The following is a 72,089-nucleotide window of genomic DNA, read 5'->3' as shown; positions in this document are numbered from 1 at the left end:
GACCTAAATCTCCAGAGCTTTTTATTTTGAGACAGGGTCTCACTAAATTGCTAGGGGTCTACCATAGTTGCTGAGGCTTGCTTTGGACCTTGGGACACTCCTGCCTCAGTCTCCCAAGTGGCTGGATTACAGGTGTGCTCTACCATGCCAGGCATGTGTCATTGTGTGAGTTATAATGTGCCCCTCTGAGACCAAAGCCTTTGCAGATGTAAACTACATAGTTGCTAAAGTAGAACATCACCCCCTGTTGGCAGATCACAGCCCAATTGGATGAGACCAAGACTCTGTCATTTCCCATGAACAGGGTGTCAAGTCAGCAAACCAGGTGCCTCTCCAAGTAGCTAGGAGAACCATGGACAGTGGAAGATGAAATCCACAGGGTGAGCAGTCCAGGTGAGCGGGAGAGTCAGACGGGAAGACAGGATGAGAAGCACCTCCTAGCCTCTCAACTGCAGACATTCTCTTTGGAGGAATTTATAAAAAATAGACTCTTTATTTCCCCTGGGAGCTGATTGTTCCTTATTAACCTAAGTCTTGAAGTTTCTTCGCATAATTTTCTTCCCACAAGTCCCAACTATTCCCTTCTTCATACACTTGCAGCTCCCGTACTATAAAATTTTACCTTCTAGGCCCTTCTCCAAAGAGAAATCTCTGAATCCTCCCTGCCTTCTGGCTGGTGGGCCTCCAGCCCCATCTGGGTGCTGCTGAGGAGGCCCGTCCCTCTGCATGCCTTGGCCCTGAGCCTCTCCTCATTGGAGGTTCTCCAGATGCTCACTTTTCAAAGTTCTTACCTGTTCTCCCCCTTTAAAGTCTCCTTCACTCAAATAAATTAAGCTCCTTTTGTTCCTGGAGCAGACTCCAAGGTGATACTCCCTACTGTCACCTTGCAGACTTCAGTTCTCTGCTGTTTTGATTGTGCCCAAGTTTTTCAAGAGAGGCCAGCGCTATAGAAGGAATTTTCTGCTGATGAAATGTTCCTAAGAGAGAAGGAAAGCTATGAGGTAAAAAGAGCGTGGGGCGGTCAGAAGTGAGGTGAAGCCAGGTGTGGTGGCACAGGCCTGTAATCCCAGCTACTCAGGAGGTGGAGGAGGGGGATCCCAAGTTGGAGAACAACCTGGGCAACGTAGACTCACTTTCAAAACAAAAAATGAAAAGGCTAAGGATATAGCTCAGTGGTAGAGCACCCCTGGGTTCCATCCACAGGACCAGAGAATGAGAGAAAAAGAGATTAGATGAGTACCTAGTAAAGTGGGCTGGGAGAGCAGGAGAGGTCAGGCTGGACGTTCTCTGGTGCCTGCTGGCTGTGGAACTCTGCGTCCATTTGCACATAGTGTAACATTTATTGCCAGCTGACTTAGCAGACAGAATGGTTCTAATTGATGTGGAGTTGGAGACTGCAGGTTTCCTTTTCTACATTTTCCGGCTTCCCTTCTCTTCTCAGATTAAGAATTCTCTTGTCCTGCGTCAGGTCAAGCTGATGTACAACTGCCCTGACCATGATTCAGAAAGAGGCGGTCCATTCAGGCTTTGAAGCCAGCTGACAGCAGGGCAGTTGTGGGATGATGCTGCATGAGTGGCAGGTTGAGGGCTCGGGGATCTGAGGCAGGAGGCCTCTACCTGTGCAGGAGCAGCGTGAGGAGAGGGCTACAGGTCCGCTTAGTGCAGCCTGCTCCACCGCCCTATGTGATGGTCCCTAAGGCCACTGCTGCCCTCTTTCTGTGGGAATAGATGAAGGTGTCACAGCTAGGTCGGTGGACAGTGTTGCCAGGAGGAAGTGTCTAATGAATGTGAGACAGTTTTTTGAGAAATTCGCTGTGAGTGGTGCTAGGAGGAAGCAGGAGTTTTAGGAACAGGGTCAGCACCCAAGGATAGGCCAAGTGTGCAACAGTCTGACTTGCCCTGGGCTGCTTGTTCCAGGCTCCAGTGTCTCCTGTTCCACTGTCAGGATGAGCAACACGTTTCCTCTAGGGGACTTTCCCTAGTTTCCAGACTCTAAGTGTGGAATGGATGCAGCCTGGCCTTGTGTCATCTTCTTTGAATCCACGTGTTCTCTGATGGTGACCTTCTCCTGTTCTGTCTGTTTAGTAAAGTATTCCAAATCCACCTTCCAGTTGAGGCTTTCTCAAGGTTTATAGATCCTTCAAATTCCCCATGTCTACACCTGGACGTGAAGTGGCCACCTTCAAGGTGACATACTGCCATTCCAACTGCCCCCTTCTGTGCTTCAGTGATATTCTTTCTCTCTCTCTCTCTCTCTCTCTCTCTCTCTCTCTCTCTCTCCTCTCTCTCTCTCTCTCTCTTTTATGGTGCTGGGGATTGAACCCACTGGCCTTGTGCTTGCCAGGCAAACACTCTACCCACTGAGCTATAGCCCCAGCCCTCTGTCTATTTTAAAAGCACTCCCTTCGTCTCTTACCTGGGAATTGATCCAGGGAATTCCACTGTTCAGCCAAACCCCAGAACCTGCTTTATTATTTATTTCAAGACAGAGTCTCCCTAAGTTGCTGAGGCTGGCATTGAACTCTTGATCCTTCTGTCTCAGCCTCCCAAGTCGTTGGGACTACAGGTGTTGCCACCACATCCATTTGTGCCACTTTGTTTTCTGACTCCTCCCTCTGTACCACCTAGATTCTCCAAACCCTGCACAGTTGGTTCCCAACTTTCTTCATTTGGAAAAGTTCCTGGCCTCAGCACCACCTGCAGTCCAGCATCCCAGGAGCCAAGGATCACAGACCAGCCTGGGTGACGCTGGGAGCCCTCGTGTTAATACAGACCACCACAAAATGATGGGAGTCAGTGGCCAAGACATGCAGCTAGCCCACTTGTCCTCACCAAGAAAGAGCAACAGGGCTGCGGTGGGCAGAGCTGCCCAAGACAGGCTCCAGTGCAGGTAGCAAGTAGGGACCTGGGCAGCACAAGCCGTGAGGAGCCTAGGTCGGGGACCAGAGCTGGATGAGCCAAGGACGCTGACCTGCTCCAGCAGCGCTGCTGCTCCAGAGCCCCAACCCTCATGGAGCACGTCTGATTCGCTCACTTCAAACTCCCGCTTCCTGAGACCCTGGAGGAAATGGAAGAAAGGAAAATCTGAGTGGCATTCAGCTCTAGCCAATAGCTTTCGGGCTTTCCCAAAGCCCAATTTGCATAAATGTGGACCAATAGCATTCTTCCGTTTTCCAGGAATAAATTTGAACCAATAGCGTTCAACCTCGTGCTATATAAACCCCTAGCCAGGACGCTCAACTGGCAACAGTTGTGAGGTTTGTTCTTTTTTTGTGCTGGTGGTGGTCGTTCTGTGCACTTGAGCACACACTTTTTACTCTTATACTTCTCAAATAATCCAAGAAGAAACTGGTGGTGATCTGCTGCACCTTTGAGGGCTCCACCCCACCTCTAGGAGCTGTGGCTCAGGCTACTACTTGGAAACACCCTTCTCATGGAGCAGAGGTGGAGAACCGAGTACTTTCTCAAAGCTACAGTTTCAAATTTTCCAGTTTAACATGGAGCATCTTTGGGTGAGTGAAATGATGGAAGAGATCTATTTATGGCTTTTAATTTGAGAATTTCTTTACTCATTAAAACAAAAAACAAAACAAAAAAAAAAAACTGTGTCTAAAAAATACCAGGCATCTGTTAACCTTAAAAAAAAAAACTCTATCAAAATACTAGGCAACTTTTGGCCAGTTGAAAATAACTGGGTTTGGTGATGCATGCCTGTAATCCTAGTGACTTGGCCTCAGCAATTTAGCAAGGCACTAAACAATTAAATGAGATCCTAATCCAACAAAAAAGGGCTGTTGATATGGCTCAGTGCTTAAACCCCTTTTGGTCACTACCTCGGAATCCCTGTCCCCCCTCCAAAAGTAAGCTTGTCCACATGTCTGAAGCCCTGAGTGACAAGCTTACCACAGTGATGCTTGCTCAGTCCCTTTTCTTCCTGTTGGTGGAATGTAGATCAAGCTATGTTTCAACTCAAGTCTTGAGTTTTATCTCAAAACTCTGGTGTCAAAACCACCCCTGACCTGCCCTTGGCTGCACTGCCAATAATGTCTTGGGTTGGGACACCGGCTCCTCTCATAAGGTGGCCTGCCCCTGTGTAAGGAGGGAATGTGAGGAAGGACAGTGGTCACCAGGCGGTTGGTATGAAGAAGTGGGCTTGCTACTGGTGGGAGGTGGTTTTCATTGATGTTACTCATGACCCCTGGTGTGGTGGAGGCTCCAGGGTTGTAGTGCCCAATGGAAGATGCCACCTTTCCTGTAGCTCATCTTGAAAGATGGCTGATTCACAAGTGTGGCCTTAACTCCCCACGAAGTCTCTGGGTCACCATGTGACCAGCAGCAACTTCCAGTTCAGAGGTGCTGTGCCAGGTTTTGTGAAGTCCTCAGCACTTACTGAGCTTGGGGGGAGTATATGAGGCTCAGTGGTTCACCAGAGGGGCCCAGGGAAGCCTTAAGATAAGGGATACCAAATAGAAGCTATCTACATTTTCAAAATTTTCACAGAATTGGAAGACAGTTCAAAAAAGCAAGGCACAGATAAAGATGATTGAAGGACATCTACAGAATTTATACTCAGTAAATTCTGGGAACTCCTTGTCTTCAAAAGATGAGTGAGATTCCCAACTTGGAGCTTCCTACATATGATTTGAGTTGGGCTGGCATCCTGAGTGGAGGAGCTCTTGTTAGATATTGCTGATTTGGAAGGTTTAATAAGCTACCTTGAAGATAGAGTCTCTTGACAATCGGATCATGTGTTGAATACCCTCTACTTGAAGATCAGAATGTTCCTTTGTCAAACCTTCTATTCCTGACTTCTTGGGATGTTCCATCAGTTTCTCAGATGGAAGATGCTTGAATGAATGTCTGGTATTTGATAAGTATACATTGAATGTTGTTTATCATCACCTGAAGAAGCAAGCACAACATAACTTGTCTTATTTTCAGAGGTCTCCTTTATTAAGGGTCCCTTCTCATGGGCCCATTTTGCTTTCCTATCTCAAGACGAGGGCCTGGGCCTATGGGCCACAGTGATGTGTGTCTTGGAGGACAAAGAAGATGGTGTGAAATTGTATCTGGGAGAGTCTCTGTGTCATAGATGGAACGAATGTGTGGTGAGTGATGGATAGACAGCCTATAGGATCAATATTCGGCACCTGGGGGATAAGGGGCCCTTCAATGTCCTTTTTGTATTAGGTAATGTGTTCACAGGTTCTGGGCATTTGGATGTGCATATTTTGGGGGTCATTATTCAGTCTGTCACAGCTTCTATACTCAGTGTAATGTTTTTGATTCATTTGATATATGAGCACTTATTCCTTTATATGAGTGGCATTCTAATATATGAATGAATATTCTATAGTTTATCCCATTCTCCTCCTGATGGACACTTCAAATATTAGTTACACCTTTCACAAAAGTAACTCCAAATTCCCCCACAGACTTAAGTGTAAAGGGAAAACATAAAAATCAAGGAGATGACTTAGGAGACAATCCCAGTGACTTTGAATATGGCAATAACTTTGTAGGTTCAAAAACAAAACATAGTGCAGAAAAGAAAAACAGTTGGTTAAGCATTGTTCAAATTAAATATCTTTGAAATATACCCTTTAGGGAAAGAAAAGCTACAGATTGGGAGAAAATATTTTCAAAATACATATCTGATAAAGGACTTTTATGCAAGGCTTATTACAAACACCTCTGAAAACTCAACAAGAATAAAAATAACACAGATGAGAATTGGCCAATGTTCTAAACAAAAACTTGCCCAAAGGATTCACATAGATGACAAAAAGAGAATAAGGAATGCTCCTCGTATGTCATTAAGGACAAGAGCTGCTCATCCAGAAAGGCCTGTACTCTGGCCCAGAAAGGCATTTACCCAGTGTGGCAGCACTTAAAACTGTTAGCTTCCAGCCACAGCATGGCCCAGAGCATCTGAAAGACCCACACTGTCATCTGGCACCTGTACAGATAGTCTGCTATTGACAGCTTCTCCTCCTCTGCACTTGGTCCTCATTTGGGTGCAATTTGAGCTGCTGATAACATGCTAAGCTGTCCTCTGCAGGTGCAGAGAGCAGCATGTGCAACACAGCCATGCTCATAGTTTAAAAAGAATTCAGCTGTGAGGGTCATTGTCCATCAATACATTGTGCTACATGTCCATCTCTCCACCCCTGTTGTCTTCATATCCATCAAATCTCTGCTATTTGCTCACTTCCATATAGTTGTCCTAGTCTGTAGTGTGCCCCCAGCTTTCCAAGGACCACCCACCACACCTTCATCTGCTCCTGCATATCCCATCTCCTGTGTCTTCCTTCTATTTCCCTCTATCTACTCCTAGACCCAGTATCTCAGCCTGTGTCCTCTGCCCAACACCCCCAGCCCCACAGGGCTCAACTTTCAGGCATTCTCAGTTCCCCCATGAACTGCATGCATGCCCTTGGCCCATTAAATACCATGAAGTCCCTGTTCTTTTCTCGCATGTTCTTTAGCTCACTAATGCCCACAGTTCTCCCCAACCCCCTCCACCTTCCTGTGCATATCTTTTCTGCCTCCCCATGTCTGTCTTCTCCCCAGACTCTGCCTCCTTTTCTTACACTACGTATCTGCCTTGATTCATTATTCTCCAAGGTCTGCCAACTCCATCTCTATCTTCTCCCCCACACCATGCTTTTATCTCATTTTCCACAGAACCTTTATGCCCTATTCTCTTTAACTGTGCATTGCCATGTTCCCTTTCATTCCTGTGACATCCTGAAATCCTATCCTCCTAGAACCCAATATGTTTATACCCTTAGCTTCCTTGCACATGATCTCCCTTTGTACTCTTGAGCCTGGCATTGACTTTATCACCTAAGCAATGTGTTTTTTTCCCTTGAGGATCTTGCTCTTACCATATCACCTTGATACCTTTGAATGATGAAGTTTTCTCCAGAATTTATGCTCATACCTAAGTTGTTCCCTTTCTCTGAATTTCTTCTATGGGCAATGCAACCTTTCCCATAAAATCAGACTTTCTTACATAAGCCAAGACAAAAACTATAAGAGCTCTCAAATATTTTTGATAGAATTCACATTCACAGAAAAAGGTAGTTTCATGCAATATTCTTAGAAGATAAAATATGCATGATAGGAACAGAGTTACCGGGGCATTCAAGGAAATGTATATCCCTGTATAATGAGTTTTACCTCCAAAGAACCTCAAGGAATCTGCGCCCAGTAGAACTCTAATACTACCCACTTGCCCTTGGCAGTGCCCAACCTCTTGATCCTATGCTGATCTTTCCCATATCCCTACTGGTCTAAAGTCTATTGCAACATGGGTTAATTTGGTTTCCCTGTGTCAACCTAGCCTAACTACATAAGACGATGTGACTTAGTAACAAATGCAATTTTTTAAGATAATAGCAATGATCTATCTACTTGTGGTGTATCATAGTGGAGGTTATCTTCCCAAGTTGGGAAAGTGTGAGATTATGCTACAACTCTTGTACAGATTCCAGCACAGAGGTGCGATTCCTAGATGAGAAACCAGGTGCTTTTTTACTTGTGGCTCCACAGCAGCATTTTTTTCCCACCAGCTTCCCCTTCTTCTGCCACCTGCAGTCTGGATGTGTGGAATGGCCCCCGTAAATGGCTGCACAGGAAAATATTTTACATCACACATGATGATTCCTGCATGCAGGGAAAAAAAATTGTTAAGGAGAACTGCTAAAAAAAAAAAAAAAAACCTGCCTCACCCTTTTCCCTAGGCAGGGGATGTTACCTTTATTTCAATTTATAGAAAATAATTCTATTACAGAAATTGACACTGTACAGCTCAACCTTCCAAGTCTTTTGCTATGAGAAACATCAAACTAATGAAAAAATTTTCCATAAGATGAAAATGTGATAAATACATGAAGGATTGCCCTCTAACAATATTCATCACTCATTTTTCCACTGTATGTTCTTCTGGCAATGTTTGCAGGAGTTCACCCCTTGTCCATCCAACTACTGAGATTTAACTAACTTGGAAGGACTTGAAATTAATTCATTCAGTGTGCCTCAGCAACATTAATTATGGTTACTGTAAACAGGATGCTACACATCAGCTCTATTTCCCTCCATGATGCCCATGTAGATCCCGCATTCAGCCAGATGAGGACCCAGTGTCCATTAGGTTTACAATAGAAAGAAAAATGGCTGTTCCATGTTTCTCTGTTTTGAGGATGATAAATGACTAAAAATTACACATTGTGCAAAGCTAAGTGAAATAAGCCAAACCCAAAAACCAAAGGCTAAATGTTTTCTCTGATACGCGGAAGCTAATTAACAATAACAACATGGGTATAGGGAAGAAAAGAGTTACTTTATATTAGGTAGGGGGAGTGAAGATAGGGGAAGGGGTATGGAGGAAATAATGTTACTAGAATGAAACAGACATTATTACCTCATGAATGTGTATGACTGTATGACTGATGTGATCCTGAAATATGTATAATCAGAAAAATGAGAGATTAAACTCTATTTATGTAAGATCTATCAAAATGTATAAACACATTCTACTTTTATATAAACTAAGTGGACTAAATAAAACACAAATCTTTTAAAAAGTTATAATGTATGTATTTAAGACAAGGGGAAATTTCTTCCATATCCAGTTAAAGCAGAGCCTGGATACTGTGGAGTCTGTGTAGCATGAGAAGAAAGGGATTTATGGTGGGCAAATGCATGGAAATTATGTTGTTGGTCCTCCACATCCACCAACTAAGAGTAGAAGAAGGACAGTGTAAGCATTTAATAGGGACGGGAGGGTGTGGAAACTCACTAAGGTGCACTCAAGGATAAGGATTCTTTGAGTGGCTCTGAACTTGGGAGGATTTGGGGGAAACTTTAATGCTGTGAATGTGCTGAACCTGCTGCTTGTGCCTATAAAGAATGAAAATCATGAACCACCGGACCAGATTTTGAGCACAGAAAAGACAACTTCAGGAAATAATGATGCATATAATGATTCTGTGATTTTTGTCACAACCTTCAGTAGAACAATACCTATAGTTTTTTTTTTTGTTGCATTTTCACTATTTCATTTGCCAAGAATATGGAGATTAAAAATGGAATTTACCATCATTTAAAGGATCCAGCAGAAGGAAATGGAAAAGCCAATGTATTTTGGAGCATTTACTTTAAGATCCTTCCAATAGAAGTTCATGGGACTGCTCATGGGATGTTCTTGTGGACACTCAAAAGTAAGTGCTGCCAGTGGAAAGCCTCCTGCTCACTTTCAGAATATATGAAATGCTTTTGAATCCCAGGCATTCAGGAAATATTTCATCCAAAAAGCCATCATTGTCTGGGAAACTCTATTATAAAGAATGACAGGTAACTGGCTTGAGGTTCAAATCATTGGACTGTAATGGACTGTCGTTGCAGGAATGAACTAGAGAGCAGTAAAGAAGAAAGAAATTCCCAAGAGTGATAAGAACATCAGTCTTATTGCCACATCTCTAGAGTTCACTCTGTCATTTATCACACTTATGTTTGGTTCATGGCACCAGCCATTCCTATGCACAGAATGATTCATTAAAAAGTTTTGTAGCCCAAAACTGGTGTGCACCTGCATTCACCAGCTACTCAGGAGGCCAACGCAGGAGGAGTACTTGAGCTAGGAGTTTGAGACCATCCTGGGCAACACAGCAACAGCCATCTCCAAATGATACCAGGAGTAACTTTTTCATTGTATGCACCTGTGGGATTGGCGGACATCGAGGTGCACATGTGGATGGGGAGAATTTCCAGGATTTTTTAGAGAAGTCATCATTAAAGATCAGGTGGTGATAATGTGGGAGAATCAATGAAAAGAGAAAGTCATAGACAGAAAGCATGATTGAACATTTTCAGAAAAAAATCTGATATATTCTAGTCATGTGAAGAAGAAACATCAATCACCTATGCCTTACAATTCAGTTCTGAATGGATTTCTGGTGTCAGTTTGAAAGAAAATGAATGGAACTTTTATAATAACAAAAGGATATATATTTCTAGGTAAGAAATTGTGTATCACACAGCATAAATACCTTAGAAATATGGTTGAAATGACAAATTAGATCCAGCGAAACAGCTTTCTCCCATCAACTACCATATGTGCACACAGGGTGTGTGTGAAAGAGATTGATGTAACTAGTGGGAATAAATTTTACAGAATGCACAGTAGAATAAAAATAGGCAATATGCTCCAACAAAACCTACAGGAAAACACTATTTAATGAATTATGACTATGGGGAAAATTTTGGTGTAATAAGACCTTTTATATTTGGTGTAAAGACAATCTAAAGGTCAATATGAACCAAAGATAATGCTTTTTAGAATTCTAATAAAATATACTGCCCTAATGAGAGCTAATCCTCTGAATTTAACCAGTGCAAGACCTACTCAATATGTAGATTGGTAATGGAAATATTGTCATTCCAGGAGGAATTATATAGTGGAATCTATAAATAGTTGAAGAATATTTGTTCCTAAACCATTGAGCCTGAAATACTCGTATGCAATAAGTAGTGGAGGATTAGAAATTTAGTTGTCATTCTGCTCAGGCTAAAAGCTTATGTGTACCACCACCCATGAAACTGTGGGATAAAAAAGCAAGGTTTTTGGAATACAATACAAGAAACTTTGAAATGTTTGTGGAGACAAGGGATTGCTGTGTTTTGTATGAATTGAAACACAAAGGAATACATGACTTGTTTCTTGAATTAAGGTCAGAATATCAACAATCCTGAGGAAACAACACAAGATACATTTGGCCCTGACAACCATTGGTCCAATACTCATAAAGTTATTTCCCTTATCTGGTGTGTTCCCAACTTCATCAGGGGAAGAATTCTCACCATAAACATCACACCATAGGTGAATGAGGGGAGACACAAGTTCTGTCTTCATTGAGTGGATCCAGAATAGATGCTGGTCTTGCTTTCTGCTCAGGATGAGGTGATTCTCAGTTTTACCCTCATCTTTATTGTAGGCGTGACGGCTTTAACACAGCTGCAATAACAGTGAAGGTTTATTCTATGATTAATGTAAGGTCATTTGAACAGCCAGGTGCTTTAAATACCACAGTTCTTTTGGACTTCCACAACCACATTTCAGGGGGTACGTCTGGGAGTCACCCTCAGTGAGGACTTGATTACATTCTACTTGGAGCTATCCTGGATTGACACCAGTAGGTCAGAAATACTACTCCTTGACTAACTCAGCTCATCACAAAGAAATAGTTCCTCCCCCTTGTCTGCACTGGCACCGGATCTGATTTTACCCTAAATCCTTTTCCAAAACTGAGCACTTCCTCAGACTTTCCTCCTTATACTCACTGCCTCTGTGACATGAAAATACTCACCATACTTCTTTTGTGCAAGGTGGTGAGCTCAGTGTGGGGTCTTGACACCCAGCATGGAGGAAGGGAGGCATTTGCACCGTGAGGTAAAGTAAAGGTCTGTGCTCCTGTGACCTCACTTCCCCTCAGTACTGCGTTTATCACTTCACCTGTAGAGGCAATGACAGTGCAGGCCTGGGGAACCCTGGACATAGCTGAAAATCTTTGTCCACACTTGCTAATTACTAACGCAATTTCCTGTTAGTAACTTCAAACTAAATGTCGTGTTGGGAAGAGCCTGTTGCTTTTCCATGATCCCTGAATGGTGACAGTGTCTTCTATGGAAGGTTCAGGAAATATTGCAGTGGGACTTAGGAGGGACTTACATAAATCTTCTACTAATTTTTTTTTACTAATTCTTAATATTCAGATACTTAGGTTTGATAATTTTTAATATACTCTGAAAAAAATAGAATAAAAAAGCATCTAAGAAGGATGTCCAATGAGGTAAGAGGAAAAGGAAGAACATAGTATCAAAATTTATGTTAGAAAACTCTGAACTCTCATGTGCATGAGATTAGTGTTGGAAAAACAAACAAACAAAAAGAAACACTGGATGCATGTGTGTAATTGAGTGTTAATTAATTTGGAAATGATAAAAATTGTAGGTAGTAATTTAGACTTCCTACCACTGTTAGGGTAATATAATCAGGACATTATCACTGGAAGAGGGATGCTTGTAACAGTTTCTCATAAATAAAATCAACAGCATTTGAATTTCAGCCAGTAAATTCTGTCTTATTGCTTAAGTACCCTATTAGCAAATGCTACCATCTCAGTTCAACAGCACTGAATGATTTTCAGAAGTATCACACATGCTTTGCAGAGAAAATTAAAGGAATATGTATTGAATAGTAACTAAGGAAGAAATGTGCAATTTCATGGTCAATTGTTTTGCCCTACAAAGCTGACCTACATGTGCTATCCTCCTCCTGTGAAGATTTTAGAACAAATGAATTGTTTGTGGGACACAGGACACAAAAAACACTCATAGCATTCATAGAAGACTGTTTTTCTCTTGGTGTGGTTCAGGACAGGAAAAGGATAGGGGTCATAGTCAGCACAGGGAAGAGCTTATAGGCAGAGTCCAGGAGAGGTTCCCAATGTGGAGCTTCCTGTGGGGTCACAGGTGCACTGCTTCCCCACCAAGTGAGACAACACTCCTGGATACTCTCAACCAGAGCAGCTCACCCAATCCTTGGTGCCCAGAGCTTTACCTGTAACCTGCTGCACATTGTCACCATGGCTGAGTGTAGCGTCAGCTCATCCTGAGGCTGGGCATTCATAGCAAGACCCCAAACCCAGCATGAATCATATGAAGTTGTTAGACTCTGGTGGCCAAGTCCCAGGCAAACACAGCCACTCTTCTCAGGCATGACATTTCAAGGCCCTGAAGACCACACGCTCAAGCTCGTTTGGCCAAGGCTGAGTTTTCACTTCAGTCCACCTCCTGGTTTCTGCTGAAGGCTCCCTTACAACAAACAGCATATTTGCCCAGAAATCTGCATTTTGTACATCACTGGCAGGATTCAGGCAGCAGTGGGATCATGTGAGTATGTCCAGCACTTCAAAAGGCCATTGAGGGGCAGAGAGAGATTTAAAGAAACAGTGACCTCATCCTATGCCTCCATTAGGTATATGTACCTATTTCGGTATTAACTGGATGAATCATTTCCCTCCTTGTCCTACTGATATCACCTTGGGATTTGCTAATTCTTCACTACATACTCTATTTGCAAGTCAAGGAAAAATGCCATATAGTTGACAACACACACCCCAAACAAACACACACTTGCATTTACATACTTTTACATAGTTCAACACAGTATACACACACTCATATCTACTGAAATACATACACACAGTCATTCCCATACTCCCACTTCACATGCACACACACAATGCAGATATAACTCAACTGTCCTGTTCCACCCTGTCACATAATCCCTCACACCTTCTTCCTCTCAGTGTGCATTAGTACCTTGTGCATATGTACATAATTGTGCTAATCTCCAGGCCTGTGAATGCCAGCAAGAGGGTGGTCACGTCTGCCTTTACATTTCCTCCCAGCCCCCCAGGGCCCACCAGGACAGCATTGCACACATGCAGCACTTAAACACTGTTGTTTGCTGTTACTGTGGTATGTGATGAGACAGTTGACGTGTGGGGGTACTCTGAGAGTGTACATGCTAGAGAATGAGTGACAGGGAGCACACATGGAGGTCCTGTGTGTTAGATGAGGGGCAGGGAGCCTGTGGCTGGGTGCTGTACAGAGTACAGTAATAGGGAAATGGCAGAGGGGGAGAGGGCACATGGGGTACAGCGTGTGGTGTGTCTCAAGTGCACTGGGGAGTTTAAGGACATGAAGGGCAAAGTGTGTGTGGAAATTAAGGGAATGAGACAGTCTGGGTCTGGATGCAGGTTTAGGGATCTGCATGTTTGGGGCTGGAATTCTAAAGGTGTCCTGCAAAACAGGTTCACTAAGGATAGCCTCTCCCCAGAACAACACACTTCTGAGCTGCACTGCACCTTTTGGCTGGGCAGTGGTCGCTGTCCATAGGCAAGTCCTTCACTTAGATGACAGGACTCAGGTGGACAGCGAGTCAGGGCTAGTCGTTCTGCCCTCCAGGTACAGCCCTGAAGGTGATCAGTAAAGGCAGTTTTTCCACTGTGTGGCTCATCTTGAACCACGGGCTCTGGATGACCTGTGGTGAGCAGGCAGCCTGGTCTTCATGCTGGTCCTTGGGAAGGTCTGACCCGGGAGACTTACTGTCTACGGGTCTTGAATTCTTTGTCTCTCTGTACAGCAAAGAATGGAAGAACAGGACACAGAGATGGCAAACAAGCAGCATGTTTATTGTAAATGCTACAGTAACAGAATTCTCTGAAGAGAAAGGTCCCCAGAGCTGGGTCCTACGCTGAGTTCAGGAGGGGAGACAGGACCCAGGCATAGCACCTTTTTAAAAATGGTCATTTCCATCCAAGAGTCCTGCCTAGACCATGGTGAAAGCCCAAACCATTATCTAGTACCTGTCTCGATGCCTGAGGTATTGGCAGTTCCTCCTACTCTGCCCTGGGTGCCTGTGGGGTGAAGTGTAAGCAACTAGTCTCATGCAAAGGCAGAAGATGTGGGGGTGCAATGAGTAGTATGTGCAGTAGAGTCAGGGTCTGGGAGGAAATGGACTCAGGAGACCACTGAGGTTCATTTTCTCATGCATCCTGCTAAATCAACCATCCCTGCATCCTGTAATCTTTAGAAATCCACTGAACTTCCATCTTCACTTCCACCCAAACTTTCTGGTATATAGTCATCACCAATCCTGTCACCATTTTTATGTATACCCTTGTAAGTCTTTTTTTTTATTGTTCTTTTTAAATATACATGAAAGTAGAGTGTATTTTGACATATTATACATACATGGAGTATAACTTCCCATTTTTGTGGTTCCAACTGATGTGGAGTTACCCAGGTCGTGTATTCATATGTTAACATAGGAAAATAATGTCCAATTCATTATATTGTCTTTTCCATTCCCATCCCCCTCACATCCCTTCATTCCCCTTTGTCTAATCCAATGAACTTCTATTTTTCCATCCACCCCCATCTGCTTATTGTGTTAGCATCTGCATATTAGAACATTTGTCATTTTGGGATTGGCTTATTTCACTTAGCATGATAGTCTCCAGTTCCGTCTATTTACTGGCAAATGCCACAATTTTGACCCTCTTTATGGCTGAATAATATGCCATTGTGGATATATACCATATTGTCTTTATGCCTTCATCTGTTTCAGGACACCTAGGTTGGTTCTGTAGCTTGGCTATTGTGAATTGAGCTACTATGAACATTGATGTGACTGCATCACTATAGTATGAAGATTGTAAGCCTTTGAGTAAATCTTCTAATTAAGGGCTGTGGTATCTTTGCTGGAACAGGTGAAGGATGTGTCATGTATGCGCGTGTGTGTTCAATAAGGGCTACTAAGGAAGGAAGTTTGTTTTCCACTGTTGCTGGTTCTTGCACTTCAGGATTTCTGTGTTGCAGTCATGTCCTCTGCTTTAACCAGTCCCGATTGTGGTAGGAAGAATGCAAGAAAATGCCGAGCACATTCTTCATTGAATGACAGTGACTCTTGTTCAGCAATGACCAAAGAATAATTTGTCTTATTTTTTAAATTGAAAGAAGAGTGATTAGAGTGGAGAATGTAATCTAATGAACCAGAATGGGGGCTGGGGTGTGGCTCAGTGGTGGAGCATGTGTAGGGCCCTGGGTTCCATCCCCAGTGCCATCAAAAAAAAGAAAAAATAGCATTTCCTTCAAGTTCTTGCCTTACATTTTCCACTGCTTTTGTAGAACATATCATTGATTGATGTTTTAATTAATAAATTTAATCTTTTCATTACTGTTAGTAATTTGCTTCTTCTACCCAGTTTTCCTACATCTCATTACAGTGCTTCATAACAGACAGCAACAAGTCACTGTTAAGGTTGGGGGATCCAGACTTTGTGTGTGAAGTCAAGTATCACAGTTTTGAAACCTATAATCATATTTGGCATTGAGTTATTGTCCTCACACTCTACCTTAGGATACTTATGCATAATGAAAATGCCATATAAGTGGTTTCATATTTCACCCTAAAATCTGCATCTGTGGATAAATATGCACTGTATTACACATGGCCCTTTCTGCCATACTAAGTGAGACCACATGTATCTTGATTTATATAAACTGTAAATACGAATACTTTAAGAAGATGACAAAATGAAAGTTTGGGGAAGAAAACGTAACACCTTTTTAACAGACATGATGAGAGACTGTAGGCTCAAGAAAATATTTCCAACATCACCAATCCATCAAGTGTCAGACAGGAGCATTTTCTGCCTTTCCCATTACAGACTCACGTCTGCCTGCAGAGATTGTGGAAAAGAACTACCAAACACTCCAGGGTGCCTTTGGTGTTCATTTGGAAATGTTCAGGAATGACACAGGTTCTCAAAATACATTCAGCAAGTGTGCACTGCCATTCACTATTAATGAATTGTGAGTCAGCACTTTAGTGAGGGGGCTGAATCACAAACTTGCCATGGACGACTGGAAAATCTTTCTTACAACCTAATATGGTCATGAGTACATTTCCAGTTAATATCAGGTCATAGTTAATTTGGGTCTGAATAGAAGGATGGATGACACAAATTTGCTGCAATTGTAATGACACGTGGAGGAACCCTTTAAAAGTGACAAGGTGATATGAAGTACTGTGCTGAGAAGCTGCAGGACAGAGACCCGGCCTCGTTCTGGAGTGCCAGGGTTGAGGTAGGCCTTAGCAGCAGGATGCCCTGAAACCTGAGCCAGCCAGTCACTGGGATGTGATGAATCTTCCCAGTCTTTCTGTCCTAGGTTCCCTTATGTGTGAAATGAGAATATCACCAATATTTACTTTACCCTGAGGCAGAAGAAAGGGGTTTACATGCTAAGGTAGAGAAAGGTGGGCCCCAGACAACTGGAACATACCTGACCTTCATCAGGAACTGAACATGGCCAACCTTAGCTAAGACACAGCCCAGGTGTCAGTGGCCAGCAGAGCATGCATGACCAACTCTCATCTGTCCTATGAGAGCTGTCTGCCCCTGCACTCAGGTGTGCAAAGTGGTCATGACTAAATGACTGTCATCATACCAAGTTGGCTCCCCGAACCTTGGGGCAAGCTGTGGGAGAATTCACACTCAGATCAGAGAGATGCCATATGAACATGGAGATGAGGTAAGTATTACTTGAAAGGCCCCAAACCTCCGAAAGATCATGTGATCCATCAGTGAGGACCTGTTGAGGACTTAGTCTAAACTAGTGAGCTCAAACTCTATCCCATCATCTTAAGAAATCATACAAGAACACCTCAGGGCTCGAGTGTGTTTCACTTGTAGAACATGTGCCCAGCATACATGAGGCTCCAGGTTTCAGGCCTTAGTAGTGGCACAAAAATTTTAAAAAATGACCAGATAATAAAGTGCAGATGTGAGTAATTGAAGCATAGAGGTAACTGACCCTGTGAGCTCCAGGGTTGAGAGATTTGCCTTCATATCCATATGTGATTCCATGCTGAATCAGTCATGGTTGTCACCAAAGAATATGCAGAACAAATCTATACTAAATACATAATCCTCATTACAAAATGTGGGAGGGATAAAAGTAAGAAAAATTCACATACAAAATCACTTTTTCTCATATGGTTGAAATTGAGCCAGGTAGTGTAGTACTTGAAACCACTCCTGAGATTCACACTTTCATGTTGTAGTTTGGATCTGGAATGTCGTCCAAAGGCTCACATGGTTGAGGTTTTGTCCCCCGGTAGTGGCACCATTGGGAAATGGTGGAAACCAAGAGGTGAGTCACTGGGGGCATGCTCTGGCAGGGTGTATCTTGTCTTCATCCCTGTCCTCAGTCTCTCTCTCTCTGCTTCCCAGCTCCAGTGAGGTAGGCAGGATTACTCTCCCATGCCCTTCCACCATGAAGAGAACATCATGGACCTTGCCTCTGGTCCAAAGCAAGGCGGTCAGCTAACCATGAGCTGGAACCCATGAGTCAAAAGAAATCTTTCATTCTTTTTCTCAGGTGTTTTGTCATAGCAAGAAAAAGCTCGCTAATACAATGATCTGGTGAAACTGTTTAATCATATTTATTGTCTACTAAACATTTCCAAACAATAGTTTTCATGGAACTTCCATAAAAATGGTAAAACAGAATTTTAAGCACATGTTCAACTATCAGACTATGGAATGGGACCTACATGTGCATCAGGAAATGTGGTAAATTATTGGCATGACAAAAATTGTAAGTTACTCCATGACAACCAAGAGGACAGGAGTATCAGGAGTAAGCACTCAGGGTTGTGCTGGAGCTGACCCCCTCTGATATTTACTGTTGACACTGTTCAGGTCTTACTACACCCTTTCTGTTGTGCCCTGAGTGCTCCCTTCCTGTGGCAGCTGCTGGGAATTCTGAAGATGACCAGGCTTTCTCACCCTGGCACCACCCAGGACCCCCATAACCTGAGGGAGCCACTTCTGGATAAGCATAGGAAGTCTTCCTTGCTTTCCAGAAAGGCCTCCTTATACTGAGAGAATTCTGAGATCACTTGTGTTTGGCATCATCATGCCTGAGAAACCTCTCATCTGGGTGGGGTTCAATCCTGAATTGGGAGTGGTCACAAGTGCAAACTAGCAAAAATATTAGGGGCAAATCCATGAGTTTGTAGGATACATAGAACAAAAATTCCATAGTGGATGTTCATTGTGAAGAGGAAACTCATGAATGTTAATCTTTTCAGAATATCTCTGAAGCATTTCAAGGACATAAATGTATTTTTATCTTTATTCCCTGAATTTTCTTATATTCTATACTTTTCATATTCTCACTATATTTCAATTTTTACATTATGTAAGTTAATATGCATTCCATGCATTCCAGTTTTGCTCAAAATGTACCATAAATCTCATGTGATAAATTTTAGTCTCTTTTTTATGATTGCAAATAATAATTTCCTTTCACTAACAATCATATTCTTTGTTCATTGGCACACAAGAAAGAGCCATTTAGAAACACGATACGGGGCATGTTCTCTGACAGTGAGGGCAGGATTCAGCATGAAACTGCATTGTGTATTTTCACTGAACACATTAAGTACCCTAGTAAAACCGCAGAGAGGACAACAGCATTTCTACAAGGGGTTGTGTCTCCAAGTGTAAGTGGTAGGAAGAAAATACATGCAAACAAGAACAATCAATCTATGAAGAAAAATGCCAGGTATTCCTGGATGGCAACAATGAAGGGAGAGCATAAGGTGTCCTGTGCACAGTGAAAGGAGCACGGATGTCATGGCTCCCTGCGAGGTCCTCTGGCTGGTAGGAAGGCCAGCCTTGAGAGAGTGGAAGCAGAGCTGCCAGGGACTGGCCACACTGCCTCCCGTCATGAACTCCAGCTGGAACCTCACACCCTTCTTTCCATCTACCATTGTACATGCATGACCTCTCCAGATGCTGGTAATCTCACAGCTGACATTCAGTCATCTCACACAGAGACATCAGCTCACCATCCCGCACCATCTCAGCCCTCTCGCCCCTGTGCAGGTGTGAGCAGGCCCTCCTCTGTCACTGCAGAGCCCCTACTGAAACCTAGTGACCACCTCCATGTCACAAAATCTAGTCATGATAAAGCACGTTCATTTGGGATACCCCTAAATATTTCACTGGAACAGCAAATGGAAGAAGTATACAGTGAAACATGCATTACACTGATGGAGAAAATTGTGAGATAAATACGTTTTATGAAATAAAAGTTGTTTTAGAATTAAAAATAAACCATGTAATATATTGCCTTATACTGTACTCTGAAAGTGACATCTTATTCCTCAGGGAAAATACTCTTCTGGTGAAACTTTTTTAATCAAATGGATTACTCATCATTTCCAAAGTCTTCATTGATGTACTATGAATATGAATTAGGCAGCTGATCTAAGCACTATTTCCAAAGTGTTTCCGACAACCTCACTGTGGAATGGGAGCTGTGTGTGTGATGGAAAAAGGAATGTGGCAAACCATGAACTGAAGAAAACTGGAGACTCCCAAAGCAACAGGTGAGGAGAACCAAGACCAAACATTCAGGGACCACAGAGCTTGACTGGCCTTTGAGGTGGGACTCCACATACCCATCCTCATCACCACGGCCCTTTTTCTCCCCACTAAGAAGCTGATAAAATCCTCAGCAGCAGCTGAAGTCTGAAGCACACCCAGGTGCTCACTGTACAAAACAAGCCAGGCACCATTCCCTGTCCTGTGGGGACACATCTGGAACAGCTTAGGTCTACCACACTCCCCACAAAGCCTCATTATGTGGTGGACACTTCAGGTTATGGTGTCAACATCCTTGATGAACCAGAATGTGGGTGGTGGTAAGGCAGCTCTGTCAGGAGGTCAGAAGTACAAGGTAACAATCATGAGGATGTAAGTACAAATGCAACAAATCCTGTCGTGTACACTAAGAAGTTTGTGACATTCATCTTTACAAATTATTCATAGAGAACTAAAAAAAAATGAAATAGAGATGATGTTATTTCTTTAGTGCCCATGTTAGTACATACCCTTAGTATATTTTTATTTTTGCTTTATGGAAAAAGGTGCATTCTGGGTGTCTTTCTTGGCAAATAAAAGAGAGGCATTTAGAAACAGTAACAGTGGTGGTGTATGCTGGTAATTCCAAGGACTAGTAAGACTGAGGGTGGAGGATCCACATTCAGTACCAGGCTGGGCAACTCAGAAAGGACCTGTCTCAAAATTAAAATAAGTAAATAAATAGATATCAATAAAATAAAGGGACTAGGATGTTCCTAAGTGGTAGAGGTCCTGGGTATAATGCCCAGTACTGGGGGAAGGGGAGAAAAAAAGGAAGTATAAGATGCACATCATCAACAATGACGCAGGCTGTAGGGTGTCCATGTCTGAAGCAGCACTTCCATGGGACTTTCATCCTATCCACATAATGACCCCAGGGCAGAACACAGAATAACTCAAGTGCAAAGCATGATTCTCTCTTCCCATGATTATAAGTTGTTTGATCCATCAAGGAAGTAAACGTCTGTTATAAGTCTTTTAAACTTAGGACACTAATGGTGCTCATTAATTTTCCACTATAAAGAATTCAACCGAGGTGGAACAAAACTGTTGTACAAGAAACATGATTCACTCATGCTTATGTGGAGAGATTAAATTTTATTACTTATAAAAACTGAATAAATCAGAAACAAACATAACAGCATGTAAAGGTGATTCCTCATCAAGAACATGCTTTTGTGGTTCTTCTGGTTAATCTCTCCTCACTGATAAGTTCAATTTCCAAGAATAAGACCAATTACTCATCAATCATTCTACACAACAGCTGTGGCCGTTACATGCAGCAGGTGGCCACCCTTCCCCTGCATTCTTCCTGGACATAATCGGTCCCTAAGAACAATACAAAGCCCAGTGCCTACGGTCTTAGCTGCCTTTCTTCAGGAAGCTTTTAGAACACTCTTTTCCTAAACACACCATACTGGACAATATGGACAAGGGTGGACAGACCACAGTAAGCAGGACAACTGACGTCTTTATTCCATATCCTGCTCAGCCCTTCCAAATGCTCCTTGGTGCTGATAAATGTTGAATGTTAATAGGCAGTGTCCTCCTCCTCCAGTGCAGGGATAGCAGTGATCCTCATTCCATGAAGTAAGGCCTTGGCTCCAATGGGTTCCTTTCTGAACACAGCCGTGAAAGTCCTGTGAGGACAGCACAGAACCCAAGATGAGCAAGGTAGCTTTCCAAGAAGCCTCTATGAATGAGATGCTTTACCACCTGAAGGTAACTGGTGCTTTTCAAACATCCCTGTACCTTTGACAGGTCATGAGTTTTATCATGGTCTGACTTGTAATTCTTCCATGGTATGCAAGACCAGAAGCTAATCTTGGAGAATCAGAGACTTATTTATTCTTCCTATAAATTCTCTGACATGGAGTATTATGTGAAAATGGGTGTAATTAGTACCACACCAGTACATTTGTGAGAGTCCTTTTTAGGATGGATTCGCTGGTCAATCCTGAGGACACTCCCTTGGTGAATGAACTATCTAGGGTCACAATGTCTGTTTGATTTCTTGTCAGAATTAATCTCAGGACAACAAAATCACAGATATTTCACAAAAATTCTGCACATTCCTTACACTTGGATGGTTGCTCTCTGGGTCAATCACTGTGTTCCTTGGTTGTGGAGCTTGGATTTAAGCCCCATCATGCACATGATTTTTTCAGCTTCCTCAAAGATGTCCCTTTGATGCTCTCACTGGATTCTGAGGCCTGCAAGTCTCTATCCTAGGTGCTGTGAATTTTACCGATGTTTCTCTTTAGCATGGACTCTTGACTACTGTTTACACTCATAATGTGGGGGTTCTGCCCTCCCTGCATTCAAGCTCTGGCCCCAGGATGTATTCTCCAATGTTGTGCAAGTTCTTAACTGTGCCAGAAGACCTTGGCACGTGCAGACATATCCATGGTTTCTCTCCAGCAAGGATCAACTGACGTCCCTTGAGATGTGAGCACTGAAGGCAGGCTTGGCCAAAGTCATGGTGCTTTTGTGTCTTACCTGATGTGTACAGAGGGCTGAGTGCACACTAAAGATATGCCACCCTTGGTACATTTGTGAGTTTATTTCCAGCAGGAATCCTGATGACAGACTCCTACCTTAAGGCCTGTGAGTGTCCAAGGCATGGGTAAGGTTCCTCTCTATCATGGACTCACTGAAGGTTACTAAGCCTTAAATGAAAACTAAAGGCTCTGCATATTCATTACACATGGATGATAATTTGTCAACTAGGAACTCTCAGGGGTCTAGCAGGGCTTGAATGCTGACAGAGACTTTGCCTAATTCATTTGTGGCTGCCTCTTTTCTAAAATGAAATGTTGACAATGCACAGGGTAGGAAATGTCAGTGAACACCTTCCCACACCCTGTTGGTGTGGCTCACTAGATTGTCCAGGTCAGATGAACCTTAAAGACTTTCTCACACTCATCACATTTGTAGGGTTTCTCTCTAACATAAATGCTTGGCATGGAGGATGCCAATCTTACTGAAGATCTCAATGCATTCACTGCATTGTTTTTTTTTTTTTTTTTTTTTTCCTGGTTTAGGGTCTGGGAATTGAACCCGGGACTCAAACATGTTAGGTGATCATTCTACCACAATCTACATCCCCAGTTCTTTTTTTTTTTTTTTTTTTTTTTTTTTTTTTTGCGGTACTGGGGATCGAACTCAGGGCCTTGTACTTGCAAGGCGAGCACTCTACCAGCTGAGCTATCTCCCCAGCCCCCAGTTCTTTATTTTGAGGCAGTCTTTCCATGTTGTCCAGGCAGGATTTGCACTTGTCATTCTCCTGCCTCATTCTGAAGTAGCTGGGATTAAAAGTGGGCCCCACCACCCATGTGCACAGTGATTACATGTCTCAGGCTTCTTTCCAGTATGGATTGTGACATGCTAGGTATAAATTCAGAAGGAATTTGTATGTCTTCTCTCCATTGTGGATACTCCGGTGACATATTAAGCATGGAGTCAGACTGAAAACCTTGTCACACTCACTGCATCTGTAAGGTTTCTCTCCAGTGTGAATTCTCCTTGGTGTAAGGTGTGAAATGTGATTGAAGACCTTCCCACACTTGTGACATTTCTAAGGTTTTTCTCCAGTATAAATTCTATGCTGACTTGTAAGGTTTGATTTTTGACTGAAGACCTTGGTGCACTCATTGCATTTGAAAGGTTTCTCTCCAGTGTGGATACTCCAATGTTGAGCAACACGTGCAATATGATTGAAAACCTTTCCATGTTCATTGCACATGTAAGGTTTCTCTCCAGTATGAATTGTATGATGACTTGTAAGTTTGTATTAAAGACCTTGCTACAATCACTGAATTTGTACGGTTTTTCTCCAGTGTGGACTACCACATGTTGAATGAGGTATGAGTTGTGATGAAAGACCTTGCCACACTCATTACATTTGAAAGGTTTCTCTCCAGTATGGATTCTACAGTGACTTGTCAGCTGTGAAATCTGATTGAAGACCTTGCCACATCACACTTGTAAGGTTTCTCCCCAGTGTGAATTCTCCGGTGGTTTGCTAGGCAGGACTTGGGACTGAAGACCTTGCCACACTCATCACATCTGAAGGGTTTCTCTCCAGTGTGGATTCTGCAATGTTGTGGGTTACGCCACCTGCAATTCCCCTCAGTGCTTGACAAGGATTCCGCTGAGTAATAAAGATGTTTGCAAAGTCTCATCTCGTTGGGAATTTGGGTTGCGGGCTTTCCTTCCTTGCTTGCTTAATATGTGTAGATTTACTATTATTTTATGTGTTTTCCCTGAAAGTAGGGGTCTTAACAGAACCAGGGTTAGAACATAAAAACCAGACTTCTTATGGAACAGTCATTTCAGATTTAGTCATTTGCTATGAAACTCTGAGTAACCAAGATTACTATGAGAAAATACAAAAACAGATTCTAGCTGCCGATCCCCTGTTGACTATTCTCAGATGACCTGAAACATGTAGGTAAATAATTCCAACCCCATGAGGAAGGATTAATAGGAACAGAAGAAATAAAGCGTTCCTCAATGTTAAGTTCACACAGTATAAGATGATATCATATATTTGTTGGCTTAAAACATCTAGCATTTATTAACTACAGCAGTAGTTACACGACTGATGTTTATTCAACCCTACTGAACTTGCTTTACCCTTTATGATTAAATATTAATGTCTTATTATTTAGTTAAAGGTTATCACAAGTAAACAATTACTAAAATGATTAAAATATTTCATTGTCTAGTCTCATAATGATCATACAAAATATTTTTGTTTCTCTCCTTGTGACCTTTTCCTGTTCTGAAAAAACATGTGTAACTACCTACCTTTTAATGTATAAAAAGCTGACTGGGAAAAATCAAATTTAGAACATAGCATCCATTCCTTGAGTTTGTGTTGCTTTGTTCTCCACCATGCCGATGCCTACTCCACCACCTGTGACCACTACGACCCCTGCTAGGGCTGGACCCTGGCAGTTGTGCAAGGTGTGAACTTCTATTGAACACCTTCCCACACTCATTACACTTGTCAGGTTTCTCTCCAGTTCAAATTCTACAATGACATGCGAGTTTCAAGTTTTGGTTGAAAACCATGTCACATATCACACAGAAATTATTTCTCTCGAGCACAAATTAACTGATGTTGAGAACAGCGTGAACCTTCATTAAAGGATTGTTCAAACTCATTACATTCATAAGTGCTGGAGGAATGTCTGTTTCTGGTTATGTACAAATAATAAAGAATCTATAAAACCATGTTTATAAGAAATGTTTGGTTTGACCCTAGAAGGAATTCTTCGGTGGGCTAAAAGAAAAAAAAAAAATTGGTAAGTGAAAGAAGCCAGACTCAAAAATTAAGGGTAAAATGGTTGTTGTCATACGTACAAACCGTTATGGGCTTTATGCTGTACTTCAGCCCTGGAACCACCACTGCAGGACCACGAAGGGGGAAGAACCTCTGGAGAAAGGGGACAGACCAGGTACAGAGGCCACACTGTGGAGCTGTCATTTCACAGGCAGCAGGGCTTCAGTCACCAATGCAGAGCATCCCAAAGACAAAGGGACAAAAGGGCAGACCCGGCCTCAGGGGGAAGTCCAGCTCACTCAGGGAGACCAGGTTCCTGTGGGTCTCCAGCATCACCTCCCTGTACAGCACCCTCTGGGCAGGAACCAGGCACTTCCACTCCTCCTGGGAGAATTCAATGGCCACATCCCTGAATGTCAGCAGACCCTGAAATGAAAATAGGCTTCACAATGGGGCAGTGGGGACAGATATAGTCTTCATGTGAAATGTGAACCAGAGCAGCCAGGCATGGTGGCACATGCTTGTAACCCAGCTGGAACCCAGGCTGAGGTGGGAACATTGTAAGTTGCAGGCCAGACTGGGACACACAGCAAGATCCTGAGAATGAAGAGCTTAAGGAGAAGGGATGTAATGGTGGAGGGGTCCTAGGTTCAATCCCATTACTGTGAATAAGTAAATTAAGAATAAATGAGAAGTACGGTGAACCCTAAGCATCCAACTGATTGAAGTGAGCCAGATCTGCCCTGTGAGGGTACAGAACACACTTTTGGTATTTGCTTGCTGATATGTAGCTCACCTGGAATCCCTGGAGTGCTAAGAAAGATTTCTATGCCAGTGGGAAGACAGGTGACTGGAGGCCCCTAGAGAACTTCAGGAAGGGGCTGCTCCCCAGAAAGCCTCAGGCAGGAGAGGCAGTTGTAATACTTAGTCCTGCCACCCAACCTCCAGGGAAGGGAGAGGGACTCAAGTTCCACCTGATCACCCACACCCTTGATGTAATCAATCCTGCCTAAGTAATGAAGCCTCAAAAAAAAAAAAAAAATCAATAGGACGGGGTTGAAGGGATGTTCAGAGCAACCCATGGGTAGAGGTTCGTGGAGGGAGACCCACCCAGAAAAGTCATGTGAGCTCCAGGTCCTTTGCCCCACACCACTGCCTAGGCATCTCTTCCATCCTTGACTCACCTGCAGCTTCTGAATATGCTTTACAACAAGAGCAAATGCAGTTAAAGTGCTTTATAGTTTTACAGAGCTCTCTAACCACTTTTTGAATGTGAGGACGGGATAAAGCTCACCCAGATTTACAGCAGGTCATTCAGAATCACAGGCCATACTTTTGCCTAATACTGGCAAATACTGAAAAGGGGGCACTGTTGTGGGACCTCAGCTGGTGGGATCCACCAGATAGCTTCATGGACAGTGTCAGTATGTGAAATGACAAGGTGCCCTCTGAAGAGCTGCTTGCCTGGTGTATAGGAAAACTCCTCACTCATCTGGGATCACAGAAGCTTTGTGTCCAGTGTGTAAACAAGGAGAAACTGAGCTCACTGTTCCTATAACTTTGCATGTTATTGCTCCCTTGTTGTGTTTTATTACACTTTTCCTTTAGACATGGTTCTCCATAAATCTGCACAGATTTCTCCCTTGAGGACAACACAAGAAACAGTCACTTGACAGAGTGGTGAACACCTGTAATCCCAGACGTGCGAGGCTAAAACAGGGATTGGGATGTAACTCAGTGGTGGAGGTGTCTTTATGATCAATCAACGTGTATAAATGCATTCTACTGTGATGGACAACAAATTAGAACAAATTTTAAAAAGTTAAAAAAGTTATGTTTTTTGTTTAGAAACAAAATGTTAATAGACACTCAAATAAACTAATACTTATGGGGGAAAATGAAGAAAAGAAGGAAACATGCACGTGGAAGAACAACACAGGCTGTGTCTATAAGTGGAAACCCCATGTTCATACACCAGGGTCCAAGTAAGTAGTATGACCTTTGTCCTGAGGAGACAAGTCCACCCTGGCTGGACAACAGCAGAATCTCAACACAGGGCCACAGGACCAGTGACTAGGGTAGTGACACTCCTGTGTGCACACATTTTTCTAAATGCTTTAAACAACACAATCTGATCAGACGAAACACAGTCGAGGACAGGAAGAACAGTTCCATCATTGTGCACACAAAACTGTGTCAGAGACGTTCCAGGAAACTTTCCTTGGGTCAGTGAGTGTAAGTTGACAGAGCAAAACCCAACTCAGGTGTCCTAGAATCAGAGCTGAACCTGAGCAATCAGAGACTTAGGGACAGGGACTGTGCAGGGGAAACTGACAGCAGGTTTCCTAAGTGAGACGTGGAACAAGCCCAGGGCACCATCATGATCTTCAGGTGCATGGGCAGGGGCAGGCACAGGAAGTCCTCCATTGCTGTCAGCACATTCCCAGCCCAGCACAGAGCCAACCAGAGGCCTGGGGAGGTACCTGGGAAGGTACACGCCTCACCTTAAAAAAAGCACAGAACATTATAGCAATGGGGACTGAAGTTGGAGCTTCACCACTGAGTGACACTACCAGGCTTTTTTTTTTTCTTTTTTTCTTTTCTGGTACCAGGATTGACACCAGGATGCTTGACCACTAAGCCACAACCCAGATTTATTTTTTATTTTGAGACAGATAAGGTCACAAATCTTAAAATTCAGTTTCAGAAGTTTGAAAGCACCGGAATTTTCTTCCTCTGCACAGTGGACTAAACACTGAAGTCAACCCCAGAAGCAAAATTAACACCCCCAAATATTAGGGAATGAAACACCTCATTCTTAACCAAACTATGGTAAGAACAAGAAAATTCAGAAAATATCTGAAACAAAAGCAAAATGGAAACAATACACCAAAGCTCATGCAATGCAGTGAAGAAAAATCAAAAGGAAGACGTTTGGGTAGTGAAACTTTACAACAAAGACAAAAAAAACCCAGGTCAACTAGCCGTGCACCTCAAGGGGAAAAGAGTCAACTAAAGGCAATGTAAGCAAAAGGAAGGCAAAAGCTCTAGAGCAGAGAGATGTGGTGTAGAGGACAGAACACCCACCCCACAGCATGCTCACCTGACAGAGGATTCCCAGGACCTTGCCCAGTGGCACCTCCTCATGGGTTCCCTGACACTGGGTCACCATGGGATGGAATCTAAGTGCACAGAAGAGCAGCTTAGGAGGTCCAGGGGGTGCACACACACCTGTCAGGCAGGAGGCTGCAGAGTCACATGTGGCCAGCACTGCAGAAGGGACTCAGGACCACCTGAGAACATCACTTTACCTCAGTGACAACCATTCCTGACTTCTTTTCTTTCCTCCTCTTCAGGGCTGCTTCCTCAGGTAACATGAGTCTTCAGAAGTCAATGCAGGATGGTAGAAATACATTGTTTAAGGCTTACATTCAACACACCCCCTTCCTGTGCCACAACCACACACACAGGGATGCTGGGCACCTCAGAATGTGGGAAGATCATCCCTGGATGCTCACAGCACTAGGGAGACCCAGGCGTAGACAACTCCTGCAGGAAGGTCCACAGGAGACTTCTCTGACTCCTTTCTATGGGACTCTTTCCCTGCTGGTGAAGCCCACACAGGCTGCAGCAGTGGGGATCTGGGCAGCACTGGGCTCCCCTTCAGGGCACAGCCTGGTCCTGTCCAAACTGATCCACATCATGGCCCCCCTCACCCCTCCTCAGATCTCAGGCTAATCTCAGCCTTCAGGATGGAAGACACAGTGCTGAGTACTCAATGCTGCACAGAGGATTAAGTATAGTTAAGGTCAGGCACTAGCCTCACGCCATCAATGAATGTCCAGTAGTGGACAGACTTATTGCAAAATGGCCTCAGCACTCTCATGGAACCAGGGCTGGGCACCTCCCAGAGCGGCAAGCCCAGCCCAGCCCAGCCCACCTTAAGGCTCTGTCCATCTTGGAGCCTTGTTTTCACCAGAATCCAGACAGTGGATAGTGAAGGAGCAGAAAGAAAGAGACAGAGTAGGCTGCATGGACCAGAGGTGGAGCAGGGTGAGGCTGGAGTGTTACAGGAGCTAGAGAGGTCACAGGAGTCTTCATGGAGCAGGTGATGTCATAATAAAGACCCTAGGTGTTGGCCACCTGCAGCCCAGGGGCCACAGAGGGCTAGGCAGAGGCACAGAATCCAGTGAAGACCCTGAGACTGGAGATACCTCATTCCAGGAAAGGGAAACAGGCCTGTGTGGCTGGAAAGAAGTGAGCAGAGGACACAGCAGGAACAAGGGCAGAGGCCCTGGGGAAACAGAGCAACCAGAACCCAGGTCTTCCCACGTCTTTCTCACAAGCCTCAAGAGCAGTGTGGACTCTAGTTTCCTGGCCTGTGTGAAAATGTACTACGATTTTTTTCTTTTCCTCTAAAACATAAAACTTACCAATAGCATAATATATTGTACACTTTTGATTTTTGTGGAGTTGTCCAGTCAAGCCCTCTACTCCCCTCAAATACAGGATCACTCTACCTGAGATGCTAATGAGTATGGGGAGAGGCATCTGGGGAACTCAGCAGGTCACATGTGGAGCATGAAGGTGGAAAGATCCACTAAACAGTCCAGCATGGACTTGAGGAGACCACTGGCCATGGGACTCTAGGGTTCATGGGGAGGTTTCCAGGAGAACTGGAGATATGAATGGTGCAAAGCTGCGAGTGAAATGAAGAGGAGACAGTGGGCACAGACAGGCTGAGCAGAGAGCAAGGGTCAACTGAGGGGCAGCTCCAGGGTCAGGGTGTGGACCTGCCAGCAGAGGAATTGCCAATGTGGTCAGGAAGGAGATACAACAAATACAAGCAGAGTTTTAAAATAGGTAGGATGTCCTCAAAGCTAAGAAAAAGAAGAGGGAGTCATCAACTGCACAATGTGCTACTGACAGGAAAAGAGAAATACTAAGGGAAAATTTAATAGTGCACTTAAGCAGGCACAGTGGTGCACACCTGCAATCCCACCTACTCGGGTTGGGCAGGAGGATGGTAACTGTGGAGGACTCCAGCGCGCTCTAGGAGGAGGGGGTCGCTGGGGAGGGCGCGGCCCCCAGCGGGGCGTCCCCGGGTCGAGCCGGACACAGGCTGGGACCCGCGCCAGGCCGACCCCTGCTTCGCAGCGATTGAGCTGAGCAGGGGTGGAGAGTGCAATACAGGGACACGGAGGTCCTTTGGGGCCTGAGTCTCTGCTAAGGACTCTGGCGACTGTGAAACAAATATAGCGGAGCGAGAGTATTCCCGTGCCGCGCCGTGACTCTCTCCGAGATCCACTTGGGGTCTTCCCAGGGCCCCTGGCGCACTGAGAGGTTCCGCTGGAGCAGGGAACCTGGAGCTGGTGGGCTGGGTCGGGAAAGCTGGAAGGGACGGCGGCCGGGAGGGTTGAGCCTGGTGGCCTGAGCGGTGACCCCCAGGTGGTGGGCGGAATCGGCAAGATTGACAGCCAGGGACGGGGCGGGGAGTTGGGCAGGGGGCGTTGAGCAAGGGGGGTTGAGCAGGGCGGCCTGAGCGGGAACCGGAGCCTGCGGGCGGAGTCGGGGAGGTTTGCCGGGGTGCCGCGCGTTCCACAGGGCGGGCCTGCGCGTGGAGATCCGAATCGGTGGGCGGGGCGGGGAGGCTTGACGGGCAGGGGGCGGGGCGCTGGGGAGACCCTCCTTGACCCCGAAACGCCCTGCGGGTGGAGCGTGGGCGGGAATTTCGGCTGAGAATGGAGAGCCAGTGCTGGGGAGAGACTTGCTGGCAGCTGAGTGGGGTTGAGGCGGTCCTGCATGGGAGTGCGGTGGTCCAGGACCTGGGCATGACCCAAAGGCGCAGGGTCCTAGTGGGCAAGCGTCTGGGCGAGGCCCGTGGTTGGATTATCCTGATGTCCCGCATTCCATGACGGAAGGAGTTGAGACTTCCTGCGAAGCTCGGTCAACACCAGAATGTAGGAGGTCCGACCTCACTAGGGGAGGTGCGGAGGGATTGGCATTGGGTGACTGGATCTAGTTTAGTTCTTGCTGTTACCGTTAATTTTAGCAATTTAAGTCTAGAACCCTGAAATTGTCAATGAAGTCGATGCGAATCGGAATGTGAAAAGCAAATGTGCCCGTGCAGAATGCATGATTTCACCTGGAGGCCTTCAGGATATAAATCCCCCCTCCCTCCCACTCCTGTGACTTAATCATGTTGTCCCTGGAACTAAGCCCAGGGTTTGGTGCTCTGAAGAAGTTGACATGATAAACTGCAAAAGCAAAGCTTGTGTATTTTTTTAAATCACAAGCAAAGTTTTGCATATCATGTATAGAGCATGTACATAGCAACATGGTAAATTTCAGCTCTCCTTACTTATATATAATTTTTTTTTTGAATGAGGTATTGAAACCAGGGAAACTTAACTACTGAGCCACAACCCCAGCCCTATTTATTTTATTATTATTATTATTATATTTTATTTTGAGACAGTGTCACTAAATTGATTAGGGCCTTGCTAAGTTATTGAGGATGGCTTTGAATTTTCTATCCTCCTGTGTGGGCCTCGTGAGCCCCTGGGATTATAGCCCTGTACTACCATACCCAGCTACATAGAAAATTCTAATGTTCTAAGTCTCAGAAATTCCTGACCTGAAACACCATTGGCCATCAAATAACCCCCCTCACACCAATAAGTCCCAGTTCATACATCTCAGTTTTACTGGAGTCACTTGCAGTGTATACATGCCCACTGTAAAACTGGAACAAGGATTTAGACTCTTCACTTTGGTCTGCAAATGCCCAATGTGTGGCTAAAAGCAAGAGTAAAGGCTTGGCATCTCTGCCTTCATTTTACATCTATCTACTTTGCTCCAAGTTGCGTTGGATTGCACAAACAAGGTCTGACAAACTACCTCCCAGCAATAGCAACTTTGTTGTTCAGGACAAGGCTAATCCTGAGACAATAATGGACCAGATTGAGATGGGAATTTGGGAATAAAGAGAAAAACACTGAGTCTCAAAGGAAGTGCCCATGAACTGTTGTGGAACAGACCAGTAGAAAAGCAGCAAGCAGCACTCAGAGAGGAGGAGAACTCCAAACTTTATATTGCACCAGCGGGCCCAGAGGAGAACAAACTCCATATTCTGAGCACTGATCCATAGTTTTTCACATTTACCATAAAATTTCTGGTCTAACTGACAGAAGGCCTTGCATGGGTTTTCTAGCTGAAAGTGTGTTTACAGAAGCAAAAAATGATAAGAGAAACCGGCTTATTTCACTTTTCACAGGCCTCCCATAAATCTCTAGCCTTGACTGTGACCTCCAAAAGAGTGTTGCCATTTCAACAGGGAGAAGTCAGACTCCTAGAGGCAGTTATTTACCATCCAAAAGGTAGGGACCTATGGTTAATTAGGTTTCCTGAAGAAAGGATGCAGAAGGGGAGGGGCACTGACGCTTTCCCCAGGCATTGGTTCATCAGGATAACATTTTTTCAATTTCATTTTACAATGGGATCTGGCTTTGCAACCTCATAACCCCTGGAATGCGTAAAGCACCTGTGAAACAAATTGCAATTCCCCAACGACATGCCCTTGGCCCATACCCTTTACCCTGTAACATGAGGGAAATACTCAAGCTCAGGGAAAACAGTGGAATTGGGTAGCTTGGACCTGGTTCCCCTTATAGTCCAGCAGCTAGCAACTGTCTCTCTATAAATATTAGAACCTCCACCCAGGGGTTAGTCCCTTCCTCCAGAAATATACAGCCTTCTCCCTTGTATGCATATGGCTTGCTCTACCTCAGAGGAAGCTCCTCTGGAGAAGGCTGTTATTTAAGAACACACCTGATTCAAGTTTCTCCTTCTCTCTGGGAACACCTCAGACCCTTCTTTGAGGACATCTTTTCCAATGTGAAAAGACCACAGCTAAAGAAAATCACCTGTTAGGGCAGCAGTGAAAACCTTCCAGTGTGCAAACCCCAACCCATGTCTTCATTACCCTTTTATTCGTGTGTGTGTGTGTGTGTGTGTGTGTGTGTGTGTGTGTCGGCACGTGCTTGCCCAGTGGGGATTGAGCTCAGGGCCTTGCACATGTGCTAGTGGAATTATAACTCCACCACCTGAGTTATAACTCCAATCCCTTTATTCCCCTTTTCTACAAAATCCCAAAGCCATTGTTGCCCCTTGAAGAGAGGGCTAAGGGATTGAGTACTCTTCTCCTTTCCAGTGTAGCTGTGGTGATTAAAGTTCCTTTCATTGTTCACCATTTATTTATTTATTTTTTTTGGGGGGGGTGGTGAGGGGCGTGACCTGATTTATTGAATTCCCAGAGTCAGGCCTCTGGCCTAGGACTTCAAAAGCAAGATAAATAAAAATTAATTTTTCCTATTAAAAATGAGGAAAGTTATTCTCTGCCAGTCCTTTGTAGACTTTCACCTTAGAAAACTTGAAATTTAAACTATTTTCTCCTGTGTTTAAAATGTACATAAATTCTTTTGAAAACTGATAGGAGTGTTGTCTACTTTAAGACCTAGACATATCTTTCAAGGACCTAAAAACCATCGCTTGAAACATCCCAGTAACTGTGGCAGGGTAGGTGCCTGACTCTTCAGGCATCTTGCTGGACTTTGCAATCTCTTAGTGGATTGCCTGTGTTACCCACAACATTCCAGTTTAATACTTTATTCAATTACAAACTTTTAACTCTCCTACCTTGGTGGGGCAGGTTTTTGAGTTAGGGGGCAAAATTGTTTCTAATCGTATTTTCCAACACCACCAATTGACAAAAAGAGTGTGCACTCATCGGTTTTCATCTAGTTGGGAGGAAAATGGTATCAGCTCCCAACACAAGTGACCTTCACAGCCACCTTTAATCCCTTACCCAAACTTGCTGAACTATTAAGTTTCAACCTAGGGAAGCCAACCTGCTCCACAGGCATCCAAGAGATTTGAGGAATGCAAAAGCAGAACAATCAGCCCCAGCTGGAGACTCCATTTTAATGTTTCATCTTGACTTTGGGGCCCCCTGCATGTGCCTTTTCTATAGGAATGATCTCCAGTAATTTTGATTTTAAAATATCTACTGTTTTAAAGCACAGCCTTTTATGTTGTGGTTAAGCAGCTCATGGTGATGTGAGTGACCACTGGCCTTAGCCCTGCTAGCCCCGCAACCCAGATGTGGTCCTGGGAGGGTCTCTGGAGCTGAGCACAGGTGAGGGGTCACCTTCAGGTGCACTGGGAATGGAAAGAAAATTTATGCTGGGCTTTAGGGAAACAGCGAAAACTGCGCATCCACGGAGACAGTTTCCCATTTCAGCTTCTACTTTGTGTCCCTTTCGCCGGCCTGTGGCTCCACAAGCAGGGGCTCCAGGTCCCAGGTGCCTAATCTCCCCAGGTCCCGCCCCTGCGCGTGGCGCCCCACCCACCGCGGGGCGGTACTCGCGCCTCGCGTCCCTCTGGCCGCGCCCCTTACTCCGCCCCCGCGGCCCCGCCCAACCTCGGGGTCTCCTACCCCGCATCTCGCGGGCGCTCTGCTACTCTGGACCCGGAAGCGGATCGTGGATCCCGGGTGGCAGCGCGGCGCGTGAGTTCCCTGTTCAGTGTCCGCGTCTCCTCGCGAGAGTCGGGTCGGCCTGCGGCCCCGGCGCCCGGCGCTCGGCGCGGACCCGCCGGGTTTCGGGCTCGGCCGCGTGGACGCCCCGCTTGGCGCCGCTCCCTCCCCGGCCTCGGCAGCGTTCCGGAGCTCGCCGTCCTCTGCTCTGCAGGACAAGCCCTGCTCCCCACCTGGCCCTGTCCTCCTCAGTCCTGTCCTCCCCACCTGGCCCTGTCCTCCCCACCTGGCCTTGTCCTCCTCAGTCAAGTCCTTCTTCACCTGGGCGAGTCCTCACTCGATCCTTTCCTCGCCCAGCCATGTCCTCTTACCTGCCCTGTTCTTACCCCACCTTGGCCTGCTACCTGGGACCTCAGGCAGAGCCTGGGAGCAGAGGACAGACTATCAGCAGGCATGGCAGAGGGCAGCGGTGGTGCTGGGACAAGAAGAGGCATAACAGGTGACAAGGGGAGCCCAGGGAGGAGCAGTTCAGGGAGGAGCCTAGGGATGTGAGTGTCCAGATCATGGGGACAGGGGCCTGCAGCAGGCAGGCAGAGGGAGAGTGTGGGTGGGGAAGAAAGAGGCAGAAATACATGGAGGTTGGGAACAAGCAGGAGCCTGGGGAGAAAGACTGAGAAGAGGTGAAGGGAGTAGCAGGAATGGGGACGACCAGGTGGAGAGAAGGAATAGAGTAAGAGGGGAGAAAGCAGGAGGGGGGAGGGAAGCAGAGTGAGCAGGAACCCCCAGTGGGAGGTGGTAAAGGAACACAACAGAGGTGAGGAAAGAAACTGCAAACTACTGTCTATGAGGCTTGTTATTTTAAAAAGTTACTGGGGTAACAGGATAGCCCCCTGATCCAGCCCAAAGAGAGTGAGTGAACTGTGTTGAGGGTCACCCTCCTTCTTTGCCTGATTTGTGGTGTCATGTAGGGAATGTCTGAGATAGAAAGCACAACGTGTTTTTCCTTTTCTCACACTGAATGCATCATGACCACTTGGCACACAGTTCTTCACACCCCATCTCCCAAATGTGGGGGATTCTCCCCATCAACAAAGGATTTCTGTGCCACCTGCCAAATTAGCATTCTGGAATTATATTCAGATCTGGCAGTTACAACCTGGAGTTAGCTTCAGATGCCACAGAGCTTTCTCCTACAACGCTCCCCACTTGGCATGCCAGTCACCTTAAGCCATTGGGACCCCCTGCTCGGGCCCTGTTATTTGGCTAGAGGGGTTCACAGCCCTGAAGGAAACATTGCACTTTTGTTTGTGTGCTTGTTATGAAGAAAGTGACACACAGGTACAGAGGGACAGGCAGTCAGGAAGAGCCCAGCTAAAGATTAACTGAATGCAAGAAGAGTGTTTTGGGATCCATGAGATACCAGGGAGGAATCTGCTAGAGAACTCCTCATTATTGGAAAAACCAGGTATGCATTTTGGTGAATAGAGAGAAGGTACTGTGTGTTGAATGTCAGAGCAGCCAGAACAGGGTGGATTTTTCCTCTATCAGACAATAAAAGGAAGAGATCTTGTCCATGCTGCTCTCTCATTTCAAGGCTTGTGTCTCACTTCTGGCTGAAGTGGGTATGTCCTTGCCCCTGGCTGGTCTTGACCCTTTGGTCATGCACCTGCCATCCTGTCTCACGGTCTGAAAATGGTGTGGCATATTTACTGTGTGTGTCATCAGTTTTCCACACACAGAATTACTTTGGTCATGTCCAAAGAACACTGACTTTAAACTTTTCCAAACACATGAATAAAAGCCTTCTTTTAATTTCCATTCTTTTGTCTCTAAAACATAAAATTCTTTATTAATTACATTTCTCTCTGTAATATGTATTCTCCTTTTAGAGAACATTTACATTCTGACAACTGTTTAATACACTGTCTTCAAATTCTGGAGTGACATGTTCCAATCAAGGTTTCTCATTAACCGAATCTAATGGTTTAATTTTCATAGGTTTTTGTGACTTACCATTTCTAAATCCATTTTAAATGTTTTTTCTTCATGTCTCTTTTCCTGTCAGTAGCATATTGTGCGGTTGATGACTCCCTCTTCTTTTATCTTAGCTTTGAGGACATCCTACCTATCTTAAAACTCTGCTTGTATTCATTGTCTCCTCCCTGACCACATTGGCAGTTCCTCTGCTGGCAGGCCCACACCTGGTTCTCAGACCCTGGAGCTGCCCCTCAGTTGAGCCTTGCTCTCTGCTCAGCCTGTCTGTGTCCTCTGTCTCCTCATCATTTCACTCACAGCTTTGACCCCATTCAGGTCTCCAGTTCTCCTGGAAACCTCTCCCATGAACCCTAGAGACCCATGGTTAGTTGTCTCTCAAGTCTATGCTGGGATATCTGGTGGGCCTTTCCACCTATTTGGTGTATCTTTGACCTCCTGATCTCCTCTGGATGCCTCTCCCTTGTAGTCCTAAGCATCTCCAGAGTGATCCTATTCTTGGGGTGCTTGACTGAACACATATATTGAAATCGTACAATATATTATGATATTTGTAAGCTTTACATTTTAAAGGAGAAAGAAAAAACCATGTGACTTTTTCAGACAGGCAAGAAAACTAGAGTGCACTCTGCTCTTGAGGTTTGTGAGAAAGATGTGGGAAGACCTGCATCTTCACCAGCAAGGAAATGAGGCCTAAGGAAAGAAGAGAAGTCTCCTGTGGGACTTGCAGCAGGAGTTTACTATGCCTGGGTCTGCCTCATGTGGTGGGCAGCCGGGGACCGTCATGCTAAGGTGCCCAGCCTCCCTTTGCGTGTGACTGTGGTATAGGAAGGGGGGTTATTGATTGTGAGCCTTAAACAGTATGTTTCCACCACCTAGGATTGACTTCTAAAGACTCACGTTACCTGAGGAAGCAGCCCTGGAGGGGGAGGAAAGAAAAGGAGTCAGGAATGGCTGTCACTGAGGTAAAGTGATGTTCTCAGGTGGTCCTGAGTCCCTTCTGCAGTGCTGGGTGTGGGAGCTGCTGGCCTCATGTGACTGCAGCCTCCTGTCTGACAGGTGTGTCTGCACCCCCTGGGCCTCCTAAGTCGCTGTCCTGTGCACTTAGATTCCCTCCCATGGTGACCCAGTGTCAGAGAACCCCTGAGGAGGTGCCCTGGGCATGGTCCTGGGAATCCTCTGTCAGGTGAGCATGCTGCGTGGTGGGTGTTCTGTCCTCTACACCACATCTCTCTGCTCTAGAGACACTTTTTCCTTCTTTTTGCTTCTGTTGTCTTTAGTTGGCTCATTTCCCCCTGAGGTGTGTAGTTAGTTGACCTGCGATTCCTGTTGATCCTTGTTGTTAAGTCTCACTACCCTAATGTCCTCCTATTGTTTTTTCTTCACTTCATTGCACCAGTTTTGGTGTATTTGTTTTTCGTTTGTTTCAGGTGTTTTCCGAATCTTTTTCCTGTTATTGCATTGTTTTCTTAAGAATGGGGTGATTTATTTTCTGATATTTAGGGGTATTAACTTTTCCTCTGGGATTGGCTTCTGTATTTATTCCATTGCGCACATGAACGAAATTTGGGTGCTTTCAAACTTCTGAAACTGATTTTAAGATTTGTGACCTTATCTGTCTCAAAAGAAAAAATAAATACAGCTGGGTAGTTGCTTAGTGGTTTTGCATCCTGGTGTTTATTCTGGTACCAAAAAAAAGGGGATGGGGATCTGGCAGTGTCACTCCGTGGTGAAGCACTCGAGTTCAGTCCCTAGTACCATAAATAAGTTTTATCATTTTTAAGGTGAGGCGTGTACCTTCAGCCTTGCCCCAGGCCTCTGATTGGTTCTGTGCTGGGCTGGGAATGTGCTGGCAGTAATGGGGGCGCCTTCCTGCACCTGCCCCTGCCTGTGCACATGCAGATCCATGATGGAGCCCTGGACCTGTTCCACATCTGACTGAAGAAACCTGCTGTCAGTTTTCACTGCACAGTCCCTGTCCCTAAGTCTCTGATTGGCCAGGTTCAGCTCGGATTCCAGGACACCTGGGTTGGTTTTGCTCTGCCATTTTGCACTTCCTGACTCAAGACAAGTTTTCTAGTGTGTCAGTGACACAGTTGTGTGTTCAGGATGACTGGAACATTTCTTCCTCTCCTGGGCTGTTGTTTTGTCTCATAAGTTTGTGTGTGTAAGGCATTTAGAAAATTGTGTTTACACAGGGGATCACTTCCCTCGTCACTGGCCCTGTGGTCCTCACTGGGCTGTTGAGATTCTGCTGTTGTCCAGCCAGGGTGGACTTAACTTCTCAGGCACAGGTCATGTTATTGCTCAGCGAGACCCTTAGCATCACCTGGTGTGTGGAACATGGGGACTCCACACACCCCCATAGCCTGTTGGTCTTCCATTTGCATGTTTCTTTTTTAGCCTGGAATTGAAACCAGGCCCCTTTACCATTGAGTTACATATCCAGTCCCTTTGTTTGTTTTTCTTTTCCTTTTCTTTTTTTTTCTAGACAGGGTCTTGCTGCCTGTCTTAGGCTGTGATTCTCCTGCCTCAGCCTCTGGGATAACAGGGTTGCGCCACTATGCCCAGCTACTGTGTTTCTTGTTTTGTCCACAGGGAGAAATCTGTGCAGATTTATGGAGAAGCATGTCTAAAGGAAAAGTGTAATAAAACACAACTAGGAAGCTGTACATTTTCAAAAATACCAGAACATGTGAGAATGTAGGAAAAGTGAGCTCAGTTTCTCCTTGTACACGCTCTGTACACAGAAAGCTTCTGTGATCCCACCAAGCAAGCAGCTCTTCAGAGGGCACCTTGTCATTTCACGTCATCCTGACACTGTCCTTGGACATATGTAGTGGATCCCACCAGCTGAGGTCTCTGTACCACAAAGTACCCCCCTTTTTACATGCAAGTATAAGGCAAAAGTATGACCTGTGATTCTGAATGACCTGCTATAAATGGGGGTGTCCTTTATCCTGTCCTCACATTCAAAAAGTGGTTAGAGAGCTTCATAAAAGTATGAAGCCCTTTAATTGCTTTTGCCTTTGTTGTAACACATGTTCAGAAGCTGCAGGTGAACGTGCAGATAGAAGGGATGCCTAGGCTGCGGTGTGGGGCAAAGGACATGGAGCTCACAGGACTTTCCTGGGTGGGTCTCCCTCCACGAACCTCAACCCCTGGGTTGCTCTGAACATCCCTTCAACCCCGTCCTATTGATTTTTTTTTTTTTTTTTTTTTGAGGCTTCATTACATAGGCAGGATTGATTACATCAAGGGTTTGGGTGATCAAGTGGGACTTGAGTCCCTCTCCCTTCCCTGGAGGTTAGGTGGCAGGACTGAGTGTTACAACTGCCTCTCCTGCCTGAGGCTTTCTGGGGAGCAGCCCCTTCCTGAAGTTCTCTAGGGTCCTCCAGTCACCTGTTTTCCCACTGGCATAGAAATCTTTCTTAGCACTCCAGGGATTCCAGGTGAGCTACATATCAGCAAGCAAATACCAAAAGTGTGTTCTGTAACCTCACAGGGCAGATCTCGCTCACTTCAATCAGTTGGATGCTTAGGAATCACCATATTTCTCATTTATTCTTAATTTACTTATTCACAGTAATGGGATTGAACCTAGGGCCCCTCCACCATTACATCCCTCCTCCTTAAGCTCTTCATTCTCAGGATCTTGCTGTGTGTCCCAGTCTGGCCTGCAACTTACAATGTTCCCACCTCAGCCTGGGTTCCAGCTGGGTTCCAAGCATATGCCACCATGCCTGGCTGCTCTGGTTCACATTTCACATGAAGACTATATCTGTCCCCACTGCCCCATTGTGAAGCCTGTTTTCATTTCAGGGTCTGCTGACATTCAGGGATGTGGCCATTGAATTCTCCCAGGAGGAGTGGAAGTGCCTGGTTCCTGCCCAGAGGGAGCTGTACAGGGAGGTGATGTTGGAGACCTACAGGAACCTGGTCTCCCTGGGTGAGCTGGACTTCCCCCTGAGGCCGGGTCTGCCCTGTTGTCCCTTTGTCTTTGGGATGCTCTGCATTGGTGACTGAAGCCCTGCTGCCTGTGAATTGAAAGCTCCACAGTGTGGCCTCTGTACCTGGTCTGTCCCCTTTCTTCAGAGGTTCTACCCCCTTCATGGTCCTGCAGTGGTGGTTCCAGGGCTGAAGTACAGCATAAGGCCCATGGCCGACTGTTAAAGTACCCACTTCTCCATTTTCTGTGCTTTGATTCAGTGGTTCTTGGAGGACAGGTAGATAGCTATACGTTATAGTGAAATATTCTCTGTATCGCTCTGTAATGTCCTCTTTCTCATCTACAGATAGGGCTGGATTCTGGAAAAGCCAGAGTGCATCACCTTCCTTTTTCTTTACAAGCAGGAATGTGTCCTTTAGACCTGAGTGTCCTGTCCTTGTTGGAGCAAGAGAGGGAGCCCTGTCCTGTGGATGGCCAACTGGAAATATCCAGCACAGCAAATGGGTGGGCATTTGTGGCAGGTGTCAATACAGGTAAGAGCTCACGTGGGCAGAGGGGATCTGCCCATCAAGTAGTGTTGGGGAGCTTTGGAAGTGGGAGGGGTCAGAGTGAAGGTGAAGTTGATTTCCTGAACTTCACATGCAAAGAATTTGATTTCAAGCTCCATTCCCCATTTTTTCTCCTCTCCTCCCTCCTCCTATTCTCCCTCCTCTACTGTTCTAGACTTTCTTCTAGGCATGCAAAGGTGAAATTCCCTTTGGTATCTTTATACATGAATGTAACACAATTTTCTTAAATTCATTCCCTTTTTCCCCTTCCTTTTTCTTCCCCCCTATTCTCCTTCTTCTGCTCCACCTATCTTTTCTGTATCTTTATGATATCCAGTCATGTCCTCCATCACCTTTTCTCCCTTATTTTGCTGTGGTTTGTACATATGAGAGCAACCATTTGATCCTTAGTTTTTGAGTCTGGCTTATTCCACTTAGCACAGTGTTCTACATTTCCATCTACCAGCAAATGCCATTATTTCATTCTTCTTTCACCTCTGTAGTTTTTAAAATCACTGCTGTGAATTAGTTAAGAATGTCACAAATTTTATAGTAAACCCAGTTTTCTTTTTTTAATAAGATTTATCAACCTTCTCTCATGTTGATGATGATGGTCATTTTTCTGTCTATTCACCTCCACCTGCCATTAGAAATCCATTAGACTGATTTGCTTAAACAGCAACAGTTTATTTCTCACATTTGTGGCCTGCTAAGTTCAACATCAAGGTCCCCATTGAATTACTCTATATAGCTTGAGTGTTTTGGTCAGTTTTTCAAAACTGAGCTTCCCTGCAAAACACATTGGATTACATGTAATCAAACTTTTCTTCTTTAAAAGTCATGTGCCTTTTTATTCCCTTAACAATTAAAAATCATGATCAGAAGCCCCATAACTGTTTTCAATATAAGTATCACTTTTGGGATAGCATTTTATATTTCAGTGTAAGACACATATTAACTTGTGTAATTTGTCATAGACCTATGTTTTCTTATTTCTTCTAGACATTGCTCCTAAATACGCCATCAAGGAATTTCCACCAAAATGGAGCAGCATTACAGGAGGAATAGTCCACACAGTAACACTGCAAACACGTGAAAGCCATGCCCTTGAGGGATCATGCTTTAGGGAAACCCAGAAAAGTACATGGGACTTGTGTTTTTGGAACAATGTCAGAAGACATTACACAGGATTTCCTCTCACTCCAAAGGAACGTCCCCCTGGATACAGAGGTGAACATGGAGGAAGGGATTCAGGGAAGACACTCAACAACAGTTGTCTTGGATTGAGCTTTCAGTCTCATCTGCCAGAACCGCAGACCTTTCAAGATGAAGGGAACTTTCATAAATGGAATGATAGTGAGCACACTATCAACAGTGTTTCCTTGTTTCCCGCCCACCAAAGAATTCCTTCTAGTGTCAAAGCAAGCGTTTCTCATAAATGTGAACATGATTTCATAGATTCTTTTCTATTTGGACAAGAACAGGAAACAGACATTCCTCCAGCAACCCAGGAGTGTAATGAGTTTGGAATATCCTTTAATCAAGGCTCGCACTGTACTAGACATCAGACAGTCCATACTGGAGAGAAACGATTTATGTGTGAAGTATGTGGCAAGGTCTTCAACCAAAAATCAAAACTTACACGTCATTGTAGAATTCATACTGGAGAGAAACCTTACAAATGTAACGAGTGTGGGAAGGTCTTCAATCACAGTTCACACCTTGCACAACATCGCAGAATCCACACTGGAGAGAAACCTTTCAGATGTGATGAGTGTGGCAAGGTCTTCAGTCAAAAATCCTACCTAGCAAACCACCGGAGAATTCACACTGGGGAGAAACCTTACAAGTGTGATGCATGTGGCAAGGGCTTCAGTCAGATTTCACACCTGGCAAGTCATCGTAGAATCCATACTGGAGAGAAACCTTTCAAATGTGATGAATGTGGAAAGGTCTTCCACCAGATTTCACACCTTGCACAACATCGAACAATTCATACAGGAGAGAAACCTTTCAAATGTAATGAGTGTGGCAAAGTCTTCAGTCGTAACTCATACCTCATTCACCATCTGATAATCCACTCTGGAGAAAAACCATACAAGTGCAATGAGTGTGGCAAGGTCTTCAATCAAAAATCAATCCTTACAAGTCATTGTAGAATTCATACTGGAGAGAAACCTTACAAATGTGATGAATGTGGGAAGGTCTTCAATCAGATTTCACACCTTGCAGAACATAGAAGAATTCACACTGGAGAGAAACCTTACAAGTGCAATGAGTGTGGTAGTGTTTTCAGTCAGAAGTCATCCCTTGCAAATCATCAGAGAATCCACACTGGAGAGAAACCTTTCAAATGCAGTGAGTGTGGCAAGGTCTTCAGTCGCAACTCATACCTAGCAGAACATCTGATCATTCATACTGGGGAGAAGCCTTGCAGATGCAATGAATGTGGAAAAGTCTTCAGTCAAAATTCACATCTTGCATGTCATCGCAGAATCCATACTGGGGAGAAACCTTACAAATGTGATGATTGTGGCAAGGTCTTCAGTCTGAATTCATCCCTAGCACATCACCGAAGGATCCATACTGGGGAGAAACCTTACAAATGCAGTGATTGTGGCAAGGTTTTCAGTCAAAATTCACATCTTGCATGTCATCGCAGAATCCATACTGGGGAGAAACCTTACAAATGTAATGACTGTGGCAAGGTTTTCAGTCAAAAGTCACATCTTGCATGTCATCGCAGAATCCATACTGGGGAGAAACCTTACAAATGCAATGAATGTGGCAAGGTCTTCAGTCTGAATTCATCCCTAGCACATCACCAGAGGATCCATACTGGAGAGAAGCCTTAGATGTGTAATCACTGTGCACAGAAGGTGTGGGACTTTTGTAATTCCAGCTACTTTGGAAAGTGGTGGGCGAATGACAAGTACAATTCGTGCCTGGGCAACTTGGGGAGATTGTCTCAAAACAAAGGGCTGGGGATGTAGGTCAGTGGTAGAATGATCGCCTAGCATATTTCAGTCCCTGGATTCAAGTCCCAAGCCAGAAGAAAACAATGTAACAAATGCATTGAGATCTTCAGTCAAATTGGTGTCTTGCATAACAGAATTCATGGTGGAGAGAAGCCCTGTGGATGTGATGAGTGGCAAAGACTAGAGTGCATCTGGCCTGACAGATTATGTGATCCACACTAAGTGGCGAGGCGTTCACTGACATCTCCTACCATGCAAATTGTCAAGACTTTATCCTAGAGAAAAAAACCACAGATGAATTAGGCAAAGTCTCAGTCAGCATTCAAGCCCTGCAAGACCACTGAGAGTTCCTAGTGGAGAAATTATCTTCCATGATCAAGAAATATGCAGACCCTTTAGGCCTCATTTAAGGCTTAGTAACTTTCAGTGAGTCTGTGATAGAGAGGAACCTTACCCATGCACTGGACATACACAGACCTTAAGGTAAAAGTCTGTCGGCAGCATTCCTGCTGGAAATAAACCTCACAAATGTACCAAGGGTGGCAGATCTTTAGTGTGCACTCGGCCCTCTATACACACCAGGTAAGGCACAAAAGCGTAATGACTTTGGCCAAGCCTGCCTTCAGTGCTCAGGTCTCAGTGGACATCAGTTGATCCTTGCTGGGGAGAAACCTTGGATATGTCTGCACGTGCCAGGGTCTGGCACAGTTAAGAGCTTGTGAAACATTGGAGAAGACGTCCTGGAGATAGAGCTTGAATACAGGGAGGGTGGAATCCCCTGCACATTATGAGTTCAATCAGTAGTCAGAGTTCGTGATAAGAGCAATGTCCCTAAAAATCAGAGAGTTCGTGATAAGAGCAATGCCCCTAAAAATCAGAGCAGAGCACGTAGGATAGAGACTTCCAGGCCTCAGAATCCAGTGATTCCAAAGAGACATCTTTGAGAAAGCTGTACAAGAGTCCTGTGCATGGTGTGTTTTAAATCCAAGCATCACTAACTAGGAACAGAGTACTGGACCTAGGAACAGAGTACTGGACCCAGAGAGCAACCATCCAGGTGTAAGGAATGTGTTTTTGTCAAACATTTGTGATTTTGTTGACCTGAGATTTGTTCTGGAGAGATTCAGACAGACATTATGACCCTAGATAGTTCATTCATCAAGGGACTGTCCTTAGGATTCACCAGTGAATCCATTCTAGAAAGGACTCCAACAAATGTACTGGTGCGTTATGTTATTTCTCCAGTTCTCAAACAATACTACATGTCAGAATTTATAGGAAGAATAAATAAGTCTCTGATTCTCCGAGATTAGCTTCTGGTCTTGCATACCGTGGAAGAACTACAAGCCAGAACATAAAACTCATGACCTGTCAAAAGTGCAGGGACATTTGAAAAGGACCAGTTATCTTCAGGTTGTAAAGTGTTTCATTCTTAGAGGTTTCTTGGAAAGCTACTGTGCTCATCTTGGGTTTTGTGTCTTCCTTACAGGCCTATCGTGACTGTCCAAAAAGGAACCCTGAGAAGCCAAGGCATTACTTCATGGAATGAGGATCACTACTGTCCTTGCTCCTGGAAGAGAAGGACTCTGCCTATTAGAATGCAGTAGTGTCTGCACCAAGGACTGTTTGGAAGGGGCTGAGCAGGATGTAGAATTAGTATGTTGGTCATCCTGCTTGCTGTGGTAGGTGCACCCTTGTCCATATTGTCCAGGAAGTATGCAGGGAATTGTTGGCCACCCGCTGCATTTAATGGCCAGAGCTGTTCTTTCGAATGATTGATGAGTGATTGGTCTTATTCTTGGAATTGAAAAGTTATCAGGGAGATCAAGCAAAAGAACCACAATAGCATTTTCTTGTGGAGGAATCACCTTTACCTGCTGATGTTACCTTTGGTTCTGATTTATTCAGAATTCATGTGGTAAATAATAAAATTTAATCTTTTTACATAAGTATGAGTGAATCATGTTTCTTCTGCAACAGTTTTATTCCACCAAGAGGGTATTTTTATGCTGGAAACTTACCATGCACCATTACTTTCCAAAGCTTCAAAGACATTTATAACAGATTTTATCTTCTGTGGTGGATCAAACAACATAATATTGGGAACAGGTAATCATGCTTTGCACTTGAGTTATTCTGTGCTCTGCTCTAGGGTAAGGATGTGGGTAGGATGATGAAAATCCCACAGAAGTGCTGCTTCACCTGGGAGCCTGCGTCATTATTGATGAATGTGCATCTTATGCTTTCTTTTCCTCACCCCCTCCCCCAGTGCAGGGCATTAAACCCAAGGCCTCCTTCACATTCAGGGACATCCCTAGAGCCTTTATTTTATTTTATTTATTTTAATTGTGGGACAGGTTTTTGCTGGGTTGCCCAGCCTGGTCTTGAATGTGAATCCTCCACCCTCAGTCTCTCTAGTCCTTGGGATTATCGGCATATACCACTATTGTTAGTGTGTTTTCTAAATGACTCTTGTTTGCTAAGTAAGACACACAGAATACACATTTTTCCATGAAGCAAAAATAAAAATATAGTAAGGTTTGTAATAATGTGAGCACTAAGGATAAAATAACATTATGTTTTTTTTTTTTTTTTTGGAGTTCTCTAATACATAAAGATGAGTGTCATCAAACTTCTTATCAAGTGTACACAAGGGGGTTGAGTTTGTACTCACATCCTCATGATTGTTACCTTGTACTTCTGACCTGACAGAGCAGCCTTACCACGAACCAAATTCTGGTTCATCAAGGATGTTGACACCATAGCCTGAAGTGTCCACCACATAATGAGGCTTTGTGGGGAGTGTGGTAGACCTAAGCTGTTCCAGATGTGTCCCCACAGGGCAGGGAAAGGTGCCTGGCTTGTGTCGTACAGTGAGGCTGGAACATGGGCACCTGGGTGTGCTTCAGACTTCAGCTGCTGCTGAGGATTTTATCAGCTTCTTAGTGGGGAGAAAAAGGGCCGTGGTGATGAGGATGGGTATATGGAGTCCCACCTCAAAGGCCAGTCAAGCTCTGTGGTCCCTGAATGTTTGGTCTTGGTTCTCCTCACCTGTTGCTTGGGAGTCTCCAGTTTTCTTCAGTTCATGGTTTGCCACATTCCTTTTCCCATCACACACACAGCTCCCATTCCACAGTGAGGTGTTAGAAACACGTTGGAAATAGTGCTTAGATCAGCTGCCTAATTCATATTCATAGTACATTAATGAAGACTTTGGAAATGATGATGAGTGATCCATATGAGTAAACCAGTTTCACCAGAAGAGTATTTTCCCTGAGGAATAGGATGTCACTTTCAGAGTACAATATAAGCAATATATTACATGGTTTATTTTTAATTCTAAAACAGTTTTTATTTTATACATGTATTTATCTCACCATTTTCTCCATCACTGTAATGCAGATTACACAGTGTATATCTCTTCCATTTGCTGTTCCAGTGAAATATTTAGGGGTACCAAATGAACGTGCTTTTTTGTGACTAGAATTTGTGACATGGAGATGGTCACTAGGTTTCAGTAGGGGCTCTGCAGTGACAGAGGAGGGCCTGCTCACACCTGCACAGGGGCGAGAGGGCTGAGATGGTGCGGGATGGTGAGCTGATGTCTGTGTGAGATGACTGAATGTCAGCTGTGAGATTACCAGCATCTGGAGAGGTCATGCATGTACAATGGTAGATGGAGAGAAGGGTGTGAGGTTCCAGCTGGAGTTCATGACAGGAGGCAGTGTGGCCAGTTCCTGGCAGCTCTGCTTCCACTCTCTCAAGGCTGGCCTTCCTACCAGCCAGAGGACCTCTCAGGGAGCGATGACATCCGTGCTCCTTTCACTGTGCACAGGACACCTTATGCTCTCCCTTCATTTGTTGCCATCCAGGAATACCTGGCATTTTTCTTCATAGATTGATTGTTCCTGTTTGCATGTATTTTCTTCCTACCACTTAACTTAGAGGCACAATCCCTTGTAGAAATGCTGTTATCCTCTCTGCGGTTTTACTAGGGTACTTAATGTGTTCAGTGAAAATACACAATGCAGTTTCATGCTGAATCCTGCCCTCACTGTTAGAGAACATGCCCCGTATCGTGTTTCTAAGTGACTCTTTCTTGTGTGCCAATGAACAAAGAATATGATTGTTGGTGAAAGGAAATTATTTATTTGCAATCATAAAAAAGAGACTAAAATTTATCACATGAGATTTATGATACATTTTGAGCAAAACTTGAATTCATGGAATGCACATTAATTTATATAATGTGAGAACTGAAATATAATGAGAATATGAAAAGTATGGAATATAAGAAAATTCACTTTTTGTCTTTCTAGTGCTTGTGAGGGACCCTGAAAAGATTAACATGCATGAGTTTCCTCTTCACAATGAACATCTACTATTGAATTTTGCTCCTATGTAACCTAGAAACTCATATATTTGCCTTGACATTTTTGCTCCTTTCCATTTGTTCCATCCCAATTCAGGATGAGTGGTTTCTCAGGAATGATGGTGCCACACACTGAAATGGTCTTGGAGTCCTCACAGCATGAGGAGGCTTCCAGGGCAGCAGTGACATCCTACACTTGTCCAGACATGGCTGCCTCGTGTTACAGGGGTCCTGGGTGGTGCTGGAGCAAGGGAACCTGCTCATCTTTGGAATTCTCAGCTTCTGCCAAAAGAAGGGAGCACTGAGGGTTCATCATCAGCTTTCCCAGGTGAGCACCACAGAAAGGGTGTAGTAAGACCTGAACAGTGTCAATAGTAAACATCAGAGTGGGTCAGCTCCAGTGCAGCCCTGAGTGTTTACTCCTGACACTCCTGGCCTCTTGGCTATCATGGAGTAACTTACAATTTTTGTCATGCCAATAATTTACCACATTTTCTGATGCACATGTAGGTCCCATTCTACAGTGTGATTGTTGAAAATGTGCTTGAAATACTGTTCAGACAAATTATGTACCATTTTTATTGAATTTCCATGAAAACTATTGTTTGGAAATGTTCAGTAGACAATAAATATGATTAAACAGTTTCTCCAGATCATTATGTTAGTGAGTTTTTTGTTGCTGTGACAAAATACCTGAGTAAAAGGACAAAAGATTTATTTTGACTCATACTTTCAGACTCATGGGTTCCAGCCCATGGTTAACTGGCCACCTTGCTTCGGGCCAGTGACAAGGTCCATGATGTTCTCATCATGGTGCAAAGACATGGGGAGCAATTCTGCCTCCTTCATGGCAGACGGGAAGCAGAGAGAGAGTCAGCGGACAGGACTGGGGGAAAGTACACCCTGCCAGGGCGTGCCCCTGCCGATTCACCTCATGGGCTCCACATGAGCCTTCGGGGGACATTCCAGGTCAATCTATAACATGGAAGTGTCAGTCTACCTGGCTCATTTTCACACTATAGAAAAAAATGATTTCATATGTGCCTTTTTCTTACCTTCATCCCCACAGTTTGTAATGAGAATTATATATTTAGTATAGATTTGTTCCATGTGTTCTTCTGGTGACAACTGTGAATGAATCAGCATGGAATCATATCTGGCTATGAAGGCAACCCTGGAGCTCACAGGGTCAGTTACCTCTGTGCTTCAATTACTCAACATCTGAACTTTATTATATGGTGATTTTTTTGCTTTTTGTTCCAGTACTAGGGCCTGAACCTCGGACCTCATGCATGCTGGGCAAGTGTTATACCACTGAAACACACTCGAGCCTGAAGTATTCTTGTATGATTTCTTAAGATGATGGGATAGAGTTTGAGTTCACTAGTTTAGACCAAGTCCTCAACAGGTCTTCACTGACGGATCACATGATCTTTCAGAGGTTTGGGGCCTTTCAAGTATTACTTACCTCATCTCCATGTTCATATGACATCTCTCTGATCTGAGTGTGAATTCACCCACAGCTTGCCCCAAGGTTCGGGCAGCCAACTTGGTATGATGACAGTCATTTAGTCATGACCACTTTGCACACCTGAGTGCAGTGGCAGACAGCTCTCATAGGACAGATGAGAGTTGGTCATGCATGCTCTGCTGGCCACTGACACCTGTGTCTTAGCTGAGGTTGGCCATGTTCAGTTCCTGATGAAGGTCAGGTACATGCCAGTTGTCTGTGGCCCACCTTTCTCCACCTTAGCATGTAAACCCCTTCTGCCTCAGGGTGAAGTAAATATTGGTGATATTCTCATTTCACACATAAGGGAACCTAGGACAGAAAGACTGGGAAGATTCATCACATCCCAATGACTGGCTCCTCAGGTTCATGGCATCCTGCTGCTAAGGCCTACCTCAACCCTGGCACTCCAGAACAAGGTCAGGTTTCTGTCCTGCAGCTTCTCAGCACAGTACTGCACATCTCCTTGTCACTTTTAAAGGGCTCCTCCATGTTTCATTACAATTGCAGTAAATTTGTATCATCCATCCTTCTATTCAGACCCAAATTAACTATGACCTGATATTAATTGGAAATGTACTCATGACTGTTCCGTCCAGTGGAACCGGCGTGGAGAAAGGAGACACCACCAATCTTTAGTTGAAGAGATTTATTGCGTCCTCCCTGTTTTCCTGCCTCCTTTGTTCTCCCACTCTCTCCCTTCTTCTATTCTCTCCCTCTCTCCTCCCCCAGGCTCCTAGCTTATCAGCCAATTATAGCAAAGCTTTCTCTCATGCAGGAGAGCATGCAGAGGAATGTCAGCATAGCACTATATGGATCACGAGCTGTCCATGCGCGGCATGATATTAGATAGCCAATCCTAGAGCCTGGCGTCAACACGTCATAAGTCTCCAGGGAACTAGTAGGCAAGCAACCTTTTGGGTACTTCCTTATTTTGGTATCCAGTGCCCTTTGGCTCATTGCCAGGTGCCATCTTGTCCAAGACGGCCCTCAACACATGACCATATTAAGTTGTAAGAAAGATTATCCAGTTGTCCATGGCAAGTTTGTGATTCATCCCCCTCACTAAAGTGCTGGCTCGCAATTCAGTAATAGTGAATGGCAGTGCACACTTGCTGAATGTATTCTGAGAACCTTTGTCCTACTGTTACATTCCTGAACATTTCCAAATGAACACCCCAAAGGCACCCTGGAGTGTTTGGTAGTTATTTTCCTCAATCTCTGCAGGCCAACTGGGGTCTGCATGTAAAAGGCAGAAATGCTCCTGTCTGACACTTGATGGATTGGTGATGTTGGAAATACTTTCGTGAGCCTATAGTCTCTCAGCATATCTGCTAAAACAGTGTTACCTTTTCTTCCCCAAACCTTCATTTTTCACATTTGCAGTTTATATAAATCAAGATGCATGGCGTCTCACTTAACATGGAAGAAAGGGTCATGTGTAATACAGTGCATATTTATCCACAGATGCAGATTTTAGGGTGAAATGTGAAACTACTTATATGTCATTTTCATTATGCATAATAACTCAATGGCAAATATGATTATAGGTTTCCAAAACTGTGTGATACTTGACTTCGCACGGAAAGTCTATCCCCCAATCTTAACAGTGTCTTGTTGCTGTCTGTTATGAAGCACTGCAGTGAGATGAAGGAAAACTGGGTAGAGGAGACAAATTACTCACAGTAATGAAAAGATTAAATTTTATTAATTAAAACATCAGATCAGTGATACATTCTACAAAAGCAGTGGAAAATGTAAGGCCAGAATCCTAAAGGGAATGTTATTCTTTCGTTTTGTGGAGCTCGGGAGGGAACCCAGGGCCTTACACATGCGAGTTCTCCACCACTGACCCACACCCCAGCCCCACTCTGGTTCTTTACATTAAATTCTCCACTCTAATAACTATTCTTTCAATTTAAAAAATAAGACTAAATATTCTTTGGCCTTTGCTGAACAAGCGTCACTGTCATTCAATGAAAAATATGGTCACCGTTCTTTGCATTCTTTCTACAACAATCTGGATTGGTGAAAACAGATGTCATGATTGCAACAAAGAAATTGTAAACTGCAGAAACTAGTAATGAAAAACAAACTTTCTTCCTTAGTAGCCCTTATTAAACACACACAGGCACACTGGGCACATCCTGCACCACCTGCAGCAAACATACCAGAGCCCCTAATTAGAAGATTTACCCGAAGGTTTCAAATCTTCATACTACACTGATGCAGTCACATCAATGTTCGTAGCAGCTCATCTCAGTAACCTAGCTATGGAACCAACCTAGGTGCTCTGCAACAGATGAGTGAATAAAGAAAATATGGTATACATCCACAATGGCATATTATTATACCATAAAGGAAAACAAAATTATGGAATTTTGTTGTAAAGAAACGAATTGGTAAACATGATGCTAAGTGAAATAAGCAAGTCTCAGAAAGTCAAGGATTGAATGTTTTCTCCCCTATGTATAAGCTAGTTTAACAAAAGGACAAAGATGTAGGTTTCATGAAAAAAGAATGGAGTTAATTGGAGTAACGAAAGGGAATTGGGTGGGGAAAGACAGGAAAAGAGAACTTCTTGATAAAATTGACCAAATTATGCTATGTACAAATATGAATATAGCAGAGTGAATTTTACTTTTATGTATGTATATAAAGAATGTATTAAAATTAATGAATTACACTCCAAAAAAATGTAAAAGAATAGAAGGAATACAAGAGGAGTAAATAGAGCAAAACAGGGAAGAGCATGGAAGGAAAAGAGGAAGTGCTGGGGAGAAAGTGGGACAATAATATTACACACATTTATGATTTTCAAAATGAACCACGCTAATTCGCATAACTACAGTGCATTAATAAAAACTTTTTTTTAAAAAGAAATGGATTTTCTCACCTATTTTTTCCTCAATGACAATGGATTACTCACCAGGCTCTTCTCCTCACTGAATGGCACTCTCAGTGCAGAGGCCTCTGTGCCCAGGGCATGTGCTGTGGGGAAGCTACCAGCACCTGAGATATGGGTCTGTGACTCTGTCACCTCACCTCCTCTCCAACCTGCAATTGTCACTGTGCCTGTACCTGCAATGGTGTGCAGACTTGGGGAGCTGAGGACACTTTTTTTTTTTAATATTTTCTTAGTTGTAGATGAACACAATATCTTTATTTTATTTATTTTTATGTGGTGCTGAGGCTTGAACCCAGTGCCTCACGTGTGAGAGGCAAGCGCTCTACCACTGAGCCACAACCCCAGCCTGAGCTGAGGACACTTTAGAGAATGACTTTTCCCATGGGGATCCTGGAGTAATGGAGGGGCTCTTACTTATCCCTGATCCATGGATGCAGGCAGGTTGTCACCTGGAGATGGCAGGGAGCACTGAGGTCTGTCATGGGAATGACTGCTACCAAGCCACACATATCCCATTGTATTCCTTGCTTCCCTGAGTAGTTTTCTACTCAAAATACAGTGAATTTCTATTCTTCACTTCACTGAGTGGTACTTAGCCAATTACCAGATAATTGGCATTTGACAAAAGACATGGGAAGGATTTTATAACAGACACAAGGGAAGAGCACCATGCTGATAGTTCACCTTTGAAGACATTGCATTCATCTGCCCACAAGCAAGTCAGTTAATTTGGACTCATTTGCATAATTTATTGACAATTCTTGGTAAAATTTGTGGATAAATATAATGTACTTATACCGATGTCATTAGTGACTAGAGGGAGAAACACAATACTCTCCCTACAAAAAACTCAGAATATTCCCCCTCAACAACACAGAAGAAGGATCAGATGGTTCAACAGGCCAGATCTACCATTTCTGTCTCAGACTTGCCAGTGCGACTAACATGATCTCACCAGCTTCAAGGGGTGACCCTTGCAATCCCTCCAACTGCCCAACCATAGTGGTCATAGTGAATCATGTTCAATGCTGCAAGGCTCACCACTCAGGTCAAGACCTGTGGCAGGAAACTGGAAGGTTTGGGGCAGTCACACTGCATGGGAGTGACATAGAAGTGGTAGGCAGGAGGACACAGAGGAAGGGGGCACACAGGGACAAGATGCTGGTGAGGATCATGGGATGCTAAGGAAACACTGAGGGAGAAAAGAGAGCAGGCAGAGGGGAAAGACAAAATCTCAGGAAAGGGGAAGAGCTCATTGAATATCCAGAAGGAGGAAATGGGTGTGGGCATAGAGGGGGCAAGGAGCTAAGGGACATTAGGGACATGGTGCTTCCCAGGTAATAAAGACACGGGGTATATGGTTACAAGGGAATGAAGGGGCTCCTGAGGATGGGCAGAGAGCAACAGTCAAGTTGAAGGTCACTGGTTGGAAACATCCAGAGATTTAATGTCCTCCAGGCATGAATCCCTACTTTTAATGGGAAGTTTGTTAATATGCAGGGAGAAGAATGTCTGGGATTAAGTAGTTGCCTGAAACAGGTCTAGAGTGTCAGTAAGAGAGGGAGACTCTGCGGAGAGATAATGGGCCTCAAAGGGTGAGAAGTTAGGCACAGGGCAACGAGGAAGCTGGGGAAAGTGGTGGGTGGAGGGAGCAAGGGAGGCCATGAGAGTCAAGAAGACCAGGAGAAAGACCAGGAAAAACCAGGTAAAACAGGCAACGTGGCTGGGGCTGGGGCTCAGTGGTAGAGCACTTGCCTGGCATGTGTGAGGCATTGGGTTTAATTCTCATGACCACATATAAAGAAATGAGTAAAATAAAGGTCTATCAACATCTAAATACATACATATATATATTACGTGTAACTTATAGATTTCAGGATCAATGAAGAGGCTACAGGTTGTACAACCATGTGGCATAACTAAAGGACATGAAATGACACCAAAGAAACCAGGGAAGTGTCTTGATTTAGGACCAGGCAAACAGGAAAGAAATAATGTGGAGAGGAGTGTATCCAGGAGCAAGATGTGGGACGATGGGAGTGGTTAATAATGTTCTCTTTTCTGTGAAAGTTAAACATGAGGTTGGAGCATCCAAAAAGGTTACATAAATGCGTTTGCTGTAATATAGAATCTAAACAGAATGATGTGGAGCCACTTTTAAGTTACAACACCATGTGGTTAAAATGTAGCCATTTTGTGCCCCCATCAGATCCCTGGGTTCTCGGTCTCCTACTCATGATGCCTGTAGTGCAGCAGGTGACCACTTGTTAACTGTCGTTCTTCCCCTTCCCTCCCCAATTTTAAATCAGTCAACCCTGGAGAATGTCACCCCTAACTCCTCCCATCAGAGCAAGGGCCAGTGCTGCATTTGGGATGAAAGTCTGGGCACACTCCCTGCCCGCTGTGCTTGCTTGCTGATCTTTCTGTTGGTTTCTTTGGATGCACACCTGCCTGTAGAAGGAAAGTTTGCCTTGTGGAGTAACTTCTGAAAACATATCTGTTTCCTTGCAGCACCCCGGTATTTTAACACTATGATTCACACAGTTACCAGGTATGTTGTGCTGAGGACATTTAAGATCACTCAGCAAATTTCAACAAGAACAACACTGTCTTGCTGACTGCAGGCTCCACACTGTGCAGAGGATCCCCAGAGTTCATTCACGTTGCAATGGCATCAGGTGAACTTTGACCAACGTGTGCCTCGCTACCCACCTCTCTACAACCCTCATTCCACTCTGTGTCTGTGAAGCTGACCACTGTAGCTTCCACATGAGTGAGGTCACAGACCACTCATGTTTCATCAAGGTCACCTAGTGTTCTTCCCCCAGGTCACTTATGGCAGCACAGTGGCAGGATTTCCCTGTTTAGAAGGCTCAGTACCATTCCCCTGCATGGTAATGGACACACCAGCTCTCCTACACCCATGCATGCACTGGTGGACACTGCGTCTCACCTTGCTCCTGTCTTGCCTGTCATGCACAGTGCTGCAATGACCCTGGAGGTGCAGACGTCTCACTGACATGTGAATTCCTCTCCTTCAGATGCACACCTGGGAGAGGGATTGCTGCACCACGTGTGGGTCTCACTCTCAGTGTTCAGAGGCCTCTTCATGCAGTTTTCTGTGGTGGGTGGGCCAGGTTACACCACCTCCCACATAATCTGCCCAAGACTACCTTTGCTCCATATTCCTGCCAACAGTCTTTTTCTCTGGTCTTTTTATAGTAACAATCCTAATATTTGTGAGGTAATACCTCTTTGTATTTTTGTGTATGTCTTCATTAGTCATTATGAAAACCATTTCATGTATCTTCTTACTTCTCAGTCTTTTTAGAAAAAATGTCTACTAAAATACTTTCCCCACACTTTTGAAAATAAATTTCACTGTTGTATATTAAGGTAGATAACATCAGATATAGTCAAATGACACTAGAATGGAACAAATTAACTGATCCCTCATCTCACATATTTGCACATTCCCCCATATGTCAACCTGTTATAATCCACACTCTTTTCAAAACACCTAGCAAGAGTACTATACCTTGACCCCTGCGGTGGGAGGCTCCTTAAACCAATACGAATATCAGCAGATTTTTCAATCCAGACTCTAAAAGCTAGAAGGGCCTGGAACAACATTTACCAAGCCCTGAAAGAAAATGGATGCCAACCAAGAATCTTTTTTTTTTTTTTTCTTTTTTTTTTTTTTGGGTGCTGGAAATACGAACCCAGGGCTTTGTGCTTGCAAGGCAAGCACTCTACCGACTGAGCTATCTCCCCAGCCCCGCCAACCAAGAATCTTATACCCAGCAAAACTTACCTTCAAATTTGATGATGAAGTAAGATCCTTCCATGATAAACAAAAGTTAAAGGAATTTACAAAAAGAAAGCCAGCATTACAGAACATTCTCAGCAAAATATTCCATGAGGAAGACATGAAAAACAACGATGCAAATCAGCAACAGGAGGCGCTAGCCTAAAGGAATAGCCAAATAAAGGAGAAACCAAATCATGTCAAAAAACAAATATGAGTCAAATGACTGGGAATACAAATCATATCACAATAATAACCCTGAATGTTAATGGCCTGAACTCATCAATCAAAAGACATAGACTGGCAGATTGGATTAAAAAGAAAAATCCAACAATATGCTGCCTGCAAGAGACTCATCTCATAGAAAGAGATACCCATAGACTAAAGGTGAAAGGATAGGGAAAAACATACCATGCACACGCGCACAGCAAAAAAGCTGGAGTATCCATCCTCATTTCAGATAATGTGGACTTCAGGCCAAAACTAGTCAGAAGGGATAAAGAAGGACATTACATGCTGCTTAAGGGAAGCATAAATCAGCAAGACATAACAATCATAAATATCTATGCCCCGAACATTGGCTCATCCATGTACGTCAAACAAATCCTTCTCAATTCCAGAAATCAAATAGACCATAACACAATAATACTAGGCGATTTTAACACACCTCTCTCACCACTGGATAGATCGTCCAAACAAAAATTGAATAAAGAAACCATAGATCTCAATAACACAATCAACAATTTAGACTCAACGGACATATATAGAATATACCATCCAACAAAGAACGAATACACTTTCTTCTCAGCAGCACATGGATCCTTCTCTAAAATAGACCATATTTTATGCCACAAAGCTACTGTTAGCAAATACAAGAAGATAGAGATACTACCTTGTACTCTATCAGCTCATAATGGATTGAAATTAGAAACAAATGACAGAATAAAAAACAGAAATTTCTCCAATACCTGGAGATTAAATAATACACTATTATATGATGAATGGATAACAGAAGACATCAGGAGGGAAATAAAAAAATTCTTAGAAGTAAGCGAGAACAAAGACACATCATATCAAAATCTCTGGGACACTATGAAAGCAGTACTTAGAGGAAGATTTATTTCATGGGGTGCATTCAAAAAAAGAAGTAGAAATCAACAAATAAACGACTTAACACTACAGCTCAAAGCCCTAGAAAAAGAAGAGCAGACCAATACCAAAAGTAGTAGAAGACAGGAAATAGTTAAAATCAGAGCCGAAATCAACGAAATTGAAACAAAAGAAACAATTGGAAAAATTAACAAAATAAATAGTTGGTTCTTTGAAAAAATAAACAAAATTGATAAATCCTTAGCCACACTAACAAAGAGAAAGAGGGAGAAAACTCAAATTACTAAAATTCAGAATGAACAAGGAAACGTCACAACAGACACGAGTGAAATACAAAACATAATTAGAAGCTATTTTGAAAATCTATACTCCAACAAAACAGAAAACCTCGAAGACATCAACAAATTTCTAGAGACATATGAATTACCTAGACTGAACAAGGAGGGCATCACAACTTAAATAAACCAATTTCAAGCAATGAAATAGAAGAGGTCATCAAAAGCCTACCAACAAAGAAAAGTCCGGGACTAGATGGGTTCTCAGCCGAGTTCTACAAAACCTTTAAAGAAGAGCTCATTCCAATACTCCTCAAAGTATTCCATGAAATAGAAGAGGAGGGAACCCTCCCAAACTCGTTCTATGAAGCCAATATCACCCTGATACCTAAACCAGACAGAGACAGATCGAGGAAAGAAAATTTCAGACCAATATCCTTAATGAACATCGATGCAAAAATTCTCAACAAAATTTTAGCAAATCGCATACAAATATATATTAAAAAGATAGTGCACCATGATCAAGTGGGTTTTATCCCAGGGATGCAAGGTTGGTTCAACATTCGGAAATCAATAAATGTCATTCACCATATCAACAGACTAAAGTTAAGAATCACATGATTATTTCAATAGATGCAGAAAAAGCATTCGATAAAATACAGCATCCCTTCATGCTCAAAACACTAGAAAAAATTGGGGTAGTGGGAACATTCCTTAACATTATAAAGACCATCTACGCTAAGCCCATGACCAATATCATTCTAAATGGTGAAAAACTGAAAGCGTTCCCCTTAAAAACTGGAACAAGGCAGGGATGCCCTCTTTCACCACTTCTATTCAACATCATTCTTGAGACTCTAGCCAGAGCAATTAGACAAACCAAAGAAATTAAAGGGATACGAATTGGAAAAGAAGAACTCAAACTATCCCTGTTTGCTGATGACATGATTACATATTTAGAGGAACCTAGAAATTCCACCAGAAAACTTTTAGAACTCATAAGTGAATTCAGTAAAGTAGCAGATTACAAGATCAATGCTCATAAATCCAATGCATTTTTATTCATAAGTGATGAATCTGCAGAAAGAGAAATTAGGAAAACTACCCCATTCACAATAGCATCGAAAAAAATAAAATACTTGGGAATCAATCTCACAAAAGAGGTGAAAGACCTCTATAATGAGAATTACAGAACACTAAAGAAAGAAATTAAAGAAAAGCTTAGAAGATGGAAAGATCTCCCATGTTCCTGGATAGGCAGAATTAATATTGTCAAAATGGCCATACTACCTAAAGTGCTATACAGATTCAATGCAATTCCAATTAAAATCCCAATGATATACCTTGCAGAAATAGAGCAAGCAATCATGAAATTCATCTGGAAGAATAAAAAACCTAGATTAGCTAAAGCAATCCTCAGTTGCAAGAGCGAAGCAGGGGGTATTGCAATACCAGATCTTCAACTCTACTACAAAGCAATAGTAACAAAAACGGCATGGTACTGGTACCAAAATAGACAAGTAGATCAATGGTACAGAATAGAGGACATGGAAACAAACCCAAATAAATACAATTCTCTCATACTAGACAAAGGTTCCAACAATATGCAATGGAGAAAAGATAGCCTCTTCAACAAATGGTGCTGGGAAAACTGGAAAACCATATGCAACAGAATGAAACTAAACCCCGATCTCTCACCCTACAGAAAACTCAACTCAAAATGGATCAAGGATCTCGGAATCAGACCAGAGACCTTGCATCTTATAGAAGAAAAAGTAGGTCCAAACCTTCAACTTGTTGGCTTAGGATCAGACTTCCTTAACAGGACTCCCATAGCACAAGAAATAAAAGGAAGAATCAACAACTGGAATAGATTCAAACTAAAAAGCTCTCTCAGCAAAGGAAACTATCAGCAATGTGAAGAGAGAGCCTACAGAGTGGGAGAATATCTTTGCCAACCATACTTCAGATAGAGCGCTAATTTCCAGAATCTATAAAGAACTCAAAAAACTCTACACCAAGAATACAAATAATCCAATCAAGAAATGGGCTAAGGAAATGAACAGACACTTCACAGAAGAAGATGTACAAGCAATCAACAGATATATGAAAAAATGTTCAACATCCCTAGTAATAAGGGAAATGCAAATCAAAACTACCCTAAGATTTCATCTCACCCCAATTAGAATGGTGATTATCAAGAACACAAGCAACAATAGGTGTTGGTGAGGATGTGGGGAAAAAGGAACACTCATACGTTGCTGGTGGGGTTGCAATTAGTGCAGCTACTCTGGAAAGCAGTATGGAGATTCCTCAGAAAGCTTGGAATGGAACCACCATTTGACCCAGGATCCCACTCCTTGGCCTATACCCAAAGGACTTAAAATCAGCATACTACAGAGATACAGCCACATCAATGTTCATTGCTTCTCAATTCACCATAGCCAGATTGTGGAACCAATCTAGATGCCCTTCAGTTGATGAATGGATAAAGAAACTGTGGCATATATATACAATGGAATATTACTCCGCAATGAAGAATGATAAAATATGGCATTTGCAGGCAAATGGATGAAATTGGAGAATATCATGCTAAGTGAGATAAGCCAATCTAAAAAAACTAAAGGACGAATGATCTCGCTGATAAGCGGATGAGGACATATAATGGGGGGTGGGAGGGGTTAGCATTAGGGTTAGGGTTAAGTTTAGGGTTAGGGATAAGGAGTGTGGTAAGAATGAAGGAAAGAAGGACTATATAGAGGGAAAAGAGGGGTGGGAGGGGTGGGGGGGGAAGCGAAAAAAATAATGATTCAAACATCATTGCCCTATGTAAACGTATGATTACACAAATGGTATGCCTTGACTCCATGTACAGAGAAACAACATGTATCCCATTTGTATACAATAAAAAAAAAGAGTACTATACTTCAAACATAGCCATTATATTGTACATTAATTCTCCCAAATAATTCATCCTTTGTATTTACTCTTGATATCTTTTCACCCACATCTCTAGACACATAAATTTCCATATGAATCACATATTCACTGGAGTCCACTTCTACTTCTATGAGTTTCCTGCACTGGGAGAGCAAGTCTTCCCCAGTTTGTGTGGGACAAGCACCAAAGTGCAAATAACAAGAATATATAACAAATATACTGAGTCCTCTATGGAGTTCAGGCCCCAGAATTCACCCAGTAGAAACTGTGCTCCCCTGCATGGTACATCCCAGTCCATCCCCTTCCTGTGATGTGTGGGCAGAGGGCTCAAGAGAAAGAGATGCACTGCAAATGAGAGAAAGGAGAAAACAGAGAGAGACCCTTATACAGATGGCAAGGTCGAGGATGGTGAGGGAGTTGCAGAGAGAGACCACAAGAGTGAAGGAAGCCATAAAGCAGCAGAGAGAAAAGCAAAGGGAGAAATCCAGAATCTCAATCTCCAGAGAGGTGAAGGGCAGCTACATAGGGAAAGGGACCGAACAGGGGACGGACCTCAGGCAGAGCCTGGGAGCAGAGGACAGACTATCTGCAGGCATGGCAGAGGGCAGCGGTGGTACTGGGACAAGAAGAGGCATAACAGGTGACAAGGGATCCCAGGGAGGAGCAGTTCAGGGAGGAGTCTAGGGATGTGGGTGTCCAGAGCATGGGACAGGGGCCTGCTGCAGGCAGGGGAGGGGGAGAGTGTGGGTGGGGAAGAAAGAGGCAGAAATTCATGGAGGTTGGGAACAAGCAGGAGCCTGGGGAGAAAGACTGAGAAGAGGTGAAGGGAGTGGCAGGAATGGGGACGATCAGGTGGAGAGAAGGAATAGAGTAAGAGGGGGAGAAAGCAGGAGGGGGAGGGAAGCAGAGTGAGCAGGAACCCCCATTGGGAGGTGGTAGAGGAACAGAATAGAGGTGAGGAAAGAAACTGCAAACTACTGTCTATGAGGCTTGTTATTTTAAAGTTACTGGGGTAACAGGATAGCCCCCTGATCCAGCCCAAAGGCAGTGAGTGAACTTTGTGTTGAGGGTCACCCTCCTTCCTTGCCTGATTTGTGGTGTCATGTAGGGAATGTCTGAGATAGAAAGCACAACCTGTTTTTCCTTTTCTTACGCTGAATGCAACCATGACCACTGGGCACTCAATTCTTCACCCCCACGTAGTACTGAATAGAGAGGAGGTATTGTCTGTGGAGTGTAAGAACAGTGGAAAGAGTTTGGATTTTTTCATTTTCACACAGTAAAGGAAAAGGAATATATGTAATATATGTGTGTGTGTGTGTGTGTGTGTGTGTGTGTGTAAAATATATAAATATATATATAAATATATATATATATATGTATAAAATATATGGGGTTTTTTGGTACTGGAAATTGAACTCAGGGGGACTTTACCACTGAGCCACATACCTGGCCCTTCTTATTTTGAGACAGGGTCTCCCTAAGTTGTTGAGGGTGGCTCAACCTTGAGATCCTCTTGTCTCAGTCTCCTGAATCTCTAGGATTACAAGTGTGCACCACCACGCCCAGCTAAGGAGAGAGATCTTCTCCAGACTTCCCACCCTGCCTCAGGGCTGTGTCCCCTGCAGTGTTGCCTGCACTGGGTGTGTTCCTGCCCCAGCCTTTACCGACCTTGGGATTCTGCTCTTGCCAGCCCCACCCAGTGTTTTTGCCTTCCTTCTTCCTCTTCATCACCAGTTTTAATGACAGGGAATTGCTTTGGTCATTGTCCCCAGACAATGTTCTGAATGTACTGAACATTCATACACAGATAGAAAATAAAGCCTTGTTTTGCTTTCCTCCCTTCCATCTTGCATCTTTTCATTGGCTGGGTATAGTGTTCCTTGTGTGTAATCCCAGAATCTCAGGAGGCTCAGGCCAGAGAATCAAAAGTTTGAGACCATTATACCAACTCAGTGGGTCCCTAAACAACTTATGGAGACCTGTCTCAAAAAAAAAGACTAAATAGGAGTGGGGGTGTTGTTTAGTGGTAAAGCACCCTTGGGTCCAGTCACTAGCACCAAAGTAAAAGGAAGAGAAAAAAAAACACTGTATTAATTATATTTCTCTGCAAGTACATAGCCCTCTTGTATTTTACATTTAAGAACTGAAAACTTGTTTGTATACTCTGCAGTTTGTTTCTAATTTTGGATTGATCTCTTTAATCAAACTTTGACATCTGCCTTCTCTGGTACTTTGGTTTCAGAGTTATCTTTGACCTGATTTCTGCCTTCAGGGTTCTGATTGTGGTGGTGATGTTTTGTAGTCCTGGAGTTTCAACCCAGGCCCTCACACATGCTAGACAAACACTCTACCTCTGACTACATCTCCAGTATCTCCTTTTGAAAACTTTCTCTTTACTATTCCTCCTGTGATGGTACCCAGGCACCATCTGCCACTGAGCTACACCACCAGCCCTTTTTATTTTTATTTTGAGAGAGAGTCGGGCTAAGTTTCCATCCTCCTGCCCAACCTGAGTAGGTGGGATTGCAGGTGTGCACCACTATGCCTGCTTATGTGCACTATTAAATTTTCCCTTTGTATTTCTCTTTTCCTGTCAGTAGCACATTGCGCAGTTGATGACTCCCTCTTCTTTTTTTTAGCTTTGAGGACATCCTACCTATTTTAAAACTCTACTGGCATTCATTGTGTCTCCTCCCTAATCACTTTGACAATCCTCTGCTGGAAGGTCCCACACCCTGTTCTCAGACCCTGGTGCTGCCCCTCAGTTGAGCCTTGCTCTCTACTCAACCTGTCTCTTCATTTCACTCGCAGCTTTGATACCATTCAGGTCTCCAGTTCTCCTGGAAACCTCTCCCATGAACCCTAGAGTCCCATGGTCAGTGGTCTCCTCAAGTCCATGCTGGGCTGTCTAGTGGATCTTTCCACCTTCATGCTCCATCTGTGACCTCCTGAGCTCCCCAGATGCCTCTCCCCATAGTCATTAGCATCTCAGGTAGTGTGATCCAGTACTTGTAGGGGGATGGGACTGGACACCTCCACATATATCAAAAGTGTACAATACATTATGCTATTGGTAAGTTTTATATTTTAGAGGAGAAAGAAAAAAATTCACATGACCTTTTCAGTCAGGCCAGAAAACTAGAGTCCACACTGCTCTTGAGGCTTAAAGACGTGGGAAGACCTGGGTCCTGGTTGCTCTGCTTCCCCAGGGCCTCTGCCCTTGTTCCTGCTGTGTCCTCTGCTCACTCACCTTCAGCCACACAGACCTCTTTCCTTTTCCTGGCACAAGTCTGCTCCTACCTCTGGGCCTTCACTGGGCCCTCTGCCTCTGCCTGGCCCTCCTTGGCCCTTGAGTGCAGGTGGCCAACACCTAAGGTCTTTATTATGACATCACCTGCTCCATGGAGACTCCTGTGACCTCCCCAGCTCCTGGAACACTCCAGCCTCACCCTGCCCCACCTCTGGTCCATGCAGCCCACTCTGTCTGTTTCCTTCTGCTCCTTTACTGTCCACCGTCTGGCTCCTGGTGAGAAGAAGGCTCCAAGAGAGGGGCAGAGCCAGAAGGGGGGCAGTAGCTGGGCTTGCCTTTCTGGGAGGTGCCCAACCTGGTTCCATGAGAGTGCTGAGGTATTCTGCAATACATCTGTCACCTAACTTGATACTTAAGGTTGATCCTCTTCTGTGAGCAGCATTGAGTACTCAACCCTGTGTCCTCCATCCTGAGGGCTTAGATTAGCCTGAGATCCCAGTTGAGGTGAGGGAAGCCATGCTGTGGTTCAGTTTGGTCAGGGCCAGGCTATGCCCCAAAGGGAAGCCTAGTGCTGCCCAGCTCCCCACTGCTGCAGCCTGTGTGTGGGCTTCACCAGCAGGGAAATAAGGCCCAACGAAAGGAGTCAGAAGTCTCCTGTGGGTCTTCCAGCAGGAGTTTACTGTGCCTGCGTCTCCCTGGTGCAGTTTGAAATGAGGAACCATCTCCCCACATGCTGAGATCCTCTGTGTTTGTGTGTGTGTGTGTGTGTGTGTGTGTGTGTGTGTGTGTATGGCACAGGAAGGGGTCGTGTTGATTGTGAGCCTTAAGCAGTCTGTTTCCACCACCCAGAATTGACCTCTAAAGTTTTATGCTGCCCTAGGAACCAGGCCTGAAGAGGAGGAGGGAAGAAAGGGAGTCAGGAATGGCTGTCACTGAGATAAACTGATTTTCTCAGGTGACCCTGGGTCCCTCCTTTTGCAGTGCTGGGCGTGGCAGTTGCTGGCCACATGCGACTCCAGAGTCTCCTGCCTGACAGGTGTGTCTGCACCCCCGGGGCCTCTCTCAGCCCCTCTCCTGTGCACTTAGATTCCCTCCCCACTGTGACCCAGTGTCAGGGAACCCCTGAGGAGGTGCCCTGGGTGTGGTCCTGGGAATCCTGTCAGGTGAGCATGCTGCGTGATGGGTGTTCTGTCCTCTACACCATGTCTTTCTGCTCTAGAGACAGTTTTTCCTTCCTTTTGCTTCTGTTATCCTTAGTTGGCTCTTTTCCCCTTGAGGTGTGTTGTTAGTTTACCTGGGTTTCTTCATCCTTGTTGTAAAGTTTCATGTAGGGATTGCAGATCAGTCAATGTACAGAGGAGCGAAATTCCTTTGAGTCCAGTAAACTCCTAGGACAAAAAGTGCTCTGTTTGAATGGCTTAGAGATGCCCTGCAACTCCTCTGTCCTTGAGGCCTGGAGACATTACCTTATTATGATAACCTTTGGTACTAGTGGACTCTGAGAGGCAAGCAAGTTATGTGATCTACACGTGTGCAAAGCTAACTGCACCTGTAACCTAGGTAACTTGATATGACCCTGGAGTAGATAATACACTGGACTGGCTTTCCCACGGGAGCCTCTTCTTGCTCCTCGCCATCCTGTGTGTTTGCCTCTTTATGAGCTCTCCCCTTAACCCTTATGTCTGGACTCCAATTAACCTTTACAGTTTCACTACCCTAATGTCCTCCTTTTGATTTTTTCTTCACTGCATTCCACAGGTTTTGCATATTCATTTTCATTTTGCTTTTGTTTCAGGTATTTTCTGAATTCTTTTCCTCTTGTTACAATTGTTTGGTTAAGAATGAGGTGTTTCCTTTCCCTATATTTGGGGGTGTCAATTTTTCTTCTGAGGTTGTCTTCTTCATTTAATCCATCATGCACAGAAACACAATTGGGGTGCTTTCAAAAATCTGAAACTGAATTTTAAGATTCATAACCTAATTTGTCTCAGAAGAAAAAATAAATAGAGCTGGGTAGTGAGGTAGTGGTCAAGCCTCCTGGTGTCAATCTTGGTAGCAAAGAAAAAGGACTGGTCATTATCACTCAGTGGTGAAGCACGAGTTCAGTCATTATTACTGTAAATCCACTTTATGCTTTTGTAGAGTGAGGCCTTGCGCCAGGCCTCTGGTTGGTTTTGTGCTGCGCTGTGAATGTGCTACCAATAATGGGGGCGCCTTCCTGGGCCTGACTCTGCCTGAGGAGTGGAAGTGCCTGGTTCCTGCCCAGAGGGTGCTGTACAGGGAGGTGATGCTGGAGACCTACAGGAACCTGGTCTCCCTGGGTGAGCTGGACTTCCCCCTGAGGCCCGGTCTGCCCTGTCACCCCTTTGTCTTTGGGATGCTCTGCATTGGTGACTGAAGCCCTGCTGCCTGTGAAATGCGAGCTCCACGGTGCGGCCTCTGTACCTGGTCTGTCCCCTTTCTTCAGAGGTTCTGCCCCCTTCGTGGTCCTGCAGTGGTGGTTCCAGGGCTGAAGTACAGCATAAGGCCCATGGCCGACTGCTAAAGTACCCATTCCCCATTTTCTGTCCCTGTGCTTTGATTCAGTGGTTCTTGGAGGACAGGTAGATAGCTATACGTTATAATGAAATATTCTCTGTATCGCTCTGTAATGTCCTCTTTCTCATCTACAGATAGGGCTGGATTCTGGAAAGGCCCCAGTGCATCACCTTCCTATCTCTTTACAAGCAGGAATGTGTCCTTTAGACCTGAGTGTCGTGTCCTTGTTGGAGCAAGGAAGGGAGCCCTGTCCTGTGGATGGCAGAGTGGAAATATCCAGCACAGCAAATGGGTGGGCATGTGTGGCAGGTGTGAATGCAGGTAAGAGCTCACGTGGGCAGAGGGGCAGCTGCCCATCAAGTAGTGTTGGGGAGCTTTGGCAGTGGGAGGGATCAGAGAGAAGGTGAATTGATTGCCTGGGCTTTATATGCAAGTAATTTGATTTCAATCTCCATTTCCTTCTTTCCCTTCTCTCCTCCCTCTTCTGATTCTCCCTCCTCTACTGTACTAGACTTTCTTCTAAGTATATAAAGGTGAAATCCCCTTTGGTAACTTTACATGTGAATGTAACACGATTTTGTTAAATTCAGTCTATTTTTCTTCCCCTTCCTAGTTTCCTGTGGTTCTCCTCCTTCTCCTCCACTGATAATTCCTGTATCTTGATATCGGTCCCCTCCTCAATGATCTTTTCTCCTTCATTTTGCTCTAGTTTGTACATATGAGAACAATGAATATGTGAGTCTGACTTATTTCACTTATTTCAATATTTCTTTGCTGTCAGCCCAGCAGTGAATTCCTTGCAGTGTCAAAGCAAGCATTTCTCATGTATATGAACATGATTTTATAGATTCTTTATTATTGTACAAGAATCAGAAACAGACATTCCTCCAGCAGCTGACAAATGTAATAAGTTTGAAGAATTCTTCAATCAAGGCTCACACTGTGCTAGACATCAGGTAATTAATACTGGAGAGAAATAATTTGTGTATGATAAATGTGGCAAGGTCTTCTATCAAAAATCAAACCTTAAAAGAGAGCAGACTGAGACAGACAGTGTTACCCTATGCATATATATGATTACATGAATGGTGTGAATCTACATTGTGTACAACCATAGAAATGAAAAGTTACACCCCATTTGTGGACAATGAATCAAAATGCAGTCTGTAAAAATAAAAATTTAAGTTAAAAAAATCAAACCTTACATGTCATCATAGAATTCGTGCTGGAGAGAAACCACAGAAGCGTAACAGTTGGGAAGGTCTGCAATAACATTTCACACCTTGCACAATGGAGAATTCAAACTAAAGAGAAAACTTGCAAATCCAATGAGCGTGACAGTGTTTTCAGTCAGAAGTCTTCTCTAGCAAGTCATCAAAGAATCCACACTGGAAAGAAAATATTCAAATGCCATCAACCTCTTTCCCCAGTCACCACTGTCTTTGGCCAGTGGGCTCATAAACAAAATGGTCATGGTGGCAATTGTGCATGGGCTCAGCATCATGAACTTCCACTCACAAGGCTGATCTGGCTGAATTTGCCAGCAGCAGAGACCAACGCTAAGCCCCCAGTTTGGCATAATCCCCCAGGAAGATCAGTCAGCAACCTGGTAGCAGGTTACTTATATTGGGCCACTTCCATCATGGAAGGATACAGTAGTTTGTCCTTACCGGACTAGACACTTATTCTGGGTATGAATTTATCTTTCCTGCATGTAGTGCTTCAGCCAAAATGATTTACAGAATGCCTTATCCATTGTCATGGTGCTCTGAACAACATTACTTCAGACCAAGAACTCACTTCACGGCCAAGGAACTCACTTCACGGCCAAGGAAGTGAGGCAGTGGGCTCATGCTCATGGGATTCACTGATCTTACCATGTTCCCCACCATCCTGAAGCAGTTGGTTTGATAGAACAACTGACTTTTGAAGATGTAGTTATAGCACAAGATAGGTGGCAATACATTGCAGGGCTGGGCAGGGTTCTTTGGAAGGCTGTCTATATTCTGAGTCAGCATCCACTGTATCGTCTTGTCTCTCCTATTGCTAGAATTCATGGTTTCAGGAATCAAGGTGTGGAGACAGATATGGTACCACTCACCATTACCTCTAGTGACCCACCAGAAAAGATTTTGCTTTCTCTCCCTGCAACCTTATGCTCTGAAGGCCTAGAGATCTTAGTTCCATAAGAGAAATGCTTCAGCCAGGAGATACCACAAGGATTTAATTAAACTGGAAGTTAAGACTTCCCCCTGGTCACTTTGGACTCTGCATGCCTCTAAGTCAGCAGGCTAAGAAGGGAGTTATGGTGCTGGCAGGGGTGATTGATCCAGATTACCCAGGGGACAGTGGACTGTTACTCCACAATGGAGGTAAGGAAGCATACTCCTGAAGTGCAGGAAATTCCGTAGGGCATGTTCTGGGTTTACCCTGCCCTGTTATTCAGGTCAGTGGGAAACTACATCAACCCATTGACAACCCAGGCAAGGCAACAAATGTCTCAGACCCTTCAGGAATGAAAGTGAGGGTCACGCCTCCATATAAAGAGCCAAGGTCTACTGAGGTGCTTCTGAAGATAGAGGGAATACAGAATAGGAACGAGTAGAAGGAAGTCATAAATACCAAGCACTGCCACGTAACTACATACAGAAATGAGGATTGTAATTGCCATCCATAATTCTTTCCTATTCCATTAAAAATGTCTGTGCAAACTTACACATGCTTTAAGAGGAAATGTTTGTACTCTCCTGTTATTTATCATGTAAGATAATATTAATGGACTTAGCATAAGTAATACTTTTATTTATTCTTCTACACTGGGGAAAGAACTAGTACTTTTCCAGTTGTATGAAGGATAGTTGTTAGGTGGATTTGTTACCTTGTTATCATGTTTATTTGGAGATTAAATGTGATGTTGAGTCATATTAGGATATCAAGTTGATGAGGGGTGAACTTGTAATGGTTAATTTGAATTGTCAACCTGATTGGATCAAGAGATGCCCATGATAAAGAGGCTTTTGGTGTGTCCCTGAGGGTGCATCTAGGAATGATTGGCATATAGGGGACTGAAGTGGAGATCCTCCCTAAGTGTGGGCAGCACCACCCAGCGAGATGGTGGCTTGGATGAAGTAGAAGTCGGAAGAACCAGAAAGCAGCAGCAGATGCAAGCTCAATTCCTCTTGAAGAGGTTCTTGTTTGCTGCTGCAGTCACCTGAGGATATCAGCCTTTCACTTCTTCACTCTTCCAAAGAGGACTCTGCTCGTATTCTCCAGGGAGTCTCCAGGAGCCTTTGGCCTCAGACTAGGGTAGAACCGTTGATCCCTCTTGTTCTATGTCTTCAGCCTCTTGGACTGTGCAGCTACTGGTTGCTTCAGCTCTCCAGACTGCAGAAGGCTACCGTGGACTATCCAACTTCTGGTCATATAAGCCGATCTAATAAATTCCGTTTTGTTATTGTGCTTCCTGTTGATTCTGTTCCTCTAGAGAACCCTGACTAATCAAGAGTATTGGATGACAGGAATAGCATCAAATTTATGGTAGAAAATATATTTTTTCCTGCAGTGGGAAATGAGACTCCCATAAGAGAAGAGCAACACCCAAGTTGTCAGAAATTTTGGAGATGACGGAATAAGTGGTGCCTGAGGAGTCCCCAAGTTCTCACGCTAGATAGAGAGCCATCCTGAGAATAAGTTGTGAGGCTTTCAAAAGTGAAGCAAGGGACAGGCCCAGTAAGGGCCCTCATAACCATGCCATGGTCCCTATAATTGTGTGGTTGCTAGTATTTTGGAAAATTTCTTTCTTTAAAACACCTTCTCATGATTAGATGCTAAAGTCGACTCTAAACTTGTCCTCTGTGATGACCACATCCCAGAATCCATGCCTGTGATACCTCACTGCTTCTTCCCCAGATTGTGCTTGTTGGAATTGTGAATGCCCAAGGTACTGTGAGTCCCTGTGGACCTGGAGAAACAATGGGTGATTTGGATCTTTGTGTCCCAAGCTCTAGGCTTCCAAAGTCCAGAATAAAAATTCAGTCCAGGCTGAAGGGAAAGATGATCTTAGTAGCCTGAAATCAGTAGAGAGTCAGGGAGGGAATGTGGAATGGGGACCTCCCAATTCAGAGTGAAGAGTTTCTCTGTCAGACATGGGTAAACCAGAAGACCTTGTGTATTAGTCAGTTGTCCACTTCTTTGACAAGATCCCGGAGACTGGGTACTTTGTAGAGAGAAGAGGGTCATGTATTTCACAGTTTGGGGGGGCTCCTGCACATGGCATCAATACCAGTCTCTCTGGCTCTGTTCTGTGTCTCAGGATGGCAGGTGGCATCACGGTGGGACTATGTGTGAGAGGGAAAGATTGCATTGAGATTGGAAGCCAGAGAGCAGACTGGGGCCAGTCCTCTCTGTCATGACAACCCCTCATGAGAACTAGCCAGGTACCTTGAGAACTACCTTCATTATTTCAGTGGGCAAACACCTGGCGACCTGTCACCCTCCACCATGCCTCCTATCACAAAGGTCCCACCACCTCCCCACATTGCATGCTGGCCACCACGCTTCCAAGGCATTGGGAGACAAACCACATTCAGTGGGAAGGCAATCCATTCCTGTCACTGAAAGGGCAAGCCCCTCCTCAAGTTGCATGAATAAAGAAAGTGAAGGATAGGCAGCAGCGAATTCAACCCAGGGATAAAAGAAATAAATTGATATTTCTTTGCAAGAATGCTAAGTCAATGTTAACCTTGGCAAAGACTAAATCCACTTAAAGCCAGTGTTACTGATAAACACAACATACTGACTCAGGAGAACGAGGCAGGAACTGAAACAATCCAAGAGGAGGAACAAGAGTGGAGGTTTAGAGGGCAAACACGGGGTTTCATGTCCTCTCAGGTCCAGTGGAGAGACGTTCCTGTGACCACAGGTCTCCTTCCCACCTGGAGAAAGGACAGGGATAGGTGTGCTGTAACCAACATCCAAAACACCTCCTCTGAGAGACAGGTTCTCCCCACTG

General features: G+C 44.2%; 1 protein-coding gene across 4 annotated transcripts; it reads left to right on the top strand.

Annotated features, from left to right (window-relative positions):
* The first annotated feature begins 34,940 nt into the window (after positions 1 to 34,940).
* On the top strand, positions 34,941 to 49,357 carry LOC124966818 (zinc finger protein 83-like). 4 transcript variants are annotated; one of them, XR_007105415.1, is made up of 7 exons: positions 34,941 to 35,396; positions 37,769 to 37,854; positions 40,712 to 40,838; positions 41,243 to 41,371; positions 42,389 to 44,946; positions 45,854 to 46,046; positions 48,834 to 49,357. XR_007105415.1 is itself a non-coding variant. In XM_047528543.1 (6 exons), the coding sequence occupies exons 1-5, from the start codon at positions 35,351 to 35,353 to the stop codon at positions 44,239 to 44,241; spliced, it is 2,241 nt and encodes a 746-aa protein (XP_047384499.1). In that variant the 5' UTR covers positions 34,941 to 35,350; the 3' UTR covers positions 44,242 to 44,265; positions 45,854 to 46,313. The 4 variants fall into 4 exon arrangements, 1 of the variants encoding a protein (XP_047384499.1); XR_007105416.1 differs by lacking the exon at positions 48,834 to 49,357 and having other exon boundaries at positions 42,389 to 44,847; positions 45,854 to 46,313; XR_007105414.1 differs by lacking the exon at positions 48,834 to 49,357 and having other exon boundaries at positions 45,854 to 46,313.
* Positions 49,358 to 72,089: the final 22,732 nt, after the last annotated feature.

The sequence above is a fragment of the Sciurus carolinensis genome, chromosome 16, assembly GCF_902686445.1.
Source record: "Sciurus carolinensis chromosome 16, mSciCar1.2, whole genome shotgun sequence".
In the NCBI taxonomy this organism is placed as follows: domain Eukaryota; kingdom Metazoa; phylum Chordata; class Mammalia; order Rodentia; family Sciuridae; genus Sciurus; species Sciurus carolinensis.
Note: the sequence above shows the minus strand (reverse complement) of the source record. Positions and strands in the feature narration are given on the sequence as shown.

Bases quoted from the DNA above. Each gene is read 5' to 3' on its own strand.
- LOC124966818 (XM_047528543.1), top strand. From the start codon at position 35,351: ATGGCAGAGGGCAGCGGTGGTGCTGGGACAAGAAGAGGCATAACAG. The intron at 35,397-37,768 runs GTGACAAGGGGA...TCCACCACCTAG, and splicing joins GACAAGAAGAGGCATAACAG to GATTGACTTCTAAAGACTCA. The intron at 41,372-42,388 runs GTAAGAGCTCAC...TATTTCTTCTAG, and splicing joins TGTGGCAGGTGTCAATACAG to ACATTGCTCCTAAATACGCC.